A 72,089-nucleotide genomic window follows, 5' to 3' on the forward strand; every position below is an offset into this window, starting at 1 on the left:
ATGTATTATAAGTTAAAAAAAATCAAAATTAACTTTTTTAAAAGTGATATCTCATGCATGAATTTTACTTTAACGTGTAATATTATAAATAAATTTTAATTTTGTGTAATTTTATATATGAAATTTTAATTTGATCCAATATTGACCGTCTTCCGATGTACTAACATCATAAGTGGGAGAATATTGCAACTAAAGATAAGAATTAAGGTAGTGTCTGCAAGTGTACTAGTCAATTGTAATATAGTTTTTGTACAACGAAGCGCAAAGAGTACTCCGAGGATTGTATCAAATTTGCGGTTTGGGGAAAACTATTATTAAGCCAATTACCAGAAATAATTATTAATCTACTTGATGCACGAATAAGTAGTGTTAATTTTTTAATTGAATGTTTGTGCAAATATTAGAATCAATTTATGCTTTATACATATTTCGCATGTTTCAACTGTATTAACCTAATTAATTGATTGAAAGGTAGAGTCTAATTTGGATTGGTTGGATCTGGTTGAGTGCAATTAAACCCTAAGATTGACGACCTTAGGAAGTCATTTAGGTAGGTATGAACCTAAAATCTATATAGTGTATTGAGTATCACTTAGCAGATCAGTTGGTTGGGAAAGGAAGAACTTAATAAACCTTAGGATTGACAACCCTAGGAAGTCATGAAGGTAGAATGAACTCAAAATTAGTATTGCCTACTGTGAAAACCTTACCCTGACCCAGTCTGAACTGTGGCAACGAAAGATAAGTAATTTTTTCCGACTTATTAGGTTAGTAGAAGGCTGAGAGGCCTTTTAGGTTAATTATTAGCCAATTATTTAAAACTATACATTAATAATTAATCAAATAAAACAATTGGATTTAGGCTAAAGGAACTCGCATAGTTGAAACAAGGAATAGGAGAAATTGATACATTAACCTAGGAGTAGATTTAGGTTTAGTATTTAAAGAATAGAATAAAAGGAAGAGATGCTCATGAATTAATTGATGAAAGCGTGGTTCAAGAATAATCTCCGCTCGTGAAAGTCTCACTTCGGAATAGGATCTTCCGATTACAAGAATATAACGTAAGCTAAGTAAAAACAAAAAAACGAAATAAAAACCTAAGAATGGTTTTAGTCTTCTTAAATTTGTGTGTTTAATCTGATTGCAATGAACTTTATATAGGCTAAACTCGAAATATTAATGCGCCTAAACTATCCTTAAAGCACTTAGAGTTCAACTAGGAAAAATACCCTTAATTGCCCTAAAAAATGTAGCCGTCACGAGTAGGGATTTTTGGACCGCGTAGAAGCCGTGTTGCAACATAGGTTGGTGTCACGACATAGCAGACAATTTTATTCCAAGACTTGTTTTTGCTTCTGTCTTCGGTGCTACAACATCAATGTTTTGGTGTCGTGACATAGGCAACAGTTTCGACCCAAATATGCATCTTTAGCTCCCAATTTTTTCTACAAAATCATGTAACTTTATTTAAGTATCTAAAGTATAATAAAAAGCGATTGAAAAGCATAAATTACTACTTCAAGCATGAAAACATAAATATATACTAAGATGCTTTGATTTAACTATCAAACAAACTAAAATCATGTGTAAAAAGGGATGTAAATAACAATGTAATTCGTGGTAGATAAAATATTCACAAATCACTAACAATATTATCAAATTAGCACCATTTTATGTTGATATATTGTAAACACAAACAATTATATTAATCCGATATAAAAGTAAATGTATGTATTCATTTTTTTAAATGTATACAATTAAATCAAAATCAAAGTTTTATGTATATATATGAACCACAAGTCAAGTTTCACGTGTATAATTATACCAAATCAATGTTCATATATCAAATTACAAATTGGACAAAAATTCATATATAATTTTGATATTTATCCTTATTATATTTATTTGCAAGACTACAATCAATGTTATGTTTTGATTAAAATATGTTATAAGTCCTTGTGCTTTTCACAAATTTGAAATTTAGTCTTTGTACTTTATTTTTAGAAATTTAGTCTTTTTACTTTTCAGATTTCAAAATACAAATCTAGTTGTTTACACCATTAATTTTGTGGTTAAATATATTGGTGTGACATTTTGAAACAAATTAAATACTCACTTGGTAGTAACGTAAATAAAAAATGATGTTGTAATGAATCTAAATTTAATAAAATAATTTTAACATTGTTAACAATCGGACCTGAATTTTGAAATTTGAAAGGAGCTAAATTCATAAAAGTAAATGTATAAAAATTAAATTCTAAATTTACGAAGAGTACAAAAACTTATGACATATTTTAACTTTTTCTTACCTTCGTTGCTTTTATAATAATGTTCTTTTTTTATTCGAAAAACTTGATAGTTCATAATTGGTGAAGGTAGTCACAAATAGACCCGATCATGCGCGCCGAGCTGATGCAAAATTTAGGCTCTTGTTCTAGGCCTAGACCTGACCTAAAAAATGGGCTTAAAATTTTGTCCAAGTTCATCCTAGATAAAAAAATGCTAAACTTGAGTCCGGCCTGCTCGTATTAAAAAAAATTATACTATTTTTTAATATAAAACAAATTTAAAAAATATAATACATCAAATACACTAAAAACATTAAAATAAATACTTTCCAACAAATTAAAAATACATTAAATTTTTTTTATACTTAAACAACACTAAGATAGTTGCAACTTAGCAAGTAAATGACTCTAAAATAGTAGTAAAATTAACAATAAAATAAGAGCTATACGTATCCAAACAATAACAACAAAATAGTAGCAATATAATAGCAAAATGACAATAAAACAACAACAAAAGCAACATGGGAAATTTTTTTAGCCAAATTTGGGTCGGGCCGGACCCGGGCCAAAAAGTTCTTACCCAAGGCCTGACCAATTTAAAAAGTGAAACTTATTTTTTGTCGAAACATATTTTTCGAGTCTATATTTTTGCTCGAACCCTCTCACTTTTTTGGCAAACTTTCGAGCCTAGATGAGTAACCCGACCCTTCAAAAACTAAGTTTTTAACACTAGTTGTTGAAATTGTGATTGGATATTGATGTATTTATTACCTTAATTAAATATATATAATTAATTTTCAACTTTGAATTTACAATATTTTACGGTCTAAAACCAATAGAACTTTGTATTAATTGAATTGCAAGTGGTAAACAAATTTACGGATTCAGTTGTTATTAGCCCCTCAAAACCAAACGCCAAGATCCGTCACTAGAGCTTATTATATCATTTTTTTTATTTATCGTAATTCATATTATAATTTTTAATATATTATATAAAAGGTTATTAAATCTCAGAGTGAGTTTTTGATCAAATCGAGTTGAATTGAGTAAAAAAATTCGAGTTAATCGAGCCTTATTTTATAATCTTAACTCGATTAAAAATTTAGTCGAATCGAGTCGAGTGAAATGAAATTCAAGTCAAGTCGAATCGAGAGAAATTATTTGAGTTAAATTAAAAAAATTAAACATATCAAATTAAAATCATGTTGGAACACATAAATTTGAAATCATATATCTTTGAAAACTTTTTCAAAACAAAATATAAATTTTAAAATTCAACTCATCTCGAACTCGAAAAAAATCAAATATCAATTCCATCAAATTTTTAAATTTTTTAAAAGTGAAATCAAATTGTACTCGCGTTATATGAGAGCTTCCTATTTTAGGAAAAAAATGAGAATGCAGCAATTAGGGTTTGATAGTGTGAAATGAAAGTCTTAGGGGTTAAGTTAACATATATGTCGGTCCATTTATTAATTTACTGCTTACTGTCAACACACATTACTTTTTCTTGCAAGCCATTTATTATCATGTCATGCACAGGGCAGCTTGGGGGCAGTGCGACTTGCACGTGGAATGCCAGGATTAGGTCCCAAATTTTACTTTCATTCTTTCATATTTTTTACAATTCATATTATTTTTATTTAAATAAATTATATAAAAATTAAAAAAAAAGTATAAAATTTAAAATTTGTATTAGCTCGATTGACATCGATATTGTTGTCAATGTCGGAGGACGTAGGTTCGAGTGTATTGAAACGTATTATCCTCTTATTTAATAATTGTTGAGCCCTGAGGGGGTTATGAATTATTCTAATAATTGTATTAAAAAAATATATGATAAGAATTTATAATGAGTTTAATGTTAAAAAAAGCTTTAAATTTAATGATAAACATATTTATTGTGTACACATTTTAACAAAATAAACCTTATTCTTTTTAGTTCAATAGTGTTTTTAAATTCGAGTCAATTTTCTTAATTTATAATAAAAAATAAAAACGGTGTTAACGTAACATATTTATATAAAAAAAATTAATTGATGTGGCTAGAAGATATTTTATTTGACTTAAAATTTTTATAACCAATATTTAACTTAGAATTAAAAATATCAAATAACAAAATCTTTATCTAACATTAAGAGAAGATTTCAATAAAACCCCAACACCCAATTAAACAAGAATGCATGAAAAAGAGAGAGCTAACTATAAGGTGTGGTGTAGTGGTTACTCATATCATCCATTAATTATGTAGTTAGTGGTTTGATCTTCATTCATGGGAATGGAATATATTCTATAACCAATTATTTACTTTTTTGAAGAATATCCGTACTAAAAAAATTAGTGTTTTTGACAAAAAAAAAAGGGCAAGAAAAACAAAAACAAAATTTTCCATCAATGAAATTATTTAAGAAGAATCCCAAATATGAGAGTCGCCTATGAGTGTTCACTTTTGTTAAACAGTGAAATTCAAATACACCCAATTTTGGGACATAAGAAAAATTACTTTCTTCTACTTTGCCACTTAATTTTTCTTAAGCATATAGATTTGTTCCTAAGAACTTTCAAAATTGGGAATCATTCGTTTTAAAGGATTTGAAATTGAGGTTGGGAATTGAAAATATTTCTTATTTCAAGTTATTATTCCATTTATTGTTGCAACAAGAGTTAAGACAGGAAAATGGAATTAGATAATTATGAGAGTAAAGTAAGAAGAAAGATAAATGAACGATATTTGTTAATGCAATTCGGATTTATCATCCTAATTTTGTGAAGTTTCGCTCAAAAAATGATTTTACTCAATAGCTAATTCAATCCTACTATTGGCTTAATCTACCATCTCTAGGGATAATTGCAACTCAAAAGTTGAACTCAAATTGTTACAATCACTTTCCCTAATAATTATACTTACGTTCAATAAAAATTCTCCAATAAAAGCCTAAAAAGAGAATCGAAAATCTATTGAGAACACAACACAAAAATGACACTTAGCTTTATTTTATAAATCATTGAAAATTAAATTTTTTATCCATGTTTGATAATCCAAAATTAAAACAATATCTGATAGAAATTTCTTTTAAAAAAAGTGTGAAAAATAATAAGTAGATAAGAGTTACTTATCACTTAAAAGAGAATATTTTTAATTATTTTAATTGTATTTTATTTATTTTAATGTTATATTATCTTATAAAAACTTTACATTTAAAATTTAAATTTTTTTATTTAGAGTAAGGTGAAATATTTAAAAAAAAAATTAAGGATAAAATGTAAAATATAATTTTCTTATAGTTTAAAATCTACATTTATCAAACAATCTAATTTTATTTCGTAATTAATTTTAGGTAATATATGAAACAGATTTTATAACTTAAATTCAGTACTTAAATTCTTAATTTATCAAACAACACATTAAAAATCATCATTTAACATGCAACACAGACAACCTATTTATAAATTTCATATTTAATCACCCAAACCGAATTTAAGATATACATTTCATTCAAATTTAAGTTAAAAAGTATCCCAATCAAATTCTGAATAAGCCTTCAACTAAAAGTCTTGATTAGCTTCAAACTCTCAAAAGATAATGATAAGTGGATCTTACTTAAAACTAATCTTTTCTCTCTAAGAATATTATCTTAAAATTTTCTAATTCCATGACAAATATAATAATCAAGATTACATCGCTTTAATCACACCAATTAAAATGCAACACACAATCATGTCACATTATTATAAATAAAATAATTTGAAAGAAGAAGAAGAAGAAGAAGAAGAAGAAGAAGAAGAAGAAGAAGAAGAAGAAGAAGAAGAAGAAGAAGAAGAAGAAGAAGAAGAATGAGTCAAACGTATGAAAAGATGTAAATTTTGATTATTATGCATTAATTGAAGTTTGAAGCCAATATGAATAATAGAGCAACAAGTGTGGATGCATGGGATTTAGTAGACAAAAAGAGTCGTCGTAAATTGTAATGATCATCAAAATCAGATTTCATGCTTCCTTCAATTAAGCTTTGGGAGTAGTGTAAGTTGGAAAATTAGATTGTTTGTTTTGTCGAAAATGGGAACTTCAACCCCCAAATATTCCTTTGCCATTGAGTAAACGACTGTTTTTTTATCTTTGTTGTGATTGTTCTTCTCAATAATATTATCCTTAAATTTTTAATTTACGTTCTTCCAAAAAAAAATTAATTTATTTGAATAGAGAATATAAATGATATAATTAAGATGCATGATCTTATCAAATATTTTAATTTAACATATTGGACTCGATTGAATCACAAATAAAGTGATAAATAATTTGCATTTAAATTTTTAATTAATATTAATTTTGAATTTAAAATTTACCTAAACCAAACCAATATTTTTCAAAGTTTAAAACTTTGAGTATGTAGTTTTAAGGCATCATCAACTCAGCATAGTTTTGATTCACGGTGTGAAATTATAGTGGATTGGTTGACCAAACTTGGGCTTGAATACCTTGAATAAGGCCCCCATTTATAAATGTTCTAAGCCCACGGGCCTAGTAAGTCACTCTGCCAATGATAGATCCTACAAGAGTATAAAAATTGTTTTTGTAATTCTTTAATTGAAAAAATCGGGTAAAAGTATCATAGAGGTCTGTATTAGGAGTCAAACTGTATATTTTCCCCTCTATTTAAACAAATTAGATCAAATAGTAAATTAGTCAGTTAAAAATTTTACCTATTTGTGTTGTTAAAAATTATCGTGCCTAACCAAACAATCATATAATGACATGTGGCATGCCACATGCACATGCACGTCATGTTGACATATAGAGGTTAGTTTTTTAAAGTACAAATAGATGAATTTTTTTAATAGAAATGACGAATTTGTTCTTTGATCTAATGTACACAAATATTAATTTGCCCATTTTTTAAATAGAGGGGATAAAATGCAATCTAACTCCTACTACAAGGGCCTCCATGATATTTTTATCATAAAACTCTTTTATTAGAATTATTAACATTTGAGTATGTTTCTTAGATGTAAGTTAACATGAAATGCTTGTTTGATTGTAAATCAATCAAATCCTTATTATACTTGTATTTGGTTCACATTATGTAACATTCCACCAATAATCTCACATTTCTAAACAATATCGGAATATAGAGTATAATCTCAATACTTTACCTTCTTTAAGCTATTTTAGATTACATGCGGAATTAAAAAATTTGGATAAATTTACCCCTTTTTTTTATGATTTCAAACAATTTCATTCTTTTTATCTTAAATAAAATTTAAGTCTAAATAAACAAAACCCTCTCTCTCTTTAACAATGAAACCATAGATGTTTTTTAAAATTATAATTATTATATGTACTATAAGAATTTATTTATTAGTATGTTAATTATGATCAATAAATTATGGTTAGTGATGTAATTACATTTCATAATTATTGTAATTATTGTTTATAAAATTATTTCAACACCATATATTTACTTATTGAAATATAAGATGTAATAAAAACAAGACTTACCATAATGACTAAAAAAGTATTAAAGGAATTAAACTTAATGTTATAAAAATAAATCTATAACAAGAACAATTTAGTAAAATGTGTTTCTACGTAACATTATGTTTCGTCAACTGAACATTAAAATATTACATTCCAACCGAATGAACCAAATAAGGTAATATAACATAACCGATATTCCACGCCATAATCTTACATTCCCGTAATTTTATTATTAAAGATAACTTACATTCTTTAAACTAAACACACTCTTAAGAGGGTGGGGGAAATAAAGAATTTGATATTAAGCGGTCGGAATAAAATTATAGAATTTCGGAGGCAAAACTAAATTTTTTGCTTTGAAAAACCTTAGATTGAAAAATTAATGATTGGGAGGGCCAAGGTTATCATCATTATATAATCCATAAGGTTTCTTATCCTTCCGATGTGGAATCGATGCACGTTGTCTTATCTATCTTTGACACTTGGCGTTAACACCATGTTAGTTCTTCAGCCTTCACAATCACACTAGAGTTTGTGAACTCATCTTAACCATACTTGAATTTCAGATATGAACAACATAGACTTTAAAGTTTCTTGAAACATATTAAAAAAAATAAAGAATCGATCAGTCAATGACTTGTTCCAATTTGCTACACATGAGGAAGATGCCAAAAGATGCATGGCCCAGTCTTTAAAACCCTCATTCCTCCATATATATACCAATCAATTAGAGTCTAATATAAGTATATTCTGAAAGCATATGCTTTTTCATGTGAATTATTCCTCAGAATATGCTTTTTATTGAAGTGTGGATGATGTTAGCAATGACTTGCAGGTTTGGAGCAAATCAACTTATTCTCTTGATTTTACATGCAAGATTGGATATGCTCTTTCTGTTTTCATGAAAATGCATTGTTGAATGTGTTTGTTTATGGTCATCTAAGCCATTTTTCATCTCGCCAATTCTTTGTTCAAGCAGTTTTTGGATAATCGAACCGATAGACTACACCCGCAGAAATGATGTTTAGATGACCATCAACAAACAACTTCCTCTTATTGCATCAAGTGTTTATTTAAGGTTTTGTTACGGTTTAAAACCACCTTTTCTTTTTCAATCAACATTCTTCCCATCTCTACAAAAGTTCGAGTGCCAAATCTTACCATAAAGGTGAAATCAATAATTTTATGTTGGGGGCCGGAGTATAAAGGAGACGAAGGGAAACTGTAATATGGGATGAGCTATTTTGCGGTTGTTATTCTCTTTGGTAAACTGTTTTACACTTGCGATAAACACGACACGAAAGAAAACATGTCATGATTGCCGAAGAACTTGGTTTCAGTGAAGCAATTCAGAACTGAAAAAAGGGTAAGATTCTTTTGTTCTTCATGGAGTGAAACTCCCAGCTACTTGTCTCTTTTATATTATCTTAGCCTTTCCAATGTCTTCTTTTTTTTTGGAACTTCCAATGCTTTGTTTGTTCAAACTGAAGATGGATTAAGTGTCATCAGTTGAAGTATATCTATCTATCTATATATAATCAACTTTAATGGCAATCAATTTGGAAGCAAGAATAGCAATGGTCCAACGGATACATATATGATTTATGTTTCCGCCTTGTGAAAGTCAATAGTTTTGTTTAGGAGCACCCCAAAAAGTTACAAAATTTTAGGGGTCAAAGCTAAAATATTACCTTCAAAAATTTAAATTTACTATTTTAGGTATCAAAGATAAAAAATAGTTAAATAGAATTATTAATTTTTTAGAAAGGTTAAAATATAAATTTTCCCTTTAATTAACAGCTATAATTTTTTAAAAAGACAAAGCAATTTTTATTAATTTTTAAAATTTAAATTGCAGAGAAGTTGATTTCTAAAATTAGCAATTTAATCAAAAGATTTTAACTGTATTACTTTTTTTTTTGAACTTATTACTTATTTGGTTAGTATAATAAATTTATAATGAACCCGTACAAACGAGAATAATATGTATAGAACTATTGGTGAGATAAAGGAAAAAAAAATTAAACATGGTTTTTGGAACTAGCTAGATCGATAACGGTCAGGATATTGGATCGAAATGAGGGGTTAAATCAAATTTGTTCAATCGGGCTAAAAAATAGGTTTGAATTGAACTGATTTTTTAATATATTTTATTTTTTTCATTTTTATAAATTTTTAATTAAATCAGATAAATCGATTAGACTAAGGAACAGGTGATCTAACTGATTCAACCACTAATATAATTTTCTAGAACATATATTTAAAAATTCAAGCCTTTTTTTTTACAATTTTCTAATATTTAAATACCTATTTTAATTTATACAAAATTTTTAATTTTTATATATTATTTTGAAATTCATATTTATATTCTATATTTTTATAAAACAATATGGGTAAACTATAAAAATAGTCACTTTTATTTGCCTCAGATTACATTTTAGTCATTTATGTTTGAAATGTTACGTTTTAGTCACTTACGTTATCGTTTTGTTACGAAGTAGTCACTCTACAGTTAAACTCCATTACCTCCCTAATAGCATTCCTATGTGGTAGTCCAAATATGTTTTAAATGCTAACTTGGATGTCCAGTTATTGCTAGGATGGAAATAAGTTTTTAATTAAATAAATTTAATTTGGACTGCAACGTAAGACATCCAAGTTTACATTTAAAACCCATTTGGACTGCCACGTAGGATCGCCATTAGGGAGATAAGGGAGCTTAATGGTAGAGTGGTCATTTCCTAACAAAACGATAATGTAAGTGACTAAAACGTAACATTTCAAACATAAGTGACTAAAATGTTATCCGATACAAACAAAATTGACTATTTTTATAGTTTTAAAATTTTTTAATTTTTGAAATATTTATATATTATATATGATTATTTTTATATTTTTAAACAATATAGTATATAATATTAAAAAATAAAAAGAAGCTGACATGGGTCATTCTCATAATGCCATGTGGTAATTTTGATTTTTCTAACGCCGTGGACCAATTTGGATAAGGTGGATAGTTTAAGTGCTAAATTGAGATAAAAAAAGTTTTAGATGTCAAAATAAAAATACAGAGAGCCAAATTCAACGTTAAGCTTTAAATCTATTATGAATTTAAATATGATAATATACCAAATCCAAATCATATACAAATATAAACAATAATTGAATATTGAATCTTTCTTTTTATTATACATTGGGATAAATATTAAAACTATACATAAATTTTGATTTAATGTGCAATTATATACATGAACTTTAATTTAGTACAATTATACACGTAAAACTCTAATTGGGGTCCAAGTGTATACTTGAAACTTTAATTTTGATTTAATCATACACATTTAAAGAAATAGTACATTAATTTATTTTTATATTGGATAAATATAATTATTTATATATGCAATGTATAAACATAAAATGATGTTATATCAATAATTGTTTTAATAATTTACAAGAATTGGATCAAATCAAAATTCATATATACAATTACACATTAAACCATAATTCATGTATAATTTTGGGATTTATCCATTACATCCCATCCATTACTTTATTTTTGCTGCAAAGTTGCTCCAATTCTAGTCTCTCAACAAAAACAATGCCTTTAATTTGGGAAAGCAAAATATTTGATGTCGAAACCATTTTTGAAAACAAAAATTCATAGTTGTCGACTTAAAAAAAATGAAAATTGGGAGTCGCCACCAATCTTTTATTGATGTGTGATTGGATCACCTAAAAACGATTTTGGTCTACAAGTTTTAGAAAAACGGGTTCAGGAGTCAGTTATGTACGAGGAAGGACTAGCACCCTCGTAACGCCCAAGATTGATACCAAATTAATTATTTAATGTCTTAAGGTCGAATGAATAATATTTAAAAAACAGTTTTCCTTTTAGAATCTTTATTGAAATTTATTCATTTGAAAACTAAAAAAGGTTTGGTCATCTTGTTTCTATGTAGAAATCGAAACCTTGTAAGTTAGGGTACGATTCTTTTGAAATTTTGACAACCACACACTAATTTGCTTTTGTTTAAAAAAAATCTCGTCTCGAGATAACAAAATGTCGCATTCTGTGAGTTAGGACACAACCTTTGAATTCCCGGGAGTAAATTTAAATCCTGAAATGTTTACAATTTTATTGAAAAAGGCTACTCAGCTATTTAAATTCAACGAAAAAAACTGAAGACCAGTAAGTTAGGACACAATCTCCTCGAGAATCTTGAACGCCGAATATTTTAAAAACTTACGTATAAAACAATTTCAGTAGTTTAAACAAATCAATAATATATCTAAAGAATAAAAGTATTTTAATATAAATTGTACATGTATATATAAAACAATAAAAATACTTTCATATAAATCTTTAAAACATAAAAATATATATAAAATGATTTTTTTTAAAAACATATACTACAAAATAAAAAGAATCAATATATGCATTATATTGGATTTTGAAAAGAAATAAAATAATACATTATAAGATAAAATAAGAATATATGACAGTGATATAAACATAATAAAATTATGTATACAAAAAGGTTAGATAAATTGTTAAAAATATAATAATAATAATAGTAATAATATTAATATTAATGATAGTAATAGTAATAATGAAGTTCGAGAATAAAAATAAAATAAAACAAAATAAAAAAACACAATGAAAGGTAAAAAAAGGAGTAAATAAAAAATAAATAAACAAAACACAAAACAAAATTAAAAACACGACAGAGACAAAAAAGGCTAGATTGTCCTTGAAATAAAAAAATATTTGAAATGAAATAGGGGCTGAAATTATAAATAAAAAAATGCAAAAGGATTAAATTGAAGTTTAATAAAAAACGGGGTAAAAATTGTAAGTAAAAATAAAGGAGAGGACCCAATTGGAAGACGCAAATAATTTAGAAGGACCCATCTGGGAAATATCCCCTATCCTCTGAAACGCGCCATTTGTTAGGGCCAAATTGAAAATGAAGTAGAATTATAAGTATAAATTAAAAAAAATAAAAAAGGACTGAATCGAAACAACTGAAAAATACGGAAAGGTCTAACGCGCAAATAGACCATCAAAGAAAAACACGCAGATCCTTCCCCTGGGTCGGGTCACCGCGCGGGTAAGGAAGTGAAACGACGCCGTTTTAACTCCTAAACACCCAAAGCAAAACGACGCCGTTTTACTTCTCTATATAAAAAAAAAGTTTTTCCTTCATTTTCTCATTTCTTCTTTAAAAAACACTAGAAAACCTCTCACATTTCTCCCCTCCTCCCGATTTCCGGTTGGGGACTTGGCCGTTGGCCACTGTGGCGGCCGTCGGTCGCCGGCGATGGTGCCGCCGTACACGATGGTCGGAAAATTAAAAACTCATTTTTTTTACTCCCAAACTCCAAAAAAACATCGATTTTCATCGGAATCGGCACCTCCTCCTCAATAAAGGTACGATCTTTACTCTTTGTTTTTGTTTTCTTTCAAAATAAAAAAATAAAAAAATAGACCGAAAAAACAACTACCTTTGAAAAAGGTCTACACTTGAATTGATTTTTTCCACTTTTCTTTGATTCATTCGTCTGTAAAAAATTACATAAACTCGGGGCCTTTTTATAACCCAAAATTTCCTATTTTCTCTACTTTTACAGTATTTGTGTTGTTCTTGGACTTTCCTAGTCCATTTTGCAGGTACACACGTGGCGGCAGGTACAGGGAAGGCGGTACGCGCAGAGGCTAGTTCCGAGTCGTGTAGTGGCTGGAGTTGTGCTGGAGGCGGCGACTGCTATTTTTCTCTGCTTAGGGTTTCTTTTTTCTTTTTCTTTTTTGGGCTAGGGTTTAGTTGGGTTTAGTTGGGCTGTTTGGGTATTAGGCTAATGGGTTAATAGCTTGAGCCTGGTATTGGGTTTTTGGAATTTGAACATTAATTGGATTTTATTTAGTTTGGTTTGGTTTTATATTTTTTTTATGCAAGCCTGAGCCAAAATTTGGGTTCTACATTTGATATTATATTAGTAGAGCTTTTAGACTTCACAAGTAGAAGAAAGGATTGACAAGTGTTATATAGAGATATTAATAAATATTAAAAAAAGAAAATTTTTTAAAAAATAAGTGACTATTTCTTAAAACTGTTTATGGAATAAAACAAGAGAGTAAATTGTTAGTATACCAGATACTAAAGTATAAATGCATTACCAAAAATAAAATTAAACCTTTTAAGAGCCAAATATGAAAGATTAATAAAATAGCATGTTTGGAGATCGACCCGTATAAACAATGGAATAAAAAAAGTAGAAAAGATCGAACACAAATACTACATGGAAAATTCCTTTGAAGAGGTTAAAAACCATGGACAAAAAAGGCTTCACTAATTCGACAAACCAATGAAGAGTACAAGATGAAAAAAATCAAAACCTAAACAATAAAACCCAAATAATCACTAAAAGAAGAGTACAAGATGCAAATAGAAGATAGTTGAAGTCATGAAGCAATAATTTTACAGTAGAAAAAGTAAATATTTAATCCAGAATCTTGAATTGCAACTAATTTTAAAAATTAAAACCTCTAGAATTGAAAAGCAAAGAACATCACAGCCTTCGTCTTCTTCTTCAATTGTAATTACCAAAACAATAGACCAAGACAAGTATTAGTGTGTTATATAAACACTTAGAGAAAAAGATCTGCAAATCTATGATAAAAGATTCGCTTACACGGTTGTAGTTTTAAACAAACTTCACCATTCCTCAATTATATCAATTATATCCTTCCAAAACCTGAGCAAGGGTCGAACAACGTTCTTAATATTGAAATTAGGGTGCTCCCACTCCACTGCTTCCCACCAATCTATTGGATGCACTTGGATTCTATGGAGAGAATTAGAAGGAGATAGTTTTCCTTCATCATCAATCTCAAGCTGTGGAAGATATAGAGGAATCCGCATTAGCTTTGGACAATCCCTTATTCTAATGAATTCAGGAGAATCACAATCCATCACTCCATTTTCACTACAAATGCGCTGCAATTGTACTAATTTAGTCAATTCTAACCTCCTGAGTTTGGGGAAAGGGAATTTGATGGTATCATTATTGGAAACCAATCTTTTTTTCTCGGATTCTGTTATTATTTCTTCCAATTCACTACAATCCAAAACACTGATCTCTTCTAGGTTGCTTAGAACCCAATCAGCTAAAAATAATTTCTTAATTTTACCACAACACGATAGACTGATCTCTTTGAGGGTGGAAAATATGTCGACTGATGATTCTCCAGCTCCAACTTCAACATCGAGTTGAGCAGCATTAAGGTATCTCATGGAGCTCTTGTTTTTGTTAAAAGGTAAAAGGACTGGCAGTCTTTATATTCTGGAAGGTTCTACAGCGACCGGTGAAATTGAACGTCCCTTGTCCATTACGGAGTTGAAGTCAACTCAGTTGGAGCAGAGACAACTTGGTCATAGGAGGGAAAAATGTATGACCGTTTCATTGAAGATATTTTCTCTTTTGGATGCAGGTTTTGAAAAGTTAGAACACTGTGTTCGTGAAAATCACACCCAAGTTAGTTTTGATTTAGCAATGTACAAGTCGAAGGCTAGAAGCCTTCCAGTTTCTAAGCACATATTCCACTCAGTTAATTCCCTGCATAGTTCAAGATAGGCCCGTGGTGGGCTTTGACAAAGATGGCGTTGTGGAAATATGAGTCAAGGTGGGGATTTGTTGAGTATGACTCCTATTTCAATCAAATTTGAGAAATAATCTTCCAGTTAAATTCAGTTTATTTGTTTCAATTAAACTCTGATTAGTCTAGATTATTTTATTATTATTTAACCTATGGATTTAACTTATAAATATGCTCTTTTACAACTTTAGAAAACACATCCATTAGATATTAGAACTCATAACACCTTTAGAGAATTTTGTGTTTACGTTTTGAGGGTTCTTTGTTTTCAGGGTTTAGTTTTTAGCTCCATCTTTTGCACTCTTCGTTCTTTTTCCATTATAGTAAAATTATCTTTACCCGTGGTTTTTTATCCTCTATGGAGAGATTTTTCCACGTTAAATTTGTGCGTTCAATTTCTCAATTTCTTCTGTTATTTTTACTTGTTCGTTGCTTAATCGAGTCGATTCATAACACACGTAAAACTCTAATTGTGGTTCAAATGTATTCTTGAAACTTTAATTTTGATTTAATTATGTACATTTAAATAAATAAATACATCAATTTATTTTTTTGGTACAAAAGAAGGAAGCAAGGAAACTAAATTCTAATTACCTCTGTCGAAACCATTTTTTTATTTGAAAAAAAAGGGGGATCGACTTTGAAAATGGAAATGGGAGTCGCCACTGATCTTTTATTAAGGTGTGACCGGTTCACCAAAAAATGAATTTGGTTTGCGAAATATGAGAAAATAAATTCGGGAGTCGGTTACGTACGATGAAGGGTTAGCTCCCTCGTGACGCCCAAAATTGGTACCGAATTGATTGTTTGATAACTTAATGTCGAAACCTTGAAAAGATTTTAAAATACAATCCTTGATGAGAAAATGTGAATAAACTAGATTGAATGATAAGACACATTTAAGTCAATTGAGAAATCAGAATCCCGTAAGTTAGGGTTCAATTTATCGAAATTCTAAAACCTCAAATATTGCCTTTATTTTAAAATCGAGACGACAAAATGCCACATCCAGTAAGTTAGGATCCAACATTTTGTAATCTTAAGAGCTTTATTTTAACAAATGTATGGTTTTAATAAAACAAACTCTTGATTATCTAAATTCATCGAAAAGAATTGAAGCCCAGTAAGTTAGGGCACGATTCTCTCGAGAACTTATGAACACCACACTTTTTAGGAATTATGAAATAAAATGATTATAGCGCTTTAATGAATTTTAATTCTTACAAACAATATAATTGAAAAGCAATATATAAAACAAAAGGTAAATAGCGAGCTAAATTTATACTAGAAGCAATCAAGCAAGTAATATGCTAATACAAACATTCTTTAATCATGTTGTACAAACATCCATGTTAATAATTGCGCAACCTAAAAATTAATAATCGATATAAAAACTTCGAGACAATAAAATAAAGAAACAATAATAACAATAAATAATATGAACATTTGATACAATTTTGATAGTTGGACTAAAAAACAAGTAAAAGGTTTGAATAAATTTTAATGAAAAATAAAAAAAGAAATAAAATCAGCGAATAACATAAAATTAATACCTACATTTTGATTTATAAAAATAAAATCTAGTATAAATAATAGTATATACATAATAAACATATATAAAAGTTAAATAAATGAAATAAAATAACAACTTTAAAAGGAATAAAGTTTCTATACATAAAAGATTTGAAATTAATAACATATTATTATATATATACGTACGTATACTAAAAACACTATATATACATATATATATATATAAAAATATGAAGTATTACTTAAAAAAATAATTTGAAGTTAATTATATACATTTATACATACGTGAATCAAAACAAAAAGGTATATATAAATTACATTAAGGTAATCTCTAAAACATATATAAAAATATTTATAAAATTAAGTAATGAATGTATAAAATAATAATACATAATAAGAAATTTATAGAAAAATTAAGTTAACTAATATATATATATAAAGACTATTAAAAATAATAACAACAAATGAAATTAATGATAATAAATTAATTATTCTAACAAAAGTAGATCTATTTTGAGTTCAAACAAAATTCTAAGGGTTAATTTTAAAATAAATGAGCAATCGCCCGTGTTGAAAACCATTGAAAATCGCAGGGACCATTATAGCAATTTAACATAAACATTTAGAATAATTAAAATCAAAAGTAGAAAACGGCACCGTTTAGGCTTGGATCTAAGTGAAAACAAAGTCAAATATGCGGTACAAATTAAGAAAGATTAAAGGAAATCAAATTGAAAATTAACGAGACATAGAGGGACTTGCTAGACAAATAGACCAGTTAACCCAACATGCGCAGATCCTACCCTAGACCGGGTCACCGCTCGACTGGTCTTCAGAACGACGCCGTTTCAAAGCCATTGTATTGGCTCTAAACGACGGCGTTTTATCCTCGTGATTTAAGGCCAAAAACCTAAAAATCTTTTCATTTTTTAAAACCCTAAAGAGAAACAAATGTCCTCCGCGCCGTTCTTCACCGAAGGCATTCGAATGGTTTCCAAGCCTAGTCCATACTCCGACGACGACGGAGAGGCCAAGATCTTGTCACCAGGTACGTTTCTCCCTTTTCTTTTTACTGCCTCTTTTCTTAACAAACGATTGACAAATGCAAAACGAAAAAAGAAAGAAAAGTAAAATAATAACCAATGAATGGAAAATCAAAGAAACTCAGAAATCACCTCTTCAATTTCCTTAGGATTCTGAGTTTTTTTTTTGTATTCACTTTTTTCTGAATGCGTGTGTGTGTTACAGCATACTCTTGGTCTTTTATAGTATCTATTTATAGAGAATGGAAAATAAAAATAAAAATCAAAACAAATTGCCCCCGTTTTGTCATTTTTTGTTTTTTTCCTCTCTGCTCCTTTTTTGTGTGCTGTTGGTGTCTGCTTTGCTGCTTGTTTGTTCGTCTCTTACAGGTATGGCATGCAGAGTCGGGGACGTGGCACGTACGGATGTGCGTGGGCGCACGCGTACGAGGGCTCGTCACGTGCGGAGGGAGAGCGAGGGGACGTCACTGCTGCGGCGCTGGGAACCCTTGCTGCTAGGGTTTCCATGTGTCGTTTTGTGTTTTGGGCTGATTTGGGTCATTGGGTATTTAGGCTAATGGGCCGAATTGGGCTGGTAATTTAGGCCATTATAATTGGGTTGTTTTTGGACTCGGGTTTGATGTAATTTGGGTTATTGGGCTCGGGCAAATTGGGCCTATTACAACCTCTTCTCCACAAGTGTCCTTATGGAGTAAAGGTTCAAGGCTCGTTGGGGACATCTCAAGACGAACCAGACCTCTCTTGTTGTTTTGAGCTAAATTCGCTAAGTGGTCTGCGCAACTATTTTCTTCACAATGAATGCGTCGAACTTCAGTCACCCATCCTTCATCTATCAAGTTAAAACAATCTTTAATCAAAGTACCTAAAGGATGATTCTTTTCAAGAGGTCGTTGTAGGGATTGAACCACCATCAGTGCATTTAACTCACCTATGAGCCGACGAATCCCCAAGGATTTTGTGAGACAAAGACCGACTCGCACCCCCATAACACTGCTTGAAGGCTATTCTTTATCACAATATTCAACATAAATTCTCCAATTCAATGAGCCTCGTTATCTCGGATGAGATCCTCGACTGAAGCTAAGTATAAGCGAGATTTTATAGCCCCATCTGTGTTGAGTATATAACTTTCTTGAGGTGGTTTGTCCACTTAATCTAGCGTGGGCCTCGAACTAACCTTAGAGTAACATCACTCATGGCAACAAAGATGTCTATAGCAAACTTCTGCGCATACTGCAACACTGGCAAACCTTTTGGGTTTTTCCCTTGAAAGAAAAAATTATTTCTACTATTCCAAAGTCTCCAAATAATGGGAATAAATAGAATACCCCAAGGCAAATTAAATTTTACTTGGCATTTGGATATGTTATTTCGTTGCATTTAGACACGAAATGGAATAAAGAAGAAATCGGGCTACCAAGTAATGACCTTTGATTTTGACCCACCATTGATCAATGTTGATTGATGTTGATCAACCATTGACTGACTTTGATTGGGTTTTGACTGACCGTTAACCAATCACTGATTTTGAATTTTAAATATTTTTCATAAATATAAATTTTCTAAAAAAATATATTTTTGCAATTTTTTAAAATATTTATTTTAAAAAAATCTATATATATTTTTTTATTTTTTTATTTTTAATGTTAAACTTTTTGAATTTTTTAATTTCTAAACTTTATATATATATGTCTATATTTGAAATTTATATATTATTTTTAATTTTTAGAATTTAAAATTTCTAGAAAAATTAAAATTTATGAAAAATTTTCTAGAAAAAATTTAATATATTTTTTGAAATTCTCTAAAATATAAATACCTATTTTAATTTATACAAAATTTTGAATTTTTATATATTATTTTGAAATTTATATTTATATTTTAGATTTTTATAAAAATTATTTTTAAACTTTTTTTATTTTTTGAATTATTTATATATTATATATAATTATTTATATATTTTAATCAATATAATATATAATATTAAAAAAAAAAGCTGACATGGGGCGTTATGTTAGCGCCATGTAGTAATTTTGATTTTTCTAATCCCGTGGACCAATTTAGATAAGGTGAATAGTTTTAAGTGTGAAATTGAGATATCAAAATAAAAATGCATACATTATTCGAGAGCAAAACTCAACATTAAGCTTTAAATCTATTATGAATTTACATATGAATTTATACCAAATCCAAATCATATACAAATCTGAATATTGAATCTTTCTTTTTAGTATACATTCCATCCATTACTTTTCAATTCTAGTCTCAACAATGCCTTTAATTTCGGAAAACACAATTTGATGGTATTATTTTTTTTGGTATTGGTATCATACATAGAAGTATTAAACAAAAATATTTGGTATTAGATTAGTACAGATTTTAGACTTTATAAGTACAGAAATATTTAAAAAACAAGTGACAATTTTTTCAAATTTTTTATAGAATAAAAAAGAGAGAGTAAATTGTCAGTATACCAAATACTAACCCGAAATATAAATGCATCGTCAAGATTAAAATTAAACCTTTTAAGAGCCAAATATGAAAGACTTATATAATAGCTTGTTAGAGATTGACCCACATAAACAACGACAATGGAAATTTCACTAATTTGACAAACCAATAAAGAGTACAAGATGAAAAAAAAAATCAAACCTAAAGAACAAAATCCAAAATAAACTCACAAAGTACAAGATAGTTGAAGTGATGAAGCAACAATTTCTGAACTACCAAAACAATAGACCAAGACAAGTACTAATATGTTATATAAACACTTCAAAACAAAGAGAGAAGATCTGCAAATGTATGATAAAAGATTAGCTTACACCGTTATGGTTTTAAACAGACTTCATCGTACATCCTAATTCCATTCCCATTCCTCAATTATATCCTTCCAAAACCTGAGCAAGGGTCGAACAACGTTCTTAATATTGAAATTAGGGTGCTCCCACTCCACTGCTTCCCACCAATCTATTGGATGCACTTGGATTCTCTGGAGAGAATTAGAAGGAGATAGTTTTCCTTCATCATCAATCTCAAGCTGTGGAAGATATAGAGGAATCCGCTTTAGCTTTGGACAATCCCTTATTCTAATGAATTCAAGAGAATCACAATCCATCACTCCATTTTCACTACAAATGCGCTGCAATTGTACTAGTTTAGTCAATTCCAACCTCCTCAGTTTGGGGAAAGGGAATTTGATGGTATCATTATTGGAACCCAATCTTTTTTTCCCGGATTCTGTTATTATTTCTTCCAATTCACTACAATACATAACATTGATCTCTTCCAGGTTGCTTAGAACCCAATCAGCCGAAAACAATTTCTTAATTTTACCACAATCAAATAGACTGATCTCTTTGAGGGAGGAAAATATGCCGACTGATGATTCTCCAGCTCCAACTTCAACTATGACTTTCAAATTCTCTAAGCCACTTAGATACAGAGACTCGAGTGTTTGAAGCTGCTCACACTGGGATGAAATTACAGATTCCAAGTCCCTACAAGCACAAAGTTCACATGCTTTCAAGTCAGGTGCATCCCTCAATCCAATATCGTTTATACTTCTCACACCCCAACATCTCACTAGAATTAATTGCTCGATACCGTATGGAAGTATAATTTCATCTCCAACACCAAATGGAACCCCTTCAAATCTAACCAAATTACTAGAAGTCGTGGGACGAAATGAGGCCACTTGATAACTTACCAAAATGGAGAATTTATAAAGCGTTTTTCTCTTACTTGCAAACATGTTCAAGTCACCCACGTTATGGAACCAGCCCTCAAAAACCTCCAACTTATTCAATTCCCTCAACTCTTCTGCGCTTCTCAATTTTAAATGAATTGCCAAATACTGAAGCCGGCATAGTTTCGAGAGTGTTCCAGTAGGAATCCATGCTAGATGAGAGGTACGTTCAAGATTGAGATATCTAAGATTTACCAACATTTCCAAACCTTGAGGGATTTCCCCGATTCCACTGCGTCCAAGATCCAATTTCTTCAAAGCTTGAAGTTTCGATAGACAAGGCAAACTCTTTAAACACAAACATCCTCTAAGCAACAGTACTGTGAGTTTCTCCAAAAAGGAAATAGAATTAGGCAAACTCTCTAAACGAGTATCAGAAAGATCAAGAATCTTAAGGTTCGGAAAGTGCTCAAAGAAAGATTCTGGAATTTCTTTCAATGCATTCCACGAGAGCAACAACGTTGTGAGTTTTGGAAATTTCGGACTCTTCATCATTTGAGGAATTGTTGAGATGCGATTGCGCATCAACGAAACCTTCTCCAAATCTTCACCCCAGTCTTCCTCGTTTGGTAGCTCTTCCAACTGCATACCAGCTTTTACCAGAAATCTTTTCCTTGTGATATGCAATGCCATATCTCTTACAAGATCATGCATTTTTATACATGGCCTATTCTGTACCCTTTCTAGCAAACAATTTTCTTCAAGCTTTTGCAAAATGGAATGACTGCTACCCTCCATTGCTTTTCTACTTCCCATTTCATCTATAAGCCCTTCTTCCATCCATTTTTCAGTTATCTCATCTTTATAGATTCCATGATCTTCAGGATATAATGCACAATACAAAAGACAATCTTGGTCTATTCGTTGCAGACGATCATAGCTGAATTTTAAACATCCATACACCTTATCTTCCATATCGTGGATGTTTCTGATGTACCCTCGTAATTCATCTATAGCATTTTCCCACATACGAGGATCGGATTTTCCCCTCATACAACCTGCCAGTGTGACAACTGCTAGAGGAAGTCCATCACATTCCCTCACAGCAAGTTTCATTAATGATTCTAAAGTTGGATTGGGCAACATGTCTTGTCCAACTTTGCTTAAGAATAAGTTCATGGCTTCCTCCATAGAAAAACAAGGAACTTTAACTTTCTTAAATCCCATTGATTGAACAACCCTTTCTGAACGTGTGGTCAACACTAATTTGCATCCATTATTTGTTGTAGGCTCAAGGATTCCAACATCCTCAAGGGAAAAGCTTCTCCATACATCATCCAATATTAGCACATACCTCATTTGTCCTCTCAACATTTCTGATAACTTCCCTGCACGGACGATTGTATCTTCATCATCTGACAAGTTTCTCTCCAATTGAGAATCGATGTTATTTTGTACCCTTCGAATATCGAAGTCTTGAGATACAGTTACCCAAATCAGTTTTCTAAATTTACTCTCTTTCAACAATCTATTATGGACATCCTTCATAATGGTTGTTTTCCCGATTCCGCCCATCCCCCACACACCAATCAATCCAACTGCATCTCCCATCAAGTACTGATAAATTTCTTCTCTAACATCGATCGCACCTACTACTTCCGGTGTAGGTAGATTAACCGCTATGGTAGAAGGATCATTAACAACCAAGCCCCCGGAGAAATTTCCTCCAGCATGCACTTCTTTCATTGCCTGAGTCGCCTCATCAACAAGCTTCCCCAAGCATGAGCGGAAGAGATATTTTCCTTTACTGATTTTATCTTCAACATGTTGAGCATGAACAAGCTTTTGCTCTACTTTCTCAAACCATCTTTCAACTGCCTGCTTTGGCATTTTCCCAAAGTGATGCTTGTCTTTCAACTGCTGTTGAAAATCTGCCTCCTTGGCACGCAAATCCGCTTGTGCTTGATTGAAATCATCAACGTATTCCGTGAATTTCCTTTGGAATTTTAGATATTTGCTAGCTTTACGACCGATGAACTTAATAACATCAAGGATTGGCCCGATGAGTTCAGCCATTAAAGAGGTCTAGCTTTCCTGCATCAAATTTAGCATGTTAATGATTAAGTTTAAGAATATTAGAAAATCAAAACTACAATTACAATAATACAAATAGAGCCACTTGAGCTTGTTTCAGTGGTTGAATCCTCTAACCATATGCAGAACTTATAACTTCAAACAAAATTCACTAAAATTACAGACATGATTGGAGGATACACCACCAGACCTAGTCTTCAAATAATACATCTTTCCTTACAATAATGCAGTTCATTTTGACATATATGCATATGAGATCCACATAAAGGGACTAAACAAAATGATATGTATGCAACATACGTAAGATCACATAAGACTTGGGTGTATATGTGTGTTAGCACAACTTGTTTTTCAAATTTTGGTGAATTTAGAGATAATAAAAGAATAAAAGGCAACACATGTAGCAGAGTATAAGATGCATGCTATGGCCAATTTATTGAAGCTTACTTGAATCTAGCTTGGAATACAGAATGCTAGTGGCAAACTCTTTTCTCCACTTCAAAAGATCCAACTAAAGAAGTAATTACTAGCGTTTGCTTAAGAATAGCTGAACTCAACGACTCCAAGAACAATCTTCAGTATTGTTCTTTAACTTTCTTTTTCTTTGACAGTAGTAGTCGAATAGTGGGGCGATGGGTCAAATCGTATGCAAAATAATGTGTTAGCTGGCTGATCAACCATGGATCCAAATCTCAAGGCAATAAAAGTGTTGGATTTATTAAAAAAATAATACAGTTTACCATATAAATTAATAGCAAAGGCAAACGTGCCTACTGCATGCCAAAAAAAAAAAAAAAACCCTTCATGTGCGCAACTCATTTTCTATTATTTGTGACCAAAAAAACCCCAAATCAAAAGTACGACCAATACAATTTCGACCTCTCTAAATTAGGCTTTCATTCAAATTTGGAAGCATGACTCCATATAGGAATAAGGTTTGTGTTGGAAATATTTTTTAATTATAAACCTGTAGCTATGGTGTGTAACTGTGTATATAGCTATATTTCATTTCAATTTATAATATGTAGGTAAGTGGGTTATTTACCAGTTGAACTCAGGTTTCTTTACACCATTTTCATGCATTGTTCACAACAGGGAAATACTATACAAAATTTTACGGCATGTAGGAGACGATGAAACTGAGCAAAACCCAGCAAACAGTCTCTTAATTTTAGCTAAAATGTGTTTTATATTTGATGCACATTTGTGGTATATAATTTGGTCGAAATCAGAGTATTCACTGCAGGTAGCAGTGACTAATCTCTTTTGTCATGGGTGAAAAAATAAACGGTTGGCCATGAAATGAATTTCATGCATTTATGTTATTTTTTAATTCACTCAAGTATATAAAATAGTTGGGTGTTGAGATTGTTGGTAAAGATTAAGTCTTGCCATAAATAGTCTCCGAATAAATAAACGGTTAGCCATAAAATAAATTTCATGTATTTATGTCATTTCTTAATTCACTAAAGTATATAAAATAGTTGCCAATAAGGTGACAAGTTTCTCTCCAATTCAGAAGCGATGTCCTTTTGCAGCTTTCGAATATCGAAGACTTCAGATACGGTTACCCAAATCAATTTTCTAAATTTACTCTCTTTCAACAACCTATTATGGACATCCTTCATAATGGTTGTTTTCCCGATTCCGCCCATCCCCCACACTGCAATCGATTCAACTGCATCTCCCATCAAGTACTGATAAATTTCTTCTCTAACATTGGTCGCACCTACTACTTCCGGTGTAGGTAGATTAACCGCTATGGTAGAAGGATCATTAACAACCAAGCCCCCCGAGAAATTTCCTTCAGCATGCAGTTCCTTCATTGCCTGAACCGCCTCATCAACAAGCTTCCCCAAGCATGAGCGGAAGAGATATTTTCCTTCAGTGATTTATCTTCAACATCTTGAGCATGACCGAGCTTTTGCACTACTTTCTCAAACCATCTTTCAACTTCCTGCTTTGGCATTTTCCCGAAGTGATGCTCGCCTTTCAACTGCTGTTGAAAATCTGCCTCCTTGGCACGCAAATCCGCTTGTGCTTGATTGAAATATTACGTATTCCGTGAATTTCTTTTGGTATTTTAGATATTTGCTAGCATTACGACTGATGAACTTAAGAACAGCAAGGATTGCCCCAATGAGTTCAGCCATTAAAAAGGTCTAGTTTGCCTGCATCAAATTTAGCATATTAATGATTAAGTTTAAGAAAATTAGAAAATTAAAAATACAAATATAATAAATACAAATAGAACGATAAACAGAACTTATAACTTGAAGCAAATTTTAATAAAATTAGAAACATGATGAGGATACACCACTCATCTTTTATTACAAACACAATCATGCAGTGTATATTAACATATATGTATATGAGATCCACACAAAAGGACTAAATGAAATGATATATATATATTTAACATATACAAGATCACATACGATTTGGGTGTTTATATGTGTCAAAACAACTTGTTTTTAACATTTTGGTGGGTTTATCGAAGCTTACCTTAATTTGGCTTGGAATAAAGCAGTGAATGCTAGTGGAAAACTATTTCCTCCACTTCAAGAGATGCAACAAAAAGAAGGAATTAAAAGGTTTTGCTTGAGAATAATTGAAATGAAGAACACCAGAGAACAATTGGAACAAAGCCAATAACATCCTTCAGTTCTGTGGTCCATATTGTATGGGTCAAATCTAAGACAAAATAATGCGTTATAGCTGGCAACAAAATCATAATTATAGCAATTAAATCCAGTTGAAATCCCATTCGTCCAAAGAAATCAAATTTGTAAAGGCTGAAATGATAAAATTAAATATTAATAATTTAAATCATCATAATTAAGTGAGGTGATAAAGATTTTTTGTCTCACATGGCCTAGTCACACGCCGATGTCATTGCTCGTGTGTCTCACACGGCCTGAGCACATACCCATGTCCTTGGTCGTGTGGTTTTAAAGCGTAAACAGTGAGTTACACGACCTGGACACACACCCACGTCCCTGGCCGTGTGGCGTTGACAGTCTCATTTTTCGACAACTAAAAATGTTGAAAAAGAGGGGTTTCGGCACCCACCTGATACGGACTCGATGCAGGAGCTACAAGGATGAATTCCCGTCCCCTCGCATGAAGTCAACAGTACAAACTTAGAACGTTGAAAGAACAATACCCTTGAGAACTTCATAGTTTGATTGAAGATTAACTTGACGTAACAATTACAGAAGGATTCAATGATAAAAAACGGAGCAGAATAAAAAAGAAAAAAAAATATTGAATGGAGAAGAGCAAAAACAAAGAAAGAAAAATAGAAGGAGAAGAGAACCTTCTGAATATCCCTTTCGGGAGTTAATTAACTTGTTTTCTTTAAAAATCAAACAAAACAACTAAATTACGAAATGGTGCAAAATATTTCCCCATTGCATACACAGAGACTCAAACACAAGACCAGAGGATATACAGACACTTAACTATTGACCCAACAGACTTATTCTTATCATTAGTTGATTGGAAGTAGAACTTATGTCAGACGGTTAAGAATAAGGGTTGGATAAAAATAACAAAATTTCAGGGAACAAGGTTCAAACTCAGAACCTCTTACACATGACAAAAATATTTAACCACTGAACCAGATCAATTTCCTTGTAAAAAATTTCTAAAATCTAAACTCAAAATCGAAGGATGACCATACTTGATTTCAAAATCCAATTTATTCCAACCTAGTTTTTGGGATGTTACAACTATAATGTTGAAAATAATTGGGAATTAATTAAGGGTACATGAAAGAAAAAGGATAATAATAGATGAATTTATAAAAATAGGGGAGATTGATTCGGAGAATTTATAAAAATTAGGTTAGCAAAATCTTAAATATACTATTTAATCAAAATTTCATTTTGATATTTTTATACATTTTTATTTTAATATGCACAATTTATTACATTCATCAGTTTTATATATTAATAATACTGCTAATTAAGATGGTGTCACAAGCTAACTCGACACCAACTTAGAATTAATGACAACACCATGATAAATAATTATATTCATTTAGTAATCTTAATATGATGTATCCATGTGCTTAAATTTAGTTCTACTTCCAATTTAATCTAATTTTTTAATATTGTATATATTTCATATGTTATTATTAATTAGTTTCAAATAATACATTTCACTATTTTTTGTATGTTATTTTTTAAACCAATTTTGTGTTCTAAATACATGATTTCCACACATATACATATATGATAGAGTTTCTATTTTTATTTAAATATATTTAATTTAATAAGGCAAATTTCATCATTTAAGGTATTTTTATCCGATCAAAATGTACTACTTCAGATAATATATATTACATATATTAGATTTGGAGAAGGATCAAAGCCTAAAAATATAAATGAAATAGAAAAGATATTTAAGACCTATATTATTTCTAATTATCGAAAGGAAAAACCTATATTGTGTTAAACATATACCAAGAGATTAATCTAATTGAGGCAGGAATGGTAACGGAGCGAGGCGGAGCCAATATTATTAAATTCATCATTGTATTATAGTTGATTCGTTTTGCTTCATCACCCGCTTTATTCTGTTATGGATGTACAATTTTGAAAATCATTATCACTTTCGTGGAAGTTGGATGCATCCATTCCTAGCCGATCCCACCTCACTCTGCTTCAATTTAATTTTTGTTACTTAACTTTAATATTTTCAATCTTTTTAAATTCAAATAAATATTTAAGTGTAATTCTTCAAAACATTCTAAACGTAAAATATATGGTTTTTTCTATATCATGTTATTACATTTTTACCTTTTTAATAGTTTATATATATAAGGATAAAATTGTAATTTAATATTATTGGGAGTCGACCCGATTAAGCAACGAACAAGTAAAAATAGTAGAAATTTTGAGGAATTGAATACACAAATTTAACTTGAAAAAACCCCTTCAAAGTGTATAAAAAAATCATGGCAAAAGAACGAAGAGTACAAAAGATAGAGATAAAATTAAATCCCGAAAACAAGGAACTCTCAAAACGTAAACACAAAATTCTCTAAAAGTGTTATGAGTTATAATCTCTAATGGGTGTGTTTTCTAATGTTGTAAAAGAACCTATTTATAGACTAAATTTTGTAGGTCAAATAATAATAAAATAATCTAAATTAATCAGAGTTTGATTATAATAAATAAACAGAGTTTAACTGAAAAATTATCTCTAAAATATGAGTTATACTCAACAAACATAGTGGAGTGAGTCAGAATTGGGTAAGTAATTACCCTAATCACTCCATATTCACTATCTAAAAGAAAAGTTCACATTCCACTTGCATCCACTTTTTTTTTTAAATCGATCTATTTGAAATAAATTGACTCATAATTTATTGGACAATTCAAATTTTATCATCCAGGCTTAAAATTGTCAAATGAGAAAATTAAAAACAAATTAATAAATACGTGCGAACAAAGACACATTAATGTCTATTTTTCAATAATACATTCATGTAAGCTTTGATTAATCTACTAAGAATATGCTTACTTATTATGCTTCCCAAAATGGGATTAAAATTTTAAATATAATATGTATGGTATATATTATCAAAATAAGTATAGTTTTCACTCACGTTTCGCATTAGGTTATAATTTGGTCAAAGTTCTTGTACTCTTCGTATATTTAAAATTTAATCTCCATATTTTTATTTTCAGAAATTTAGTTTCTCTACATTTCGAATTTAAAAATTTAAGTTAATTTGTTAATACTACTAGAATTCTTTTGTGCTGATGTGGCATTTTGAAAAAAATAAAATAAACTTGGTATTCATAAAATAAAAAAATTAGCATTGTAACGGATTTGAATTTAATAAAGAATTTTAATGGTGCTAACAATTCTTAAAAATTCACATAATTATTTTAATTAAAATTGAATATTTAGATTAATTAATGACATTATAAAAATTAAAGTATCAAATTATATCAAAATTAAACGGTTGAATCTCAAATTTGAATGAAATATTGATATTAAATTAAAATTGGGATTGGAATTGGAATTTATCCATAATGTTGTCACACACATATATATATATATAAAAGGACAAGCGTCCATTATAGAAGGCCTTGGGGTCTTCCCTTTACGTGTAGATGTAATAGATTAGATTCCACGTGAATATGTGAAGGCACGCACTTTTATTTAAGTTGAATTACTTGTCAAAGTATGTAAAATATCTCAAGAATTGGTGGTCGTGAAATGAAAATACAAATTTTTCTTCACTTGATTTACACACAAATTATAGAAAATATGAAAATGCCTTTGTTTCTCACTCTTCTTATATCTTCACATCCAACCAAACTTGTGAACAAAGTAAGTAAAGATGTAAACGATTTTTGTTAATATAGTTAGGATATAATAATTTTATATTTGCGAAATTTTACTTAAAGAAGGATTATATTTAACAATCCAATCGAATTACTTATTGATTAAAACCCAAACATTTCCTTACAAGTACGGATATTTATAAATTCGATAATAATTTAAATTAGTACGAATTACTCTCCCTAAAATAATCCTCACTTACAAACAAAAATAAATCACTGCCATATAATTATGTTTTATCTTTAATTTTAAAAATATAAATTCAAATTTAATATTGACAAATTTGTTTTCAAAATAAAAATCATTGTCTCAAATATTAAAAGAAAAAATCATTTCATTAATGAACATGGAAATTTTTTTTATGATGAATAATTATATAGGGTCATAGTGACTCCCAAAATTCTTATCACTCTACAACAATGACCCCTAAAGGCACATTTAGCACATAAATATTTGAATAGCATGTAAACGACCCTTTTTCAATTATGAGTGAAAGAAAGAAAGAAACAGCTAAAATTAAAATTTATGAATGAAAAAAACATAATTAAATTCGATATTAAAAATCAACTTTCGTTGTAACATTATTTTTTTTGCGAATGGAACAAAATTATTATTTAAAAATAACATAGCGACAGTAATTTGCAGGCAAAAAAATATTTCTACTAAAAATAATTATTGAAGGTTTCAACAAAATCTTGACAATTATGTCAAAATTATGATTGTCGAAACCATTTTTTTGAAAACAAAAATTTAGTTGTCGACTTTAAAAACAAAAATTGGAGTCGCCACCGATCCTTTATTAAGGTGTGATCGGCTCACAAAAAAAAAACAATTCTGGTCTGCAAAATTTGAGAAAACAGGTTCGGGAGTCAGTTACGCACGAGGAAGGGTTAGCACCCTCAGAACGCCCAAAAATCGGTACCAAATTTGATTATTTTATGTCTTGATGTCGAAAATTTGAAAAGATTTTAAATAGAAATTTTTAACCCATGAATGGATTTAAAATGATAAAACATTCTCATTTCAAAGAAATAAAACACCACACCCAGTAAGTTAGGGCACAATATTTTAAATCTTCAAAATATCGAATATCGCTTTTTGTTTTAGAAATTCTTATTTCGAGATAACGAAATGTCACGACCAGTAAGTTAGGACCCGACATTTTGAATTCCCGAGAATAAGCTTTTATTTGAAAATTGCAAATTTGTTGTGAAATGAATACTTAGCTTGTTAAATCCATCGAAAAAAATGATCACGATCCAGTAAGTTAGGACACGATCTTTCTCGAGAATCATGATTGCCAAATATTAAAATGTTTAAAAATAACCATTTTAATATTAACAAAACCAAAATATATTTTCTTTAAAAGTATGATAAAAACGTTCCTGCCTATATATACAAAAATCACGAAAATGAATGAATGATACAATGTACATGCATTTAAAAAAAAACAAACATAATAATATATAAACATAATATATTAGTAATTATAAAAAATATGGACATATGTATATATAAAAAACAAATTAAAAATATATATATAGTTATAAAGGTATAGAATAATATATATCTATGTATACGTATATATATAAAAATATTTAAATTATAAAATATAGAAAACATATAAATATTATAAAAGTATATACGCATACATATGTATATAAGGCTAAGAAAAATGAAATAATAATAAAATCTACGATATGTACATATTATAAAAATGTATAAACATATAAATTATAAAACGTGAAAATATAAATAATTATAAAATATGAATGTATATAATATATATAAACTATATATATAAAAAAATATGGTAATGAAATATATACGCACTATATATATATTTAAAACATTTAGAAATAAAAAAATATACACATATATTATAAAGTACACATGCGTGTATATATGTAAGTATAATAAAAATAATAATAATAGTTATAATAATAATAATAATAATAACTATATTAATAAAATAAACTAAAAACTTAAAATGAAAGATTATGGATTAAATTAAAAATAATTGAAGTTTCAGGGGCAAATCTGAAATAAACAAAACACCAATGGATCAAATGGAACATGCAGTTAACAGTGGAGGACCGAAAGTGAAATTAATCCCTCCGTCCAAAACTCCACGCAGCAATGGATTAAAATAAAACAAATTCGACATTTCATGGCAAAATTTGAAAACAAACCACAATGATTTTGAACTGATGGGATAAAATGAAGGATTAAAACGCAAATAACCCATCAGTGTTTAAAACCCTTTTCATCTCCAATTAAATGCCTACTCTGCAGCAGCAATAGACGCAAAATTACTTCATCTTCCTTTTTTTCTTTTTTGTTTTAAAACAACAGAGGGAAGAAAGAGGGATCTGCTAGGCCTTCTTTAAAGCCCTAACTACCGCCACGCCACCGCCGTTCAAGCTTCGCCGCCGACTCCGATTCAGGTAAGTTTCGCCCTTTTCTTTTTGCTTTTTCTTTTGCACCAAAAACAGAGAAGCAAAGAAAAAAAAGAAAAAATAATAAAATAAATAAAACACAAAGAAAATTACCTTCAAAAATTGTTTTTGATTCTTTGTTTGTATTTCAGTATTTTTCCAATACAAGATTTTTCTCTTTTTAGTACAAAATTTTTCTCCCCCCTCCAAAAACAGAAAATCATTGGCCTTTATATAGCTCTCCCTCAATCCTTTTACAACTGTTTTGCTGTGTGTATATCCTATTAGTGTTGTCTGTGGCTTGCAGATGTGTGAGCGTTGTGCGAGTGGACGTGCCAGCGAAGATGTGGGACAGTTTGGGAGGCTGCCGAACGTGGGGCGTGCACGGCACTGGAGGTTACTGCGACGTGGGACAATGGTGGCGTCGATCTGCTGCTGACTGTTAGTGTTTCTGCTCTTTGTTTTCTTGGTGTAAGGGGCTTAGGTTTAGGGCCTAGTGTATTAGGCCAAGGGTATTTGGGCAATGTTATGATTTTGGGTTGGTCTTATTTTGAATGGGCCGGGCAAAAATGGGCTATTACAGCTGCCCCTCTTTGCTCGTTGTCATGTAATGGGAACAGAGTAAAGACTAAAAAGCCCAATTTTGCCCGGTCATACTGGACCTTGGTGCTCCTCTTATTCTTTAAATAGCCTCATTCCTTTCTACTGCATCTTTAGAGGTATAGGAACTAGTGCTTCAATCCACTCTACTGCAACAACAATGAAATAGGATTTGGGTTTTCAATTCATTTAACTGCAATGTCGGGGAAACAAGATTCGCCGTCATGACTTCAATCTATTCCACTACACTACTAGGGAAGTAAGAATTACTGGCTTCAATGTACTCCACTGTAACCTCAGGGAGGTAAAATCTGTCATCTTCGATCTACTCCACTAATGCCTAGGGAGATAAGATCTGTAATCTTCAATCTATTCCACTGCTGCCCAGGGAGATAGAATTACTGGCTTCAATGTACTCCACTGTAACCTCAGGGAGGTAAAATCTGCCATCTTCGATCTACTCCACTAATGCCTAGGGAGATAAGATCTGTAATCTTCAATCTATTCCACTGCTGCTCAGGGAGATAGAATTACTGGCTTTAATGTACTCCACTGTAACCACAGGGAGGTAAAATCCACCATCTTTGATCTGCCCCATTACTGCTTAGGGAGACAAGATCTAAAATCTTCAATCTATTCCACTGCTGTCCAGGGAAGTAGAATTACTAGCTTCAATGTACTCCACTGTAACCATAGGGAGGTAAAATTCACCATCTTTGATCTGCCCCACTACTGCTTAGGGAGACAAGATCTGAAATCTTTAATCTATTCCACTGCTGCCCAGGGAAGTAGAATTACTGGCTTCAATGTACTCCACTGTAACCTCAGGGAGGTAAAATCTGTCATCTTCGATCTACTCCACTAATGACTAGGGAGATAAGATCTGTAATCTTCAATCTATTCCACTGCTGCCCAGGGAGATAGAATTACTGGCTTCAATGTACTCTACTGTAACCACAGGAAGGTAAAATCTGCCATCTTCGATCTACTCCACTAATGCCTAGGGAGATAAGATCAGTAATCTTCAATCTATTCCACTGCTGTCTAGGGAAGTAGAATTACTAGCTTCAATGTACTCCACTGTAACCACAGGGAGGTAAAATTCACCATCTTTGATCTGCCCCACTATTGCTTAGGGAGACAAGATCTGAAATCTTTAATCTATTCCACTGCTGCCCAAGAAAGTAGAATTACTAGCTTCAATGTACTCCACTGTAACCACAGGGAGGTAAAATTCACCATCTTTGATCTGCCCCACTACTGCTTAGGGAGACAAGATCTGAAATCTTTAATCTATTCCACTGCTGCCCAGTGAAGTAGAATTACGACTTCAATGTACTCCACTATAACCTCAGGGAGGTAAAATCTGCCATCTTCGATCTACTCCACTAATGCCTAGGGAGATAAGATCTGTAATCTTCAATCTATTCCACTACTGCCCAGGGAGATAGAATTACTGGCTTCAATGTACTCCACTGTAACCACAGGGAGGTAAAATCCACCATCTTTGATCTGCCCCATTACTGCCTAGGGAGACAAGATCTGAAATCTTCAATCTATTCCACTGCTGTCCAGGGAAGTAGAATTACTAGCTTCAATGTACTCCACTGTAACCATAGGGAGGTAAAATTCACCATCTTTAATCTGCCCCACTACTGCTTAGGGAGACAAGATCTGAAATCTTTAATCTATTCCACTGCTGCCCAGGGAAGTAGAATTACTGGCTTCAATGTACTCCACTGTAACCACAGGGAGGTAAAATTCACCATCTTTGATCTGCCCCACTACTGCTTAGGGAGACAAGATCTGAAATCTTCAATCTATTCCACTGCTGCCCAGGGAAGTAGAATTACTGGCTTCAATGTACTCCACTGTAACCACAGGGAGGAAAAATCTGCCATCTTTGATCTGCTCCACTACCGCTTAGGGAGATAAGATCTGTAATATTCAATCTGTTCTACTGCAACTGAGGGAGGCAAGGCTGGTGTCTTCAATCCGCTTCAGTGTCGATGTAGGAAGGCAAGATCTACTATCATCATTGATCTGTTCTCTAGGGAACATGACCTGTATAATTCACTTTATGAACCTAATTATGCCTAGTGATTAGGATGTCATGATCATAATAAATCCAATGCTCCTAACTAGACATGTATGAATGACATTTGAATGAATGCAGAATGTCATGAAAATGATATTCTAACGCTTGAGTTATTATTACTCCAAGTTTATTAAGGTTTCATCACTAATGTGTTATAACACCTTCTTGCTCAGCTGGCGTCTCCAAAGAAACACTTGACCAGATTGCCCCCACTGTAAACCTCCAAGTTTGATCCACTGGGATCTAAAATTTGTACCATCTTTCTCCCGTTGTAACCCAAGAGTAAAAAGATTTGGTCTTTTCTCAATTCTCATCTATCGCAATTCAAGGATGCAAAATGTGAAGCACTTTGGTCTTTCATACCAATCTCAGGGTGTCATACCAAATGCCTATGCACGAATGAAGGATTCTCCTCTCCAAAGAAACCCCTTTTTATTGCTTGGTGATTATTGCTTGTTTGTTCATCTAAGCCTTGACACCAACCTATCATCCTGTCATTTTGTTCAATCAATGTTTTTGACAACAAAATAAAAAAGAAAGTCTTAGTTTAGACTTTTCCTTCTCAAATTTCCAACCTTTAAACCTGGTGCGTTCTAAACAACAGTCCTGTTTCAGGCTCCTATATTGTTTAGAAACTTCTAGAGTAATATGCAAAACTTCCCTTGTGAAAGTTTTATTAGTCCATTAATCATTATTCCAATGCAACATGCTTGCAAAAAGGTCATAACAATGGATAAGAATAAAGTTAGTTTTGAGCATAGCTCGAAAGGAATAAACTATCAAAAATAGTAAAGAAGGATAACAAAGAAATTGATTGGGAATGCGTATCTTGGAAAAGAATGAAGTATTCCAAGAACAACAAATTCAAAATAAATAGTATGGAGACAAGGTGTCCCAGATGTCGCAGCTTGAACTTCTCTGTACAAACTTCTTGAAGACCATTTTGAGTTTGACATGTGTTTTGGAGATCTACATTACTCTGTCGATGCCCCAAGATGTCGCGTACCCTTACCTGCTAACTAAGGCATATCAAGATCACAGCATGCCCCATTCTAATCAACATTTGAGTTGCTCTGATTACCTCATGCCCATTCTGATCAATATTTGAGCCACCCTTTTCGGGTTTTCAACTCAAATCCCCTTTGGCCTAAGGCGCCCTTTGCGGGTTTTCACCTTAGCCTCTCCATTTTACTTTTCTATTTTTCATTTTTTCACTTTTTCATTTCTCATCTTTTTTTTTCTTTTTTTTTGCAACTCAAAGTGCTCTTTGCGAGGTTTTACCTTGGTCTTCTCTTTCTTTAAATGAAGTATTTCTTGACTAAATCTGAGTTTACAGGATTAGACAAGTTTTTACTATCCATCCCACTCAAGATCAGTGCTCCTTTGGAAAATGTCTTCTTTATAACATAAGGACATTCCCAATCTGGCACTTATTTTTCTCTAAATCTTTTTGTAGAGGAATGATCTTTTTCAATACCAGGTCTCCTTCGTGGAATTCTCTAGGATGAACCTTTTTGTTGTAAGTTCGCATTATCCATTTTTGGTACATCTGACCGTGACGAATAACTTTTAGCCTTTTTCCTTCAATTAAGTTCAACTGATCGTATCAAGATTGGATCTTCATCCTACTTCAGCTCAGCTAATGCTCGAAGAGAAAGAAATTCAACTTCAAATGAAAAAACCATGATAGGTTAAAAAGAAAGACATTGCCCCGGTAGAGGGTTTTTTTTGTTTTGTTTTGTTGTTGTTTTTTTTTTGCATTGAATCTGCACTCGTAGTATTAGGCAAGTCTTGGTTATCCCTTTTGATCAGAATCAAAATTATTCTAGATAAGGTCTTCCCCATAAGATCTTCCACTTTAATTAGGATGAAATCCAACAAGAATACAGAAAAATGACAACTTGACTTCAACGGGATAAGCCAGAGAAGAAGGCATTGCCCCGACAAAGAATTTTAACTGCATCGTTCATGATATGAATCTTGAACATACTGCAAATTTTTAATGTTGTGCTATTGCTCAGATTACAATGTCAGTGCTTAACCTGGGCATATCCTGGTATAACCATACGAAGACATCTTTGAACTCTTGAAGTAACTTAACAAGGTCTTGCTTCGTTTATCCGGTTATGCATGTTCTCTTAAAGTCACAATCTCCATTGTCTCTTCAAGAGGTAAAATTTGTTCTCTTCTTGCTCTACCATCCTCAACAAGTCTGGAGATAGACTACGATCTATGTCATCTTCAAAGCCATGAGATCCCTCTAAACACATGTCTTGCTCAAAAGGAGATTCTAAATTTGTAGCAGTGTCATTCAAGTCATTGATATCTGGGGGGCCCATAATAAATACCAAAGAATATACAAAAGAATGTATAAAGTTATGAAGAACTATATGTACAATATGATTATGAATGGATGAATGATGTGGAAGAAAATCCAAAAGAATGAAAGAATAACTATTCAGACAGACTGAAAGAATATTGGTTCAAAAATGATCGCAAGGATGCATTTCATTAAAATAACGACATTTAGACATGAGCCTACTTCACAAAGGAATTCTTATTGCCTCTAGGCTAAAAGCAACAAGTGTGTTTTGAACATTGCTCTAAATAAGCCCTAAATACTACAAATATTTTTTCCGCAGTTCGATTGTTTAAAACACTCCCAGGTTTACAAAGGTGGATATCTAATAAGGTCCCTTTTCGATTGTGTCTTCATCTATGACATTGATGTGAACATTTCCCAACATCTCTTCATACATCGCATTCACCTTATTGTCAATCATGATTGGGTAGCGGATTTTCTGCATTAGATGAGTCACCCAACTTGACAATACCCATGTTGATGAATTTTTCAACTAGCTTTTTGAAGGTAATGCAATTCTCTATTGAGTGCCCCGTAATTCCTGCGTGGTACTCACATTGCGCGTTTGCATTATACCACTTAGGATACGGAGGTTGTGGAGGTTTTAAGTAATGAGGAGCAACAACATGCGCATCGAACAAGCTTTGATATAACTCCTTATAGGACATCGGAATTGGTGTGAACTGGAGCTTCTCAGTACCTGGCTTCACACCTGATTCTTGTCTTGATGAACCCTGCTGATTAGTAACCAGCTTTCTTGGCTGATTCACCGTAATCGATTTGCTGTACGTGTTCACGCTGTTCACCTCATTTTTTTTCCTTTGGGGCTTGATTTCTGTTATTTCCTCCAGCATCAATCTTTCCGCTCCTAATAGCACTCTCAATCATCTCACCACTCATAACTATGTCAGAAAAGCTTTTTTGTGGCACTTCCCAACATATGTGTGATGAATGAGGCCTTTAACGTATTTATAAAGAGCATCACCATTTCTCTTTCAATGAGCGGTAGTTGGACCTGAACTGCAACCTCCCTCCATCTCTGAGCGTACTGCCTGAAACCTTCATTCGACTTATTCTCCATATTTTGCAAAGTAATTCTATCAGGAACCATTTCTGCCACATGACTGTACTGCTTCATAAAAGCCTGTGCCAAATCCCTCCAGGAACTAATCTTAGCACGGCTTAATTGATTATACCATTTAGACGCTGCCCCCGTGAGGTTATCCTGAAAACAGTGTATCAATAACTGCTCATTATTGACATACCCAGCCATTCGTCTACAAAACATGGTAATGTGGGCCTTAGGGCAACTGGTCCCATCATTCTTCTCGAAATTCGGCACTTTAAATTTGTAAGGGAGCACTAAATCCGGTACCAAACTTAAATCCTTAGCATCAATCCCATGGCATTTTTCAGTAGTTTCCATTGCTTTGAATTTCTCCTCAATCCACTTCCATCTTTCCTCCAATTGCTTTGGTAATTCCTCTTTTGTTCTCTCTTTTTCAACTGCTTCATCGAAATCAGGAATAATAGGATTAGTAGGATTGTTCTTAAGACTAAAGCCTGATCCGACCTGGAAATTCATTGACCTCGAAGCATCGACCTGAAATTGTTGGGGCCTAATCGTAACAGAAGATTTACGGGGGTACACTTCCGTTTGGTGCTGCACATGTAGAGGAGTGAAGCCTGGAGGATACTGGAGTCCATCCTCACCTTCTTCTTCAATATTTGTTACAGGGCTCTTTCCCTTATCTTTTCTTTTAGTCAATAATCGCGTTAACTTTGTCATCATGCTTCCTTGTGATTCCTCCATTTTATCCATCAATCTTTGTTGAATCTTCTCGAGTTGTCCCTTCATTTGCTGTTGAATATGATCCTGCGTTTCTTTTTGAAACTGCTCGAGCTTTTCCAACCTTTGGTCCATATTTTTTTAATTTCGCTCTTGTACCGTAACGGTGTTGGGTTGGCTGGTTGGTTTCCAGGTTAACTGAGGAATGATTTTAACCAATTAGGGCTTTTTAATGGATTTTAATGCATATGATGTCATGCAATGCAAATGCATGAAATGAATGCATAAAAGAGACGTTGATTCTGATTCAATTCCATTTAGAAAACTTTACTAGAAGACAAATTTCTTTACATAAAGTGGATATATATACGTCTTTGCCCTCATACTCCAGGCGAGGACATCTTCTCCTTCTTCATCCAAATGTTAAGATAAATCTTGCAGATTCTTCAAAAGGGGTATCTTCTCTACCTCCTTTTTGCTTGATCCTGGTTATAATCCAGCGTCTGCCCATCCCCGTAATGCTCATTAGCTTCTTTAAGAAAGTTGGAATGTTGAAAGCTCTTAGACAATCATCTTGAATCCTCGGGCCCCGAAGTAAAGTCACGAATTCTTCCACCGCCCTTCTTATGTTTCTCAGAATATATTCAGGCAGCAGTACTATTTTTCATTTTATCAAGAAACCCGTTTTCTTATGATAGGCTTTCTAAGTTAGTAACCAAACTTGAATCAATATCTCTTTTCTAAAATGCAAATGCAATGCAATCATAACCAAAACAAAACGGGTTAGTATCAGGTATAAACATTTAATCCAATACAATCAAGAAATAATAAAAACTCCTAGTCAGGTATCTACTAAGGTTTAGAGTAATTCTACCTAGGGTAAGTTCCTAAGGTTCACTATATGCGGTTCAGCTTCTAGGGCAGGGGTACCTGAACCAGCAGATTCCTCGATCCTCACCCATTATAGGCTCATATAGACCGAGTTCAGTTCAGGGGGATACATTTCCCTATGGCTACACAGAGATGAAAATCTCACGAAGACATAGGTACGGATGCATCCCGAAAGCGATCCACTATCCTGCACGGAGGTGAAAACCTCACGAAGGACTAGTTTCTCACTCCCACCTAGAGGGATAAAAATGACCGATTTATGAAATGCAAAATGCAAATAAGCTAACATACTTAAGCCAATCAAGCAAGCATATGTCAATTAAAACCAATGAATGCAATGGGGAAGTCATGAATTTTAAAACAAAATTTAATTTTTCGATCAAAAGACAAAAATTAATCAATTTACAGCTTGACTCTCTAACCAGTCCTCAGTGGAGTTGCCAAGCTGTCGAAACCATTTTTTTGAAAACAAAAATTTAGTTGTCGACTTTAAAAACAAAAATTGGAGTCGCCACCGATCCTTTATTAAGGTGTGATCGGCTCACAAAAAAAACAATTCTGGTCTGCAAAATTTGAGAAAACAGGTTCGGGAGTCAGTTACGCACGAGGAATGGTTAGCACCCTCGTAATGCCCAAAAATCGGTACCAAATTTGATTATTTTATGTCTTGATGTCGAAAATTTGAAAAGATTTTAAATAGAAATTTTTAACCCGTGAATGGATTTAAAATGATAAAACATTCTCATTTCAAAGAAATAAAACACCACACCCAGTAAGTTAAGGCACAATATTTTAAATCTTCAAAATACCGAATATCGCTTTTTGTTTTAGAAATTCTTATTTCGAGATAACGAAATGTCACGACCAGTAAGTTAGGACCCGACATTTTGAATTCCCGAGAATAAGCTTTTATTTGAAAATTGCAAATTTATTGTGAAATGAATACTTAGCTTGTTAAATCCATCGAAAAAATGATCACGATCTAGTAAGTTAGGACACGATCTTTCTCGAGAATCATGATTGCCAAATATTAAAATGTTTAAAAATAACCATTTTAATATTAACAAAACCAAAATATATTTTCTTTAAAAGTATGATAAAACGTTCCTGCCTATATATACAAAAATCACGAAAATGAATCAATGATACAATGTACATGCATTTAAAAAAAAACATAATAATATATAAACATAATATATTAGTAATTATCAAAAATATGCACATATGTATATATAAAAAACAAATTAAAAAAATATATATATATAGTTATAAAGGTATAGAATAATATATATATCTATGTATACGTATATATATAAAAATATTTAAATTGTAAAATATAGAAAACATATAAATATTATAAAAGTATATACGCATACATATGTATATAAAGCTAAGAAAAATGAAATAATAATAAAATCTATGATATGTACATATTATAAAAATGTATAAACATATGAATTATAAAACGTGAAAATATAAATAATTATAAAATATGAATGTATATAATATATATAAACTATATATATAAAATATGGTAATGAAATATATACGCACTATATATATATTTAAAACATTTAGAAATAAAAAATATACACATATATTATAAAGTACACATGCGTGTATATATGTAAGTATAATAAAATAATAATAATAATAATAGTAATAATAAAAATAAAAATAATAACTATATTAATAAAATAAACTAAAAACTTAAAATGAAAGATTATGGATTAAATTGAAAATAATTGAAGTTTCAGGGGCAAATCTGAAATAAACAAAACACCAATGGATCAAATGGAACATGCAGTTAACAGTGGAGGACCGAAAGTGAAATTAATCCCTCCGTCCAAAACTCCAAGCAGCAATGGATTAAAATAAAACAAATTCGACATTTCATGGCAAAATTTGAAAACAAACCACAATGATTTTGAACTGATGGGATAAAATGAAGGATTAAAACGCAAATAACCCATCAGTGTTTAAAGCCCTTTTCATCTCCAATTAAATGCCTACTCTGCAGCAGCAATAGACGCAAAATTGCTTCATCTTCCTTTTTTTCTTTTTTGTTTTAAAACAACAGAGGGAAGAAAGAGGGATCTGCTAGGCCTTCTTTAAAGCCCTAACTACCGCCACGCCACCGCCGTTCAAGCTTCGCCGCCGACTCCGATTCAGGTAAGTTTCGCCCTTTTCTTTTTGCTTTTTCTTTTGCACCAAAAACAGAGAAGCAAAGAAAAAAAAAGAAAAAATAATAAAATAAATAAAACACAAAGAAAATTACCTTCAAAAATTGTTTTTGATTCTTTGTTTGTATTTCAGTATTTTTCCAATACAAGATTTTTCTCTTTTTAGTACAAAATTTTTCTCCCCCCTCCAAAAACAGAAAATCATTGGCCTTTATATAGCCCTCCGTCAATCCTTTTACAACTGTTTTGCTGTGTGTATATCTTATTAGTGTTGTCTGTGGCTTGCAGATGTGTGAGCGTTGTGCGAGTGGACGTGCCAGCGAAGATGTGGGACAGTTTGGGAGGCTGCCGAACGTGGGGCGTGCACGGCACTGGAGGTTACTGCGACGTGGGACAATGGTGGCGTCGATCTGCTGCTGACTGTTAGTGTTTCTGCTGTTTGTTTTCTTGGTGTAAGGGGCTTAGGTTTAGGGCCTAGTGTATTGGGCCAAGGGTATTTGGGCAATGTTATGATTTTGGGTTGGTCTTATTTTGAATGGGCCGGGTAAAAATGGGCTATTACAATGATCATATGAAAATATTACCTCATCTATTTTATAAAAATGTAAAAATTGAATACTTGCACATCCATACATAATAACACTTATAATAGAATGATTTTATTATGAAAGCATGCTTCTCAATTTTAATAATCAATACTAAATAGTAACATTATAATATCAATATACATATTTAAACAATAATCTTAAAAAAAAAGAAGTTAAAATGACCCAACAAACAAAAGACTAGGCTGGTCTACTTCTTGGCCCAGTGGCCTGTTGCTTCTTTTTGGCCCAGTTGATTGCTCCCGTCGGGGAATGGGTTGTTTCTGCTTGGTGCCCCACTTGTTTCTTAAATTTAGTTCATTTTTTTTCTTCACCTTATCAAACAAAAAACCTAATTCTCTCTAAACCTACCTTTTTGCCACCGCTCTTCCTCCGTTGACGGTGCTCATCGGTAGAAATGGTCATCGGAATAATTATTTTTTTCTAAAATATTATATATATTGTTTTGATTTTTAAAAAAAAATTCAACTATTTGATGTTTTTCACATTTATGATGTGATTAAATTGCCCCATTTAAGTTGAAAGTGGCTAAATTATTCATAATCTATTAGTTTATTAAGGGAAATAGTTAAAGGTCTTTTTCTTTTTTTAATTTCTAATACCAGATCCACCGAATTACTTCATTTCCTATTAATTACTTCTAGCCCTATAATATAAACACATTTTAAAATTGCATTCCTTAAATTCCGATATTAGTTTAATATATCCTTTTAAACAATAACTAAATTTATTGTGGTGATGATGTTTTTGTTTTTTCATATTTTGTATAATCTTTCGAAAAATTGGAGCAATTTAATCCATGTCAATTTAAAAAATGACCAACTAAGAACAATTAGTCACAACATTAATAAAAAGGAAAAAAAATTCATTGTCCGATATTAGTTAGAGCATGGTCGCAACAATTTATTTAATCTTATTTTCTTTTGTTTATTTTACTGCAATTTCAACTTTTATATATTTCTGTTATTTTTATTTTTAATCAGATTAAACCCTCCTTTTTAGTTTTCGCACAGGGTTGGTATAGGGTGAAATCGGGTTATATGCTTGATTTCTTTGTTGATGGTCCTTGGTTGAAATTTTGGAATTGTCATATTTCATTGAAAGTCAAACACTTCATTCGGAGATGTTTGAAAGGTTTCGTGCCTTGCAATACTTAGTAGAGAGGGGAGTGCAATTGGACTTGAATTGTCAAAGGTGTGGCCTTGTTGAAAGTCTCGACCACGTCTTGATTGAGTGCCTTTGAGCGAAACATGTTTGACAGTACACTGGCATTGATACAGTTGGTCTAACAGTCACGAACTTACTTATTAATCTCCTTGACCGTATGGAGACTACTTGTTTATTAGTTTAGAGTCTATGGTGGTTTCGAACCATAAAGATTACTCTACCGCTCATATTCATTCTTTTGCTTTGAAGTAGGTGCTGGCAAAATCTAAATTGGAAAGATCTTTTGGTCCTATCAACTTAACTCCGGACACAGTAAAGTGGACTTTGCCCGTTGTTAATGGGATGAAATGCTGTACCGGTGCAGTAGTAGGACGCTCAAGGACAAATTGGGGATACAGAGCTGTTCTTCAACGATAAGGGCGAGTTCATTAAAGGCTTGTTGAGCACTTGACAATGGTTGTAAATCCTGAACTTGCTCAAGCTTTACAGTTGCTCATTAACGATTGTTTTTATCTTAAGAATCATCTCAGTAATGCGTCTTTCATGGACTCGTACTGATGCTAATAAAATCGCTTACGCTTTGGCAAAGGTAGCTTTTGTCTTATGAGAACTTGTAAATTTGGGACTTTATTCCTTCGTTTTTAATTGATATTCTAAATGTTGATTGCCTAGACGGAGGTTTTGAACCTTAGGTGTGAGCGTATAGAAAGGGCTTATTGGTTTGAGCTAATCAGTAAAGCCGGCAAAACATGCCTGAGCTTGAAAGTCTACTTGTGTTGATTAGAACCTGCAAACGATTTAAGTTTGAGAAAATTCAAGGTTGTAACAAATTCAAGTCAAGAAAGTTCGAGACCGAAAAAACTTGAGTTTGAGAAAGCCAAAGTATGTAAGAATCTGAGTCCAAGTTTAACCTAGACCGAGCCCGAGATAAATCCAACCCAAAACCCGAAAAAACCTAAATTTATAACTGAACCACCATAATATTCATTAATAATTAATATAATTTTATGATATCACTTAAAATAAAAATAAATAACAATTATTTATCTTATGAAAATATGTTTATAAGCATTACATATTTATATTAACATTTTATTAATAGCAAACATAATTAGTAATAAATTTTTAGGTTAAATTATAAAGTGAAATAAAATTTTAAAAGCATTAATAAAATATAAAATATTTTTAATATGTATAATTATAATAAATATTAAAAACTATAAAATTTAAAATTAATGAAATATAAAATATATAATTACACAATATACTATTTTAATACTACGGTAATTAGTGTTATATTTATCACAAATAATTAAAAATGATTTATTTTGCAATACTAATAACATTATTAATAAATCTAGTTCTAATGATTTGGAATTTTAAGTTTTACTTTTACTTTTTTTATGGTTTGAGAATTTAGGTTTTACTTTTAGTTTTTTATTAGTTAATGTTCAATGTCATTATTATCATTATCTTTATATTAATTTTTAATTTGAAATTGTTTTATTTTTTATTTAGGTTGAGTTTTGGATAAAGATTGTGTGAGTTTGGATTTAGTTGGTATTGGGTTTGAGTTTAAATACATATTATATGTAATAATTGTAAAGTTGGTTAATTTATTTTAAACGGTTTTAAATTTTAAAATCAAAATCGAACCATTAACATCAGATCAACCAGTTACCTAACCTTACCGTAATCTATATATATAAACTATTAATATATGATAGCATTATATAATATAATAGGTTAACTAACTTTCAAATGTATAAAAGGTATGGAAGCTTAGAGCATATTTCAATTAATATAATAATAAATAATAAATATATTATGTATTACTATTATAGTATGTGATATAATATTCCATAATGTAATAATATATTTTAAAATTATTAATTTTTATTTAATAAATTTTTTTATTGAACAAAAGAAAACTATTAATTAGTCGAAAATCAAAACTGATATTATCAATCAATTGGCTTGGTTTTTTAAAACATGACGTGTGTCACGCGTTGTTTAGCCCATCATTGTCATGTCAAATTTTGTAACTGTTTGGGTAAATTCTTTGACGAAATCAAATCATAAGTACCAAATTTAGAAAAAAAAATACCCAAAAGTACCACATTGATGAGTGAGATATATTTAGGGGGAAAATCACCATTGAACCCTAAATTTAATTCTAATGATTTGAAAACTTAGTTTTTACTTTTACTTTTTTTTTTATGTTTTGTGAATTTAAGTTTTAGTTTTTTTATTGATTAAGGGTTAATGTTTTTATTATTATCTTTATATTAATCTTTAATTTTAGTTTCTTTTTATGATCTGTGAATTTAGGTTTTAGTTTTTTTATTGATTAATGGTTAATGTTTTTATTATGATCTTTATATTAATCTTTGATTTAGAATTGATTTGTTTTTATTTAGATTTAGTTTTGAAGCAAAATTAAATTGAGTTTGGATTTGATTGGTATTAAGTTTAAATATATATTATATTTAATAAGTGTAAAGTTGGTTTATTGGTTTAAACAGTTATAAATCTTAAAATCAAAATTGAACTGGCTACATCAAATCTATCACATCCCAAAAACCGGGTTAGAAGAAATTGAGCTGGTGAAACTAAGAGCGGTCACATCTTGTTTTTAAATTAAAGTTGTGGAAATTTTGTTAAGTAGTTTGATTTGGTTTAGTGGATAAGTGTTGTGAGAAGAGTGTGAGAGGTTCTAGGTTCAAATTCATCTCCCTTGAATTTTGTTAAATTTTTGTCTAATCCCCTATTTGGGACCTTTTGGCTTAAGTAATATTTTCGTTCAACTAATAATAAGAATGAGCTTGCTGGTTTAGTGGTAAGACTTCAATTTACCCTTTGGTCCTGTGTTTGAATCCTAGTGTGACACAAGTTGGTTTTGTATGTTCAACATGCTTATCATTCTGTTTCAATTATGCATGTCATGTCACATTGCATAGGGTTGAGATATTATGGTATGGAGGAAGTTCTGGCAGTTTAATGATCTGTATTATCTGATGGTTTATCCACATTTTTGTCTAGCAGCTTGGTTGCAATATAGTGGCTTGTCCACATATATCTGATCTAACAGTTTTAACTGTAGTTCTCTGGTGGCATTGACTACAATTTTTCTATTGGTGTGATTGGATGGACGAGTTCTGGGGAACTCTACATGGTGAGTAGCGGAGTTGAGTAGAATGATTTCTGAAAAAAACTTGTATTACGTTTTTTGAAAAATACTGTATTGGCATAAGCACGCATTCTCAGTTTTGCTCAAATGATCGTTATGAAATTCTCTACGATTCTGTGAATTGTTGGTTGTGTTATTTGAGTTCTTGGTTTGAGTTTGTTACACATTGAGCTTTATAACTCACCTATTTATTTAACATCTGACTTTTCAGGTAATCTTCAGGCTTAGGACTGAACGACGTGTGAGAGCTCGGATTGTTTTTCTTAGTTAATTAAAATATGGTGGTTTTCATAATTATCTATTTTGGATTTTTTGGGATTGTAATTTATTTTTGGGCTTTGTTTTGGTTTTGTTTTATTCGTCGGTATTTGATATTTTCGAACGTAAAACATCAAAATCACACGAGTTAGCAAAATGGATTTCGATTTTCAAAACTAAAGCTCTAAAAATTTTCCGCTGCAAATTAAGTAATTTCTTAAGTGTTTTTCTATAAATGAATAAATAGTTTTTAACGAATGTCTGCCATATTTATATTTTCTAAACACTCACTAAAATTAGAAGTTTTCAAACGAGACCAAGTTAAGAGCTATTTTGAAAAATAAATAAGTTCTGTACGTAATTTCCAAAATAACATGCAAGTGTTTTGCTAAAAATATTATTTTCAGAATTCTCGATTTCTAAAGCTAGGATTAAACTTTTGGTTTTTTTTTTTAAATTAACTAATATATTTACTCCAGATTCAACAATATCATTTAGGTCGGGTTTGAGGTGTTACAAAATCAACCAATTACCTTACCTGAACTTAACGCACATATATGAATTATTAATATATGATATGATATAATATGATATAATATAGCGTTATATAATATATTTATATAGTAGAAGGGCTAACTTTCAAATGCACAAAGAGTATAGGGGCTTAGAGCATATTTCAACAAATATAATAATAAACAGTAAAATATAATAATTAATATATTATGTATTACTATTATAATATGTGATATAGTATTACATTAAAACTATTGATACATATATAACTATTATTTTTTATTTAATAAATTATTTTCTTTCGCCAAGCAAAAAAAATATATTAGTTGGTCGAAAATTACAATTGAAATTACTAACCATTTTTCTTGAATTGGCTCGATTTGGTTGATTTAGTCGGTTTTAATTGTTAACTATAATAGATGATATACTATTACATAATATAATAATATAGTATATGGGGAGGGATCCACTTACATCTGTGTAAAAGTACACAATTTCATATCTCTTTGTATGATTAATATTTTAATAATCAAATCGTTGAATTTATCGAGAAAATTATACTTTTATGCATGTAAAATTTTGAACTAATCTGATGTCTCTATCATATTAATCTAAAATACTATATATATAATAATATTTATTGAACAGTTGAAAGTTTTTACATAAAACAAATAGTCATAAATTTTTATTTTACGTTAATTTTGACATGCATGATCGGTATGAATGGAATATAAAATGTGATGGTTGAATCGTTAAAATATTAATCATACAAAAAGATACAAAAAGGTGTAAAACTACTTTAGTTTCTTTAGTTTTACACTAGTGTAAGTGGATCCCTTCCCATAGTATATAACAATTACTAAACTATTAATCCATATATATAACTATTATTATATTATATATTATAATAAAATATATAGTATTAAATAATATTATAATGTTTAATCATTAATGCATATTAAGCCCGAACCTAGGGAGTTTAGGAGGGTGACAGCCCAGGGTTCAGGGTTGGAAGGGGCTTAAAAAAAATTATTTCTTCAGCTTTTAATGTGGGAAAAAAACTTCAACCTTTTAAGTCTTCTGATCTACGCTTCACTACACGCAGGAAAAAAAAAGAAATGAAAATAAAAGGGACTTTCAATTCGTTGCCATAAATGCTTCATCTCCAACTCCTTGACTTCTTCAAACCTCCTCTAGTTCCCAAATTCCAACTCCTACCATTAAAGCTGTTGACACTATTTTTTTGATAAAACGAGGTCGACTTGGATTTTGAAAATGAAAACGAAAATGGGAGTCGCTACCAATCCTTTTTGATGAGGTGTGATCGGGTCACCTCGAAAAGTGGTTGTTTTTAATTAGCGATTTTATTTTATTAAAACAACGATTTTGGTCCACGAAATTTAGAAAAACGGGTTCGGGAGTCGATTACGTTCGAGGAAGGATTAGCACCCTCGTAACGCCCAAAATTGGTACCTAGTTGATTAATTAGTGTCTTAGTGTCGAGAATTAGAAACTTTGAAGAGATTTAAAATACGATTCTTGTATTAAAAAAACTTGTATAAGTCAAATTACCTGTTAAGACCCTCTCATTTCGGAGAGAGAAAATGTCACACCTAATGAGTTAGGGCATGATATTTCACCTCCTCAAAAATGAGCTTGTCCAAAAAAACTCATGCAATAAAATTTAAAAGAATATTCAATTGTTTGAGTCAAATGAAGAAATCGTAGCCCAATACGTTAGGGCACAATTTCTCAAAATTCTAAACATTGAATATTGTCATTATTATTTTTTTTAGAAAAATCCTCATCTGGAGAAAACAAAATGTCATATCCAATGCGTTAGGACACAACGTATCGAATTCTCGATAATGAGCTTTTTATTTATGTTTTTTGATTAAAGAGTATTCTCGATTATTTAGATTCAACGAAGAAAATTAGAACCCAATACGGGGCTCAATCCTCTCGAAGATCACAAATACCGAGTATTACCTTTATTTTCAAAATTTTCTTTTTTACAAATTTGGGTATAAATTAATGTAATGTCAAATTTGATATATGAATAAATGCCGCATTAATAAATGACAATAATGAATACGACGATGTGAACATAGATAACACAAGCAATCACAACAAAAATAATAAATAAAGAAAAAAAGGACAAATCGATTACATATAAAATAACAAGTAAATAGACAAATAAAACTAAAATGTTTCTTTTTTAAAATGATAATGGACATATAAATAAATAAATAAATAAACATCAAGTGAAGCAATTATAACAACAACGAGAATAGATAAAAATTATAAAATATAAAAATATATATGTACATATAAGAAAAATATATATATGTAAATAAAAGAAATAAAAAAATATAAAAAATATTTAAAATGTAAAAAGTATATAAGTATGTGTATAAAATTATGAAGCATAGAAAATATATAAAAGTATGTGTATATATATATTTATAAAAATTAAGAAATATGTACGTATATGTATATATTATAAAATGTATGCATGTATATATATAACAAAATTTGAAATTTGAAATTTAAAAGGCATAAATGAATAAATAATAATAACAATAAATAATAATACAAGATTAATGATGCCATCTAATAGTATTAATAATATTAAAATAATTAATTTAATAATAAAATAACTAAATTAACAAATAGAGGATTAAATTGAAAACTAAACTAAAATTTGGGGTCAAAACGCAAATAAATTAAAGAGGGTGACTCGGGACTAAAACAAAATGCGCTGAAGGAGCAAGGGACTTCCAGGGAAATATTCCCCAGTCCTAAAATGCAGCGCTTCAGCGAGGATTAAAATGAAACCAGCATAAAATTTATTGGCCAAAATGAAAGAAACAAAAGGGTCAGACTGCACTGCACTATAAAAAGCAGAGGGGCTAAACACGCAAATAGCCCCTCCAGGCGCAACATGCGGATCCTGACCGCATTCGGGTCGGGTCTCGAATCGGCTCCTGGTTTTATGCCACACTGCGCCGTTTTGGCTATTGATGTTTAAGCCCAAAACGACGCCGTTTAATAGGCCTATATAAGTCAGAATTTTTTTAAGTTTTCATTCCTCTCCCTTTTCAAAAAAAAACTGAGGGTTTTCTCTCAAAACCCCTCTTCCCCTTGTCTCTCCCTTGACCAACGGCTACCACTCCGACCACCGGCCACCAGCGACGGCGCCGCCGTGCGCGGTGGCCGAAAAAATAAAAAAAATACTCTTTTTTGCTCATTTTTCTGAGTAAAGCCCCGAGTTGGGGTTAAAAAAGTCCAAAGACCCTCCAAATTCAAAAAAAAAACAACAAAGAAAAAAAGAAAAAGTTAGGGACTTTCTGACTTCCCACTGCCGCCGGTGGGGTTTTCGGTGAACCCACTGGCTCAACCGCCCTCAAGATCGTAGAAAACCTCCGACTACGGCTTCCAAGGTAATAAAGTTCGCTCCTTTATTCATTTTTTATACTATTTGTTTATTTATTTCAAAAATAAAAAAGAAAAATAAGGAAAGCACCTTTTTTTATCTATTAAACCTCTTTTTGTATTTTTTAATCAAAAATCCGAAGAAGCCATTATAAAGATGCACTTAGGCTTTTATAGCCGAAATTACAAAATCTATTTTGTCTCTTTGTTCTTGTTTGTTGCTGCTTTTTTGTCTCTTCTTTTTTGTTTTCTTTTATTTTGCGTGTCTTTTTTCTTTGCAGGTGATGGCAGAGGGCGTCAGATGCATGGGGGAAGAGGTGGCATGCGGCGGCAGCAAAGCTTAAGGTGGCTAGGGTTAGATTTGGTTGAAAACTTGAGTTTAGGTTGTGGGCCACTTGGGCCACTAGGTTTTTTATTATTATTGGGCTGTTAATTTTTTATATTTTTGGTTTGTTTTACTGGTATGGGCCCGGGCAAAAATGGGCTATTACAAAAGCTAATGGAGAATTTTAATTTTTCCCAAAAAAATCAACGGTTACTAGCATTCAACATTCTCTATTTTCCGATAACCATGGCAAATAGAGAAAATTTCTACAAGTTAAATAAGGTCAAATTTCATTTGAGTAATACTTCAGTCATTAGCATCAATTAATTGAAATTGAAGTTATTAATTTTCACTTTATATCTGAGAGATTGACAGTCTCCCATCTGCGGTTTGTCGAATCTACCATTGTTGTAGGCATTGTTGTAGGTATAGTTCTCCCTCATTCCTCTTTTTTATTGTAATATTTTCATTCTTATTTTGATGACATATTTGGTTTTTAAATAATAAAGTCATTAAGTCAACCCTATATTTAGCTTCTCCCCCTAATTCCTTTTTTGGTGAACCATAGTACAGTATACTACTATATACCCTTTCTTTATGACTTTATGCGATTGATGTAACAGCCCGTTTTCTAAGGTGTTAGAAATAGTTGTTTTGGGACCACAATTTTGATGAGTAAAATATTATTTTATTATTATTTTAATGTCTTCAGGATTATATTAAAGTCATGTTAAAATATCGTTAAGAAATTTTAATGTTTAAATGCTTAATTAAGTGAAAAGGACTAAATCGTAAAAGGTGAAAAAGTTAAGTTCTATTAGTTAAAAGGGTCAAATGGCTATGAAACCTTAAATCAAAGGACTTGAATGGTAAATAGGTCATTTAATGAGTTAGTGGATTATTATGGATTAGGTTTTATTGAAATTTTGATAATTTTTAAAGGGCAAAAAGCTAAATTAGTAAATAAAACTAAAATAACCTAAGAAATCATGTTCATCTTCTTCATTTCTTCCTATCTCCATAAAAAATCACCATTGAAACAAGCTAGGGTATTTGGTCAAGCTTATTTCCTTGCATGTAAGTGTATTCAAGCCCCGTTTTTAATGATTTTTATGTTTTTGAGTTCGTTTTAGCTTAATCTAGCTATCCCAGAGGTTAATTTGTAAAGATATTAAAGGTTTAGGGTTATGCCATGAATGTTCTTGAATTATTTTTTATATTAATTGATGGATTATGAATCCTTGTTGAGAAATAAACAAGTTTTGTTTAGTGATTTTTTTATAAAAATGCATTTAGGGATTTATTTGTGAAATTAGTAAGATTTCTTGTTAAAATTATGAAATCTTAGTTTAAATGAATTGGTATAGGTCCCTATGAAATTTGGCTAGCTTGAATGGAAGATTAAAGTGGTTACATTTCAAATTACGAGCTTATGGACTAAATTGGGAAAAGTTAAAATGATAGGGGTAAGTTCGTATAAACAGCTATCGTGCCACAAATTGGTATAGGTCCCTATGGACTAAATTGGGAAAAGTTCGTTTAATTGATTGAAACTATCCATTTAGATGAAGATAAACCACGTTCAGACTTAGATCAGGGAAAAGTTAAAGCTTCGGATTAGTTGATCTAACGTCTATGCCCCTAACTGTCGAGGTAAGTTCGTATATACAGCTATCGTGTTAACGATATTTAAATCGAATGTTTTCTATGTTATGCTTAATGAAAATGATCGATATATATAAATGTATCAATGCTATGATGAATTGACGGATATTGAGTTATGGTTGAACCTTAGGAATTCGTAGGATACAAATGACATGTCATTAGTTATTTCATGTTTTGGGTGCTGGTCTTGAATGTCCTACCAGTGGCTGAGGTCCTGCATTTGTTGCGGATTCTCCACAGTTAGTGTGAGCAGGCCTATTTCGCAGCTCGTGTGAGCAATGATGTAAAGGAAATGTTACGGTTATATGTAAAGGCACACTTTGTGTGAGCTTTCTTGAGTATCCGATGTAATTCTAGATGGTTCAACGGGTAAGAAAAGGAAATGAAATGGTAAGCATTCAAATGGAATTAAGCATAATCTTATAGAAAGAATGCATGAACTAAATGATGTATTTAATATGGAAATTGACTTATGGTTAATTCATTTGGATTATGTACAAGTGTGCTAACGTGTGAATTTGACGATGATATATAGGCTTATTCCAAGCTTATGGTTTTGGTTGACATTATACGTCTGCTTTATGTTATGTAAGCGCAATGGTAAGTTATGTTTCGGTTTATACAAGCTTACTAAGCACTCATTGCTTATGTAGTTTCTTTCTTTTATTTTATAGATTATCGGAAGCTCGATTGGTTTGGAAGCTCGTCGGATACCTATCACACTATTCGTAAGTCTTTTGGTATTTTTTGAGCATTTTGGCCAAGGTTTATAATGGCATGTATAGGGTGATTTGTAATGATATTTTGATGAATGTGTTGTTGCTATTTTGGCATGTATAAACTTTTGGAAGTTATGTTGGTTAGGTATCATTTGATGTTTTGACAAATTGTCTCACTTTAGTTATCTTATTATGCATGTTTCCTTTATGGTCTGTTTTGATTGGTTTATTAATGGTCAAATTTGTGGCATGTTTTGGTAAGTATTTAACTAGAATATGATGCTTGAAATGTGGTAATATTGACATGTTTAGGTAGATGTTGTTTGTATGCATCTGAGGTGCCTTTGAATGGCATATTGGTTAGTTGAATTAGGATCTTGAAATGACATTTTGATGTGTGTTTGGATGATGTTTAGGTCCCTTTAAAGTGTGCACAAATGGATTAAATGTGTATGCATGGTTAGGTTTTGAAATGACTTGATTTTAGGTGAGATTTGGGTTCACACGGCCTGAGACATGAGTGTGTGACTCAGCCGTGTGAGACACACAGTCTGGGTACACGACCGTGTGTCATCTGATGATTTCTTTAGGGTGCAAGTCAATGAGTTACTCGGCCTGGCACACGGGCATGTGGGGTAACTTAAATAGTTACACGGCATAGCACATGACCTTATGACCCTACTCAAAGAGTTACATGGGTAAGGACACGGGCTAGGATACGACCATGTGTCCCTTGTTTGAAAGTTACACAGCCTAGAGCTATGTCACATGGCCTTCACCTCATAAATGCTTGTTTTTCTTCCTTTATTAATACATTGCTTATTTCGATATAAGTAGCCAAAACAGCCCCATATAAAGGGTTTAGGGTAAAACAACCAACAAACACAAGCCACTCTTTATCTACCTTGGAAAAATGGAAAATTTATTAAGTTATTTTAGGGCATATCTAAAGTATGTGAAAGGTTGATAAGACAGAATATAATTAGATTCTTAATTTTAATAATAAAAGATTAAATCCAGTCAACCTTAAAGATAAAAACAAACAAAAAAAACAGTAGTATCATTTTCAAGTTAATTTCTCTTGATTAGTTTTATTATGCAACAAAATCAAATTATTCCAAGATAATATCTCTTGTAGTACGTGAACCCACAAAAATAATTAGATTAAACACCAATTCAAATTAAAGATCTACGTGAACTTTCACAATTGTTTCTCTTAAAATAAATCAACCAATCAAATAATTAGATCAAATTAATGATTCATGTCAACTTTCAAATTGTTGGATTGATTCTCTTAAAAATCAATTAAAATAGTGTGTTCAAATCCTCCATTGAAATACTAATTTTTTCTTTAACAAGTTTGAAAAGAAGGGTAAATTAGGAGTAAATAAAACGCAAGATTTTATCGAAATGAGCTCGAGTTCTAGCTGTCGATCAAACAAAATTCAAATTTAGTATTACTCAATTTGAACCGCTCGTGAACCTTATCGAATTTTTCATTTTTAATATTTTGTTATGAACTTTGACTGTTTGCCCCCTACAGTTTTTCCATTCTCTGTTTGAACAACAATTAAAACAATAATTTGTGACAGTTTTTGTTGATAATTTTGATTTGTATAAAAATAATATTGATTGCTTATATTTTTTTAAGCAACAAATGCAGGGTGTGTTGGATGCATTTTTATGTACAAGGGAGTCAAATGTAAAAGAGTTTGGGTTCTCTTTTATGTGGCAGCATTGTTGAAGGAATTAAAGGAGCTTAACTGTGACTAGAATTCTATCTTGCTTTCTTTAAAGAAAAGGAGCTGGTCAGATTTAAATTGACTTCAAGTAAGAGACTTATTTGCTAAGAAGCTAATCGAGTTTATTTCAAGTGAGATTGAAGTTGCTAAAGGCTAACCTATCCTATTTCAACTAGCTAGGTATAAAATTACTCAAAGCCTATTTATAGGCTATACATGCACAGTAGGGAGTGTTCTTTTGTTGAGTATTTTACTATATTGTACTCAATTTTGACACTCTTTTCTTAACCATTCTTTGGAGAGTTTAATCAATTGTATCATGAGGTTTTTGGGAGAGTGATTGCAACAATTTTGACAATAAATTTAAGGTTCAAATTATTTATTGGTGTGAAGGTAGATTGGACTTAAATCAAAAGTTATATTGAATTAATTATTAAATAAAATTATTTTTTGAATTAGACTCCTTAGAAATAGGATCTTGAATCTTAACTGCATTAATGAATATTATGTGTTGATCTATTTCTTCCCTTCACTTTCTTTTGCAAAACTGTTTTGTTATTTTGTTGTTCCAACTTTTGTTGCAACAACAATTAGAATATTTATTTGAAACATCTAGCAAGTCAAAAGCCTTTTCATGTAAAATTTAATTTTATTATTAAATTACGTTATTATCCTTAATATATTATTAATCCAATCTTAATTATTGAGCCAAGCCTGAGCTCAAGTAGCTCCATTATATCTTGACCTAAGCTCAAGTTTAAAACTAGATGTTTAATCAAGTGTCAAATATTGAGTCGAGTTTGAGTTTACCAATATTTAAGCTTAACTCAACTCAATTACAAAAACTAAAATAAGTGTTAAAACCAAGATAATGGTAGCTAGTTAAGTTGCTTTTGACTAATTAGTTTGAAGCATATGAAGAAAAAATATATATATGTATAGAAAAAAAAGGGGTTTATACTTTGTTTTTTCTTCTTCTAAATTTATTTTATTTAGGTTTATTTTATTAACTTATTCCAAAAAGGTTTATTTTTCAAAAAATATTTTATGAGAATTGTACAAGCCCAATTTTAACTCGGGACTCAAAACCCAAACACCCAAAACCAATACCAACCCAATACCCACCTAAACCAACCCAAACCTGAACCCAAAATTCAAGCCCAAGTACGAAAACCCTAGCCCAAAAACCTAAACTAATTTTCAGCCAAAAGGAGAAGGAAACCCTAGTTGCCGCCTCACATGCCTCTGCCACCACCTGCCACTGACACCACCTGCTCCGCCTGAAACCTCCGTCAACTCCTGCAAACAACACAAAAAAGAAACAAAAGCCAAATACGCAAAGCAGAAGCAAAACAGTGCAAAACAGTAGAAAAAAATAGATAAAAATATATTGTAAATCGGCTATAAAAGCCTAAGAAAACCGATTGTTAAAAAAAAGGGTGGTCGAAAAATATCAACAAAAAAGAAACAAAATATCAATAAAAACAGAGAAATCTTCAGAAGGTTTACCTCTATTTACGTTTTAATCTATTTCTATTTTATTTTTTTTACTCTACCTCTTATTTTTTTATATACTAGATTTAAAAAAAGGGGATAAGAATCTGACCTGTATCCGAGTCTTCAACGCCGTGAACGGCCGAGGAAGTCACCTCTGAGGATAGGTGGCCGGAAACTGAAAGGTTTCTTGACATTTTGGGGCGTTTTGCTAATATTTTTGGATTTTTGGCCCCAGATTTGGATTCAATGGGGGTCAGAAGGACGGATATGGAGGTTTTGCCCTTTTACAGCCACCGCGGGCGGCAGCGCCGTCGCCGGTGATCAGCGGTCGGTGCGGTGGCTGGTGACCGGAGCATGGCCGGATATGGGGAAGTGTTGAGAGAAAAGAGAAACCTTTGATTTTTTTTTAAGAAAACAGTGGCAGAAATGAGTAAAAAGCAATTTTTTTAACTTTTATAAGGATATAAAACGGCGCCGTTTTGGGCTCAAACCACAGATGCCAAAATGACGCCGTTTCAGGCCTATCCGTGTGTGATCCAACCCGCTCCAGGAAAGGATCCGCGTTTTTTTAAGAATGGGTTATTTGCGCGTGTGGTCCTTCCGCTTTTGCAACGTATTGCAATCTGGTCATTTCTCTTTCTTTTCTTTTATTTTAATTTTTCCCGCATGATTTTAATTTTGTTTCATTTTGGTCCCGCGTAAAGTGATGCGTTTTGCGAGGCAGAATATTTACTATTTCGGTCCCTCCGTTTCATTCGCGTAGTACAATTCGATCCTTTGCCTCACTTTATTTCTGATTTCTCCCCTGAGATTTTGTTTTATTTTCAATTTAGTTCTGTTATTATTATTATTATCATTATCATTATCATTATCATTATTATATTTCTATTTGCTTATTTAAATATTAAATATATCTGTCTTACTATATTATTATCTATATCTATTTATTTCAAATTTAGTTATGCACACATTTTTTTTAAATATACGTACGTACATATATTTAATGTTATATATTTATACATACATATATTCTTATTTATATATATGTTATAATCTTAAAATATACTTATACATCTATACATTTTTATAATACATATATGTACATACATTTTATAATTTATATTTATACATATATATTTGTTATATTTTAAAATATGCATATATATACACACACACATATTCTTATACTTTTTATAGTTTTATTAATTTCATTTATTGCATTTTTGTTTCACTACATGTTAATTTGTTTATTTGCGTATATGTTTATTATTATTTGAAAAGAATGTCTTAATATTGCATTTATTTATTTGTTGTGATATGATGAATTTGTCTCTCCTATTATTTATCTCATTTACGATGTTGTTCGTATTATCTATGTTCACATCATCTTATTCATTATTGTCGTTTATTAATGCGGCATTTATTCATATATCAAATTTAACATTACATCAATTTTTTACCCGAATTTATAAAAAGAGAAAATTTTGAAAATAAAGGCAATACTCGTATTTGGGATCTTCGAGAGGATTGAGCCCTAACGTATTGGGTTCCAATTTCTTTCGTTGAATCTAAATAGTCAAGAATGCTCTTTAATAAAAAAATGAATAAAAAGCTTATTATCGGGAATTCAATTCGTTGTGTCCTAACGCATTGGATATGACACGTTGTTTTCTCAAGATGAGGATTTTCCTAAAAAATAATAAAGGTAGTATTCAATGTTTAGAATTTTGAGAAATTGTGCCCTAACGTATTGGGCTGCGACTTCTTCATATGACTTAAACAATTGAATATCATTTTAAATTTTATTGCACGAGTTTTTTGGACAAGCTCATTTTTGAGGATGTAAAATATCATGCCCTAACTCATTGGGTGTGACATTTTCTCTCTCCGAAATTAGAGGGTCTTAACATGTAATTTGATTTATACAAGTTTTTTTTTTAAATAAAAGATCGTATTTTAAGTCTCTTTAAAGTTTTCAATTTTCGAGATTAAGACACTAATTAATCAACTAGGTACCAATTTTTGGGCGTTATGAGGGTGCTAATCCTTCCTCGTACGTAACCGATTCCCGAACCTGTTTTTCTGAATTTCGCAGACCAAAAGCATTATTTTAATAAATCTAAACCGTTTATTAAAAATAACTTTTTTACTAGGTGACCTGATCACACCTCATCAAAAAATATTGGTGGCGACTCCCATTTTTGTTTTATTTTCAAAATCTAAGTCGACCCCGTTTTGTCAAAAAAATAGTGTCAACAGCTTGGCGACTCAGCTGGGGACAAAATAAGAGAGTCAAGCCACGAGTTGATTATTTATTGTCTTTTTGTCGAAAATTGATAATTTGGTTTAAATTTACAATCCTTTTGTTGCATTTCATTTTTATAGTTTGTCATTTTGCTATATTTGCTTTATTTGTTCAAGTCTCTCGACATAGTTTTGCATATTGCATTGCATGACTGTGGGTCATACTCTTCTAAGTGGGAGTGAGAAACTACGCCTTCGTGAGGTTTTCACTTCCGCATGGGACAGTGAATTGCTTCCGGGATACATCTGTACCTATGTCTTCGTGAGGTTTTCATCTCCGCATGGCCATAGGGAAATGTATTCCCCTGAACTGAACTCAGTCCGTATGAGCCTATAATGGGTGAGGATCGAGGAATCTGCTGGCTCAGGTACCCTTACTTTAGAACCGAACCACATATAATGAGCCTTAAGAGCCTACCCTAGGTAGAATCACACCGACTGCCTAGAGGTCACCCAGAAACTTGGTTTAAATTTACGATCATTTTGTTGTATTTTGTCCGTTTTTGTTACGATTATCATTACTTCAGTTTGTAATTACTCTATTGGTTTGAATTTCGATATATCTCTACATATTGCATTGCATAACCACTCGATTTTACCTTTTTAAGTGGGAGTGAGAAACTAGTCCTTTGTGAGGTTTTCACCTCTGTGCAGGATAGTGGGTCGCTTTCGGGATACATCCGTACCTATGTCTTCGTGATATTTTTATCTCCGTGCAGCCATAAGGAAATGTATTCTCCTAAACTGAACTCGGTCCATATGAGCCTATAATGGGTGAGGATCGAGGAATTTGCTGGTTTGGGTACATTTGCTTTAGAACCAAGCCACATGTAAAAGACCTTAGGAGCCCCCTAGGTAGAGCCACTCCAAACCCCTAGTAATCACCCGAATAGGTGCTCTATTTGTTTCTTTCTTGCTTACTTTTGCTTTGCACTAACTGTTTCATTTTGTTTTGGTTATGATTGCATTTCATTTTCATCATGGGAAAGAGGTGTTGATTCACGTTCAGTTACTAAATAGAGAGCTTGTCATGGAAAATGGGTTTCTTGATAAAGTGGGAGACAATACGGTCGTCCGAATATGGTCCGAGAAAATGTAACGAGGGAAGGGTGATAATTTGATGAATGAGTACACGACTTTGTTTCGTTGCCCGAGGATTCAAGATGAAAAAGATTATTCGAGAGCCGCTGAAATTTTTTAAAGAGAAGCCAACGAGCATCATGAGGATGAGTGAGCAACAAGTCAGGGCCCGGATCAAGCAAAAAAGAGATAGAAGAGACGCCCCTTTTGGAGTTCGTGAGATTTATCTTAACACTCGGATGAAGAAGAGGATCGAATGTCTCCGCCTATGAGGGTAAAATCGTATATATATTCATTTTATGTAAAGAGATTTATTTTCTAGTAAAGTTGTTCTAATAGAATTGAACCAAGAATCAACGTCTCTTTTTGCATTCATTTCATGCATTTACATTACATTACATCATATGTATTAAAGTCCACCAAGAGATCTTAAAATCATTCCTTAGTTAATTTGAAAACCAACCTACCAACCAAACACCCTTACGTTACCCGAGAAAAAATAGAAGACATGGACAAAAGATTGGAAAAACTTGAACAACTCCAAAGGGGGAGACAAAACAAACTACAACTGCACATGCAAGAGCGGTTAGCCAAGATCCAACTAAATATGGTGGGCAATAAAGAGATGGAAGTTTAATAAAAAAAAAGAAACGTTCACATTAGTGCCATACATGAAGGCAACTGAAAATGGACTTTGTTAGATATCCACCCTTATAAACTTGGAAGTGTTATAAATAAATCGGACTGCAGAAGAAATCTCTGTAGTATTTAGAGCTTACCTAGAGTAATGTTCAGAATACACTTGTTGCTTTCAGCCTAGAGGTAATAAGAACTCCTTTGTGGAATAGGCTCATGTCTGAACGTCATTATTTTAATGAAATGCATCTTTGCGATCATTTTTGAGCCAATATTCTTTCATTCTTTACGAGTAATCATTTTTTATTCTTTCATTCTTTTAGATTTTCTTCCAAATCAATCTTTCAGTCATAATCATACTATACAAATAATTATTCTTAAACTCATACATTCTTTGTATATCCTTTTGTACCTACAATAGGTCCTTGGACATCAACAACATGAGTGACACTGCCATTGACTCAGAACCTCCTTTTGAGCAAGATATGTATCCAGAGGAACCTCAGGACTTTGAAGGTGACCGAGATTGTAGCTGATCTCTTGGTTTGTTAAGGATAAGAGAAAAAGACGAGAACAAGATCCTACCTTACAAGGAATCAATAGAAGCCATGACCTTTCTCTGTGTGGGGCACGGACGTCGTTGGGCCAATCTCGCCTAAGGTTTTTGACGGTTATCAATTCATCTTTATGGACATCGATTACCTCACTAAGTGGATAGAAGCTACTTCATATGCCGATGTCACAGAGTTGACGGTCAGCAAACGCTTGAAAAAGAAATTATATGTTGGTATAGAATGTCAAAAGAATCATATCAAACAATGCATTGAATTTGAACAATCACACGACATCAGAAGTTTGTAGGCTGTTCAAGATTAACACCATATCACCCTAAAATGAATGGCGTAAAATTTTTTTTTTACCGGGGCAACACATTAGCTTATCGCAGTTTTACTTATTGAGATCAAGATCCTTTCTCTTCGAGTTTTGGATTCGATCCCGATTGATGAGAGAAGTTTAAAATTATCTGTCATGGTCAAATGGAAATGATGCAAGCTCACCAAAAAGGTTCGCCTCAGAGAATTCCATGAGTGGGACCTGGTATCAAAGTAGATCCTCCTCATACAAAAGGGCTTCAAAAGAAAGTGGATATCAAACTGGAAAAGACCTTATATGGAAGGCCTTATTTGGAAAAGCGTTGGTTCTGACCAGAAGGGATAACAATGACTTGCCTAACCCTACGAGTTCAGATTCAATCAAAGAATGTCTGAAAAAAGGAAAAAGAAAAGAAAAGAAAAGGAAAAAGAATGAAAAGAAAAAGAAAAATGAGAGACCAAGTGAAAACCCGTAAAGGGCAATTCAAATTTTGATCAAAGGTGGGGCATGCGGTAGTCTTGTCTTCGCCGAATTAGCAAGAAGTTGAGATGCTACCTCTTAAGGCATCAACAAAGTCTTCTAGGAATTCTAAACACATATCAAGTTTAAAAGGGTCCTCAAGGAGCTCGGGGCAGAGAAGCTCATGCTGCGGTATCTGGGGCACCTAGTATTCATACTATTTTTATTGAATTGCCTGTTCTTGGAATAATTCATTCTTTTTTAAGATACAAGTCAATTCTTCTTTTATTCTCAATATTCTTGATAATTTATTCATTTCGAGCTATGCTCTCAAATTAATTTCATGTTATCCATCGTTTTGTTCTTTTTGCAAGCGTGTTGCATTAGAATAATGATTAATGGACTAATAAAACTTTCACAAGGGAAGTTTTGCATATTACTCTAGAAGTTTCTAAATAATACAGGAACCTGAAACAGGGTTATTGTTTAGAATACACCAAGTTTAAAGGTCGAAATGTCTAGGGAGGAAAAGTCTAAATTAAGACCATCCTTTCGGATTTTGTTGTCCAAACATGGATTGAACAAAACGATAAAATGTCGTGTTCGTGACAAAACTTCAATGAACAAACAAGCAATGATCACCGAGTGATAAGAAGAGGTTTCTCAGAAGAGAAAGTACTACAATTGTGCATAAACATTTGGTACGACACCTTGAGAATGGTGTAGGAGACCAAAGAGATTCAGATCCTGTATCCCTGAATTGTAGTGGGAGAGGATTGGGAAAGAGCCAGACCTTATACTCTAAAATTATAGTGGGAGGAAGATGGTTCAAATTTTATGTCCCAAAATTACAGTGGACTGAACCTTGAAGATTACAGTGGATTGAACTTTGAAGATTACAGTGGGGGCAATCCGATTAAGTAAGAGGTGAGTGTTACTAGCCGAACAAGATAGCGTTCTGGCGTGTTGGTAATAGATCCTTAATGTATAATGAGCAATCACAACTCAAACATTAAAGGATCATTTTCATGACATTTTTGCATTCATGCAAATATCATTCATGCACATCTGGTTAGAAAATTTTGATTTATTCCGATCATATATTCTAACCACTAGGCATAAATAGGCCCATGAAATGGATTCTACAGGTTATATTCCCTAGAATAGATCGGTGAAACCACAAACCCTATACCACTGAAGTTGTAGTGGAATGGATTTAAGAAGATTTTAGATCTTATCTTCCTAAGCAGTAGTGAAGCAGATCGAAGATAGCGAGTCTTATCTTCCCGAGATAGTAGGAAGCAGATTTAAGCCACCAGTCCTATCTCCTTGAGCAGCAGTGGAGTAAGTTGAAGATTGTAGATCTTATCTCCCTAAGCAGTAGTGGAGCAGATCGAAGACGGCGAATCTTATTTTTCTGAGATAGTAGGAAGCAGATTTAAGCCGCAAATCCTATCCCCTTAAGCAGCAGTAGAGTAGGTTGAAGATTGTAGATCTTATCTCCCTAAGCAGTAGTGGAGCAGATCGAAAACGGCGAATCTTATCTTCTCGAGATAGTAGGAAGCAGATTTAAGCCACCAGTCCTATCTCCCTGAGCAGCAGTGGAGTAGGTTAAAGATTGTAGATCTTATCTCCCTAAGCAGTAGTGGAGCAGACAGAAGAAATCAATCCGATCTTCCTGAAGTTGCAGTGGAGCGGATTAAAACCATAGATCTTATCTCTCTGAAGTTGCAGTAGAGTAGATCGCATCAAGCCTTATCTCCCTAAAGTTACAGTGGAAAGAACATAAGAAACCAATCCTATCTCTCTGAAGTTGCAGTGGAGCGGATTAAAACCACAGATCTTATCTCTCTGAAGTTGCAGTAGAGCAGATCGCGTCCAATCCTATCTCTCTGAAGATGTAGTGGAGTAGACTAAAACCACAAATCTCGTCCCCCTAAAGTTACAGTAGGGTAGATTGAAGCAACAAGACACGGTGGACTGGAATGAGGCTACTTGAAGAAGAGAAGTACTAGAAGAAGTCAAGATTCGGCGAGACTGGGTAAAATTGGCCTTTCTTTGTCTTTGCTCTGTTCTCGTTACACGACAACGAGCAAAGAGAGGTAGCTATACAAGCCCAATTTTGACCCGAGACCCAAAACCCAAACACCCAACACCAATACTAACCCAATACCCACCTAAACCAACCCAAACTTGAACCCAAAATTCAAGCCCAAGTAAGAAAACCCTAGCCCAAAAACCTAAACTAATTTTCAGCCAAAAAGAGAAGGAAACCCTAGTTGCCGCCTCACATGCCTCTGCCACCACCTGCCACTGACACCAACTGCTCCGTCTGACACCTCCGTCAACGCCTACAAACAACACGAAAAAGAAAAAAAAGCTAAACACGCAAAGCAGAAGCAAAACAATAGAAAAAAATAGATAAAAATATATGTAAATCGGCTATAAAAGCCTAAGAAAATCGATTGTAAAAAAAAGGGTGGCCGAAAAATATCAACAAAAAAACAAAATATCAATAAAAATAGAGAAATCTTCAGAAGGTTTACCTCTATTTACGTTTTAATCTATTTCTATTTTATTTTTTTTACTCTACCTCTTATTTTTTTATATACTAGATTTAAAAAAAAGGGATAAGAATCTGACCTGTATCCGAGTCTTCAATGCCGTGAACTGCCAAGGAAGTCACCTCTGAGGATAGGTGGCCGGAAACTGAAAGGTTTTTTGACATTTTGGGGCATTTTGCTAATATTTTTGGATTTTTGGCCCCAGATTTGGATTCAATGGGGGTCAGAAGGACGGATATGGAGGTTTTGCCCTTTTACAGCCACCGCGGGCGGCAGCGCCGTCTCCGGTGATCAGCGGCCGGTGCGGTGGCTAGTGACCGGAGCATGGCCGGATATGGGGAAGTGTTGAGAGAAAAGAGAAACCTTTGATTTTTTTTAAGAAAACAGTGGCAGAAATGAGTAAAAAGCAATTTTTTTAAATTTTATAAGGATATAAAACGGCGCCGTTTTGGGCTCAAACCACAGATGCCAAAATGACGCCGTTTCAGGCCTATCCGTGTGTGATCCGACCCGCTCCAGGAAAGGATCCGCGTTTTTTTAAGAATGGGTTATTTGCGCGTGCGGTCCTTCCGCTTTTGCAACGTATTGCAATCTGGTCATTTCTCTTTCTTTTCTTTTATTTTAATTTTTCCCGCATGATTTTAATTTTGTTTCATTTTGGTCCCGGTAAAGTGATGCGTTTTGCGAGGCAGAATATTTACTATTTCGGTCCCTCCGTTTCATTCGCGTAGTACAATTCGATCCTTTGCCTCACTTTATTTCTGATTTCTCCCCTGAAATTTTGTTTTATTTTCAATTTAGTTCTGTTATTATTATTATCATTATCATTATCATTATTATATTTCTATTTGCTTATTTAAATATTAAATATACCTGTCTTACTATATTATTATCTATATCTATTTATTTCAAATTTAGTTATGCACACATTTTTTTTTAAATATACGTACGTACATATATTTAATGTTATATATTTATACATACATATATTCTTATTTATATATATGTTATAATCTTAAAATATACTTATACATCTATACATTTTTATAATACATATATGTACATACATTTTATAATTTATATTTATACATATATATTTGTTATATTTTAAAATATGCATATATATACACACACATATTTTTATACTTTTTATAGTTTTATTAATTTCATTTATTGCATTTTTGTTTCACTACATGTTAATTTGTTTATTTGCGTATATGTTTATTATTATTTGAAAAGAATGTCTTAATATTGCATTTATTTATTTGTTGTGATATGATGAATTTGTCTCTCCTATTATTTATCTCATTTACGATGTTGTTCGTATTATCTATGTTCACATCATCTTATTCATTATTGTCGTTTATTAATGCGGCATTTATTCATATATCAAATTTAACATTACATCAATTTTTTACCCGAATTTATAAAAAGAGAAAATTTTGAAAATAAAGGCAATACTCGTATTTGGGATCTTCGAGAGGATTGAGCCCTAACGTATTGGGTTCCAATTTCTTTCGTTGAATCTAAATAGTCAAGAATGCTCTTTAATAAAAAAATGAATAAAAAGCTTATTATCGGGAATTCAATTCGTTGTGTCCTAACGCATTGGATATGACACGTTGTTTTCTCAAGATGAGGATTTTCCTAAAAAATAATAAAGGTAGTATTCAATGTTTAGAATTTTGAGAAATTGTGCCCTAACGTATTGGGCTGCGACTTCTTCATATGACTTAAACAATTGAATATCATTTTAAATTTTATTGCACGAGTTTTTTGGACAAGCTCATTTTTGAGGATGTAAAATATCATGCCCTAACTCATTGGGTGTGACATTTTCTCTCTCCGAAATTAGAGGGTCTTAACATGTAATTTGATTTATACAAGTTTTTTTTAAATAAAAGATCGTATTTTAAGTCTCTTTAAAGTTTTCAATTTTCGAGATTAAGACACTAATTAATCAACTAGGTACCAATTTTGGGCGTTATGAGGGTGCTAATCCTTCCTCGTACGTAACCGATTCCCGAACCTGTTTTTCTGAATTTCGCAGACCAAAAGCATTATTTTAATAAATCTAAACCGTTTATTAAAAATAACTTTTTTACGAGGTGACCCGATCACACCTCATCAAAAAAGATTGGTGGCGACTCCCATTTTTGTTTTATTTTCAAAATCTAAGTCGACCCCGTTTTGTCAAAAAAATGGTGTCAACAAGAATTTTTGACACAATGTCTAGAATTATCCATAGTCCCTCCCTAACTCATAAATAGAAGGATAATGCATTTTAGAGCACTCGAATTCACGTTCTCCTGTATTAACAATAACGTCTATACCAATCAAATTAAGACTCAATAGAGTTATTAAAGGTGAAATAAACTAACATATCCTATATGAAATATATTCAATGAAGAAATTAATTTATTTGACCTTGGATCACTATACTTGGATCCAATTTTATTGGAAACAAAAGCCCTCACTCCATTGTTAGGAAATCCAAGCATCTTTCTTATAACAATCAAATCAAAGTAAAAATCCTACGAATTATTCATATTTCATAGTTTAATCTATGGCTTTCAAATGTTTACAATTCCAAGATATATTCTAGCATTGGAGTTGACAAGTTAAACAAGCTGACAATAAAATCTAGGATTTAAGCACCAACGTATCTTTCACATGAATTTACACGTTTTGTAAAAATATAATATAAAAACAAATAACATATTATATGATTCAAAAATATATAAATATGATAGGAATATATAAATATATTAAAATTTATATAATATGAGTTATGGTTAAATGCTCCAATTGAGGTCAAATATTTTAGGAATTATTAGGGTTAAACGTTCAAAATGGCCAAAAAAAAATAGCCAATTTTTTTTAAGATGCTCAAATAAGAGGTTTCAATGCACTTCACTCCAATTTATTGTATGAAGTTAGGTGAATGATGATATATTTAGAATAGAACACATGACAGTTAAATCATATATTACTTGAAAAGAAAATAAAAACATAATTCGAAACCTGAAAAGTCCTTATTAGAGCATACTTGAAAAAGTTTGACATTTGTTGACACCATTTTTTGGATAAAAACGGGGTCGACTTGGGTTTTGAAAAAAAAGAAACAGGAGTCGCCACCAATCCTTTTTATAAGGTGTGATTGGATCACCTCGAAAAGCGGTCGTTTTTAATAAACGGTTTGATTTTATTAAAACAACAAGTTTGGTCCGCGAAATTCAGAAAACGGGTTCGGGAGTCGGTTACGCACGAGGAAGGATTAGCACCCTCGATACGCCCAAAATTGGTACCTTAGTTGATTACTTAATGTCTTAATGTCGAAAATTGAAAACTTAGAAGAATTAAAAAATACGATCCTTGTATTAAAACGTTGAAAATTTTCAGGAAAATGGGCATATTTCACATTATTCGAGAAAGAGAATCATATCCAGTAAGTTAGAATACAATGTCTCAAATTCCCAATACGTGAATGAATGCCAGAATCTTACTTATTTAAAAGATATTTTTTTATCTCGGGTTTAGGAAAGGGATCATGCCCAGTAAGTTAGGACACGATCTTTTCTTAATTCCCGAGATCGTTTCAAAACTTGAGTTTAAAAGGATTCGTGCATTTAGATTTATTGTGAAAATTGAAACCCAGTAAGTTAGGGTACGATCCTCACGAATCTAAACACGAAATGCCACCTTTTAAAAAAACAAATTTTGTCATACCGAGCAAAACAACATATATAGTCGTTATAAAAAAGGGGATGGAAACTAATTTCATTATCGATATGCGTGGTAATACCATGATAGATACGAAAATGTATATAAAAATAATACAGGCCATAACAACTAAATAAAATAAATAAAAACAATTCAATAACATGTGAAACAATATAAAATAAAATAAAATAAAATAAAATAAATAAAGCACTTATGTAAAATAGTAAAGAGCATGTAAATAAATGAATAAATTACCATCAAATGAAACAATGATTAATGAATAACATTATAATATTTATAGATATGGGTATGTATGTATGCGAGAATTATAAAATATGAAAGTATACATACGTGTATGTATTATAAAATATATAAAATATGAATTTATATGCATATGTAAAAATATATGGAGATTTACATATATATAAAAAGGGACGCATAAGTATGTATATATATTCATGAAAATATATATGTGTATAGATATACATAAAAATTATGAAAATAGAAGTAATACAAATATATGTATGTAAAAATATGTACTATTTACGAAAATTAGAAATATGTACGATTATTATGAACATATATGCATGCACAAAGTATAAAAATAAGTGTATATGTATGTATAGTACAAAAAGTATGCATGTAAATATATAGAAAAATATATTTATATATAAAAGAAAATATACGTGTATATATAAGAGCAACTATAATAACGATAATAATAATAATACAAAAATAATAATATAATATAGAAATATAATAATGAATAGATGAGTAAAAAAAAATAAGATACAAAAATAAAACAGATGGACTAAATAGCAATAAAAAACAAAAGTATTGGGCAAAAATCGAAATAAAAAAGAGTAAAGAGGATTAAATTGTGACGCGCCGAAAGAGGGGGATCAAAATAGTAAATAACCCAAAGCCCCCAAAATGCAGCGCAGCAGCGGACCAACTCACAACAAAAATAAAATTGCAGGGCTAAATTAAAAATAAGAGAAAACAACGAAAAAGGATCAAATTATAATACATTGCAAAATCAGGGGGACTGCGCGCGCAATTAATCCAAAAACTAAAAAACGCGGATCCTCCGGGTCGGGTCGGGCCAACACGCGGGTATAGTCGATCGAACGACGCCGTTTAGACATTGGTGCTCCAGGTGCCAAACGGCACCGTTTCACTTCATTATTTAAATAAAAAAATTCATTTTTTTTGCTTCATTTTCCTCCGAAATTTCAGAACACCCCTCCCTTTTTGCTTATTTTGAGCTCTGCTAGGGTTTCAAAAAAACCCATCCTTGCCGTCATCGCTCCATCACCGGGACCGGTGGCCACCACCACTCAAAGGGGATTTTTCAGTCGGGCTTCAGACGCCTTTTAAAGGCCATGCCACCAAGACGTAGATACACCGAAGGGAGGAGGCTTTCGGCTTCCTTCTAGGTCCGATTCCGGCGATGGTGAGGGATCCACGACCGTCGGAGGCTCCGGCGAATTCTTTTTACTCTTTTATTATATGAAAATGAAAGAAACAGAATCGAAAGAAAGAAAAATAGGTCAACCTTCTTTTCAGTTTTTGTTCTTCGATTTCTTGATATTCTCTGATGTTAGTAGTGTTTAAAATATTCCCTCTGTTAAGATTGTAATATTTGTATATCCACTGTCTATTTAGAATCGAAAAAAAAAAATCCTCCGTTACATAATAGATCCGGCTTTTTATAGCTGAAAGAAAGAAGAGAAAAAAGTTTTTCTTTGTTTCTGCTTGCGTGTTTGCCATCCTCTTTGCAGATGATGTGACGAGGGCGGCGGAGTTGGTGGCTACCAGAGGAGTGGCGGTAGGTCTGGGCAGGTGGCCGATGGGACAAAGCGATGGCAGAGGGATGGGCACGGCTCTAGGCTTGGCCAGGGTTTCCGCCCTAGTCTGACTGGGTTTGGGGCCGGTTGGGCTTATGGGGCCGTTTGGGCTCTGCCAATTGGGCTGGTTAGGCTAATTGGGCTGTCTTGTAATGGGTCTTGGGTTTGGGCTGGTGAGTTCAGATTGGGCTTGTACAGCTGCCCCTCTTTGCTCGTTGTCGTGTAACGATAACAGAGCAAAGACTAAGAAAGCCCAATTTCGCCCGGTCTCGTCGAGTCTCGACTTCTCTTGACACTTCTCTTCTTCAAGTAGTTTCATTCCAATCCGATGTGTCGTGTTGCTTCAATCCACTCCACTGCAACTTCAGAGAAATATGTCTTGTAACTTCAATCCATTCTGTTGTAACTTCAGGGGGTAAGGTCCATCATTTTGACCCGCTCCACTGCGACTTCAGGGAGATCGGACTCATATCTTCAACTTGGGCCACTGCAACTTCAGGGGGATAAGATAGTGTCTTCGATCTGCTCCGCTGTAATCTCAGGGAGATAAGATCTCTTATTTTAATCCGCTCCACTGTAACTTCAGGGAGATAGGATAGTGTCTTCGATCTGCTCCGCTGTAATCTCAGGGAGATAAGATCTCTGGCTTCAATCTGCTCCACTGTAACCTCAGGGAGATAAGATCTGAAATTCTTTGGTCTGTTCCACTGTAATCTCAGGGAGATAAGACCTGATGTGATCTTCTCTACTGTAACTTCAGAGAGATAAGATCCTTTAATCCGCTCCATTGTAATCTCAAGGAGATAGGATTACTATCCTTGATCTGCTCCGCTGTAATCTCAGGGAGATAAGATCTGTGTAATAAACCTAATTATGCCTAATGATTAGGATGACATGATCAAAATGAAACAAATGCTCCTAACTAGACATATGTGAATGGTGTTTGCATGAATGCAGAATTTTATTTTTCTGAGAATGATCTCG

General features: G+C 32.0%; 3 protein-coding genes, 2 long non-coding RNA genes and 1 pseudogene across 6 annotated transcripts; 2 read left to right on the top strand and 4 right to left on the bottom strand.

Annotated features, from left to right (window-relative positions):
• The first annotated feature begins 8,406 nt into the window (after positions 1–8,406).
• Positions 8,407–13,744, top strand: LOC107944018 (uncharacterized). 2 transcript variants are annotated; one of them, XR_001696120.2, is made up of 2 exons: positions 8,407–13,198; positions 13,427–13,744. It is a non-coding gene; the product is annotated as an uncharacterized lncRNA (long non-coding RNA). The 2 variants fall into 2 exon arrangements; XR_005919839.1 differs by having other exon boundaries at positions 8,407–9,133.
• Positions 13,745–20,711: 6,967 nt separating this feature from the next.
• LOC121222519 (probable disease resistance protein At4g27220) lies at positions 20,712–23,758 on the bottom strand. The gene has a single exon (XM_041103504.1). The coding sequence runs from the start codon at positions 23,756–23,758 to the stop codon at positions 20,855–20,857; it is 2,904 nt and encodes a 967-aa protein (XP_040959438.1). The 3' UTR covers positions 20,712–20,854.
• Positions 23,759–25,196: 1,438 nt separating this feature from the next.
• LOC121222520 (putative disease resistance protein At5g05400) lies at positions 25,197–25,943 on the bottom strand (annotated as a pseudogene).
• A 10,957-nt stretch (positions 25,944–36,900) lies between these two features.
• Positions 36,901–39,561, bottom strand: LOC121222105 (uncharacterized). The gene is made up of 3 exons (XM_041102013.1): positions 38,568–39,561; positions 38,194–38,505; positions 36,901–36,941 (listed from the first exon to the last, which is right to left on the bottom strand). Exons 1-3 carry the CDS (start codon positions 39,559–39,561, stop codon positions 36,901–36,903), a joined length of 1,347 nt encoding a protein of 448 aa, XP_040957947.1.
• A 2,638-nt stretch (positions 39,562–42,199) lies between these two features.
• Positions 42,200–43,170, top strand: LOC121222521 (uncharacterized). Its single transcript, XR_005919840.1, has 2 exons — positions 42,200–42,489; positions 42,789–43,170. It is a non-coding gene; the product is annotated as an uncharacterized lncRNA (long non-coding RNA).
• Positions 43,171–55,387: 12,217 nt separating this feature from the next.
• Positions 55,388–58,015, bottom strand: LOC121222106 (uncharacterized). Its single transcript, XM_041102014.1, has 3 exons — positions 57,726–58,015; positions 57,180–57,418; positions 55,388–55,402 (listed from the first exon to the last, which is right to left on the bottom strand). Exons 1-3 carry the CDS (start codon positions 57,808–57,810, stop codon positions 55,388–55,390), a joined length of 339 nt encoding a protein of 112 aa, XP_040957948.1. The 5' UTR covers positions 57,811–58,015.
• Positions 58,016–72,089: the final 14,074 nt, after the last annotated feature.

The sequence above is a fragment of the Gossypium hirsutum genome, chromosome D10 (assembly GCF_007990345.1).
Source record: "Gossypium hirsutum isolate 1008001.06 chromosome D10, Gossypium_hirsutum_v2.1, whole genome shotgun sequence".
Lineage (NCBI taxonomy): Eukaryota > Viridiplantae > Streptophyta > Magnoliopsida > Malvales > Malvaceae > Gossypium > Gossypium hirsutum.

What these genes read in the sequence shown, in the direction of transcription:
- LOC121222519 (XM_041103504.1), bottom strand. Translation starts at nt 23,758, where the DNA reads ATGGCTGAACTCATCGGGCCAATCCTTGATGTTATTAAGTTCATCGGT.
- LOC121222105 (XM_041102013.1), bottom strand. Translation starts at nt 39,561, where the DNA reads ATGGACCAAAGGTTGGAAAAGCTCGAGCAGTTTCAAAAAGAAACGCAG. An exon ending in CATCACACATATGTTGGGAA is followed by an intron (nt 38,506 to 38,567) that starts GTGCCACAAAAA and finishes GAGTGCTATTAG; the next exon opens with GAGCGGAAAGATTGATGCTG. An exon ending in GTATAATGCAAACGCGCAAT is followed by an intron (nt 36,942 to 38,193) that starts GTGAGTACCACG and finishes TTTCATTTGAAG; the next exon opens with TTGAATTTCTTTCTCTTCGA.
- LOC121222106 (XM_041102014.1), bottom strand. Translation starts at nt 57,810, where the DNA reads ATGTCAAGAAACCTTTCAGTTTCCGGCCACCTATCCTCAGAGGTGACT. An exon ending in CGTTGAAGACTCGGATACAG is followed by an intron (nt 57,419 to 57,725) that starts GTCAGATTCTTA and finishes TGTTGTTTGCAG; the next exon opens with GAGTTGACGGAGGTTTCAGG.